General features: G+C 39.2%; 1 protein-coding gene, 2 long non-coding RNA genes and 1 other non-coding gene across 5 annotated transcripts; 1 reads left to right on the forward strand and 3 right to left on the reverse strand.

Annotated features, from left to right (window-relative positions):
* Positions 1–24,707: 24,707 nt before the first annotated feature.
* LOC130454610 (uncharacterized) lies at positions 24,708–31,019 on the reverse strand. Its single transcript, XR_008912344.1, has 2 exons — positions 29,919–31,019; positions 24,708–24,854 (listed from the first exon to the last, which is right to left on the reverse strand). It is a non-coding gene; the product is annotated as an uncharacterized LOC130454610 (long non-coding RNA).
* A 1,289-nt stretch (positions 31,020–32,308) lies between these two features.
* On the reverse strand, positions 32,309–40,438 carry LOC103105702 (uncharacterized). Its single transcript, XR_008912342.1, has 3 exons — positions 39,460–40,438; positions 32,924–39,350; positions 32,309–32,474 (listed from the first exon to the last, which is right to left on the reverse strand). It is a non-coding gene; the product is annotated as an uncharacterized LOC103105702 (long non-coding RNA).
* Positions 38,866–47,921, forward strand: LOC100016046 (zinc finger protein OZF-like). Of its 2 annotated transcripts, none has more exons than XM_007504545.3 (4): positions 38,866–38,993; positions 41,338–41,470; positions 41,976–42,089; positions 43,363–47,921. In XM_007504545.3, the coding sequence occupies exons 1-4, from the start codon at positions 38,970–38,972 to the stop codon at positions 44,514–44,516; spliced, it is 1,425 nt and encodes a 474-aa protein (XP_007504607.1). In that variant the 5' UTR covers positions 38,866–38,969; the 3' UTR covers positions 44,517–47,921. The 2 variants fall into 2 exon arrangements, with proteins under 2 accessions (XP_007504607.1, XP_007504608.1); XM_007504546.3 differs by having other exon boundaries at positions 41,979–42,089.
* A 16,645-nt stretch (positions 47,922–64,566) lies between these two features.
* On the reverse strand, positions 64,567–64,638 carry TRNAC-GCA (transfer RNA cysteine (anticodon GCA)). Its single transcript has one exon. It is a non-coding gene; the product is annotated as a tRNA-Cys (tRNA).
* Positions 64,639–72,089: the final 7,451 nt, after the last annotated feature.

A 72,089-nucleotide genomic window follows, 5' to 3' on the forward strand; every position in this document is an offset into this window, starting at 1 on the left:
GATAAAGTACTTTAATCTCAAGCAACCCAAATGTACAGAGAAGTGGATAAGGCTGTTTTTAACTCCAAGGTGAAATTCAAAACGACTTGATGATTTTCAAAAATAAAAGAATGAATGAGGACACTAATACATTATTGGTAGAGCTGCAAACGAATCCAACCTTTTGGAGAGCAATTTGGAATTATACCCAGAGAGTTATAAAACTAGAGTTGAAGGATCTATTTCCAAAGGAGATCAGGGAAAAAGGAAAAGAACCTATATGTTCCAAAATATTTATAACAGCTCTCTTTGTGGTGGCAAAGAACAGGAAACTGAAGGGTTGCTCATCGGTTGGTGAATGGTTAAACAAATTATGGTATATGATTGTGATGGAATACTACACCACAAGAAACAATAAGCAAATTTTAATAAAACTTGTAAAGAGCTGCATGGGATAATAAATGAAAGGAGTAGATCATATATCTCTATAAATTTAATTCTTAAAAAATAAATTGTGAGTACTACCCAGAGAGTAAACTGAACGGTAGAAACATGGAAGACATGATTCATATGAACATGTTTGTCTCCTGGATGATGCCTATTGTGATTTGGGGAGGATGGGGATAAATTCTTGTAGAAAAATTAAAATTCTATTTAAAAAAAAGAATGAATGAATGGGGAAAGTATTGGATCATACCCTGAATATTTATTTCATTGAGATGTTGTAAAAATATAATCTTTTAAAATACAGGATTTGATTATTTTATTCATGGGAGGCTGTTTTATGAAAAGAGTTTTGTTTTTAATTTAATGAAAAATAGCACAGTAAGTTTATACATCTTTGGGGGTTATTTCAACAAAGGACCTGTTAGGGCCTGGATTTATGCTGCTCAGTGATGTTTTCCCTTAATGCGTCTTCCTTATCACTTAAGAGTGTAAAAGTCCCACCTACGAGGAGGTAGAGCCCTTGGGACATGTTGGATGTCTGAAGACTCCTGCCCTGCTGATTGGACATTTTTTCTAAATAGGGGTTAGGGTGGCACCTCTATAGAAGCTCAATGCTACACTATCCTTACTGCATATTCTTGGTGTTGTTAGGACAAAGTCAATCTTTTGTTATCTGTTCAATGACTTACAAGTGTCTAATATCAGCTCAAGATTCATTTCAAACTTGAGTGAATGACATTAAGTCTACTCCAAAGGGAATGATTGTTGGGAACCTGAGATAAAGAACACATCTAATAGTCCAGACCATTAATAATAATAATGATGATGATAATAGTGAGAATAATGTAGCAGTTTTATGTTAAGTAGTTTATAAATATTACCTTATTTGGTCCACCTCACAACCATATCAGGTGGGAACCTTTATTATCTGCATTTTACAGATAAGAAAACTGCAACAAGCAAGAGTTAAGTGACTTGCCCAGGGTGACACAGCTAGGAAGCATTTGAGGCCACATTTGAACTCATGGGCCCAGCATTCTATCCACTATGCCAAAAAGTGCCGCAAAACCAAAACCCACCAACAGCTGAGAATTGACTGAAATTGCAAGTAGGTTTTTCTTTTTAAAGAATTAAAAATTTCTTTTTAAAGGTTGAATCAGCAACCCTCAAAATAATGAATGAATAGTCTGTGCTACAGGAAGAACGGTCTAATAGAAATATGACTAGCTCTGTTTCCCCATGCAAAACCTGTGAGATTTAAAATGGTTGAGGTCTTAAACTGTAGTGATTAAAATAGTGGAAGATATAAATTGTGATAGATATAAGAGAGGGTGAGTAAATTTGACCACAGAAATATGTTTCACTACAGTGTCTTGGGTTTAAAATCAAATATAAGGTGGTCGCCAGGGAAATATTCCCAATTATTCAAATACCCAAGTCAATTGGGTTTTATAGAGATTTTAATTAACAATACAATGAGAAATCAAAGAAAGAGAGAGAGAGTAAGAAAGGAATAAGTATGAAGGGCCTCAAGCCAATATGGCCTAGACCTGAGTCTTACAAGAGAAATCCGTCAGTTTTTTATAACTCACCATAAGATCTGTCTAAGTAAGCATTTCTAATGACACCAGGCCAGCAGCATCTCAGCTGCTTTCACCAGCTCCCTCCTCCATCTGAATGTTTCAGAATCAGTCTCCTCAGAATGAGTCTCTCTAATCTGAATGTTTCAGAATGACTTTCAGCTCTTCCCTGAGCTCTTATTTTTAAGGGCAAAATTTCCTCTGTCACCTCCCCTAAGTCCTTACATCTACCAATCACTGTAGATGTTTCTAAAGGACCGCTCATTCTTAGTGCACACCTAAGATGGTGTGTATTTTTGAGTAATTCACACCAGGAAAGCTCTGAGTAAGTTTTCCAGTTCTTTGTTCCTTGTAAATTCACAAGTTGCTTGACCTTTATAGGTACTTAGCTTAAGAAAAGTATGGGTTTAAGTACTTTTCATTGTTCAGAAAAGAGTTTACAACTTTATCTTCCCCTAGGGCAGACCCAAGTAGGTAAAGTAGAATTCTCACATTCCTGCTTTAAGTAGAGTTCACTGCCCAAATGGGGAATGGTCTTAATCCAATCTTATAAAGTAGGGTCTGGGAAATTTTAAGGTTTACAAACCCCAGCCCTGGGTGACTATTTGGGGCAGGAAATGTGAGTCAGTGGAAAATTGTTTCTCTCTTTTAGTCTGAGTCTAAGCAGCTGTAGGCAAAGCCAGGATGAGTTTAGAGGCTTAATCCAGAGAGAGCTCCCCTGTTATTATAGCTGTGGGTCTGAAAGCTTGCCCAAAGCCAAGGAATTTGTGTGCCTTTCAGGACTAGGGAAAGACACCTTATTTCATTGAGCCCCAACCAGCATTTACAAAGTTTGTTATCCAAACACTACACATGTTGCACCATTCCTGCTGCCATGTGGTACTAACACAGTGAAGAACAGCAATGATGGCCATCGAGGAATGCCACCTCTGAGACCCAGGGCTCTCCAGCTGAGGGCAGTCTTGCTGGTTTTCCTTCTTGATTAGTACAGAACTCAAGAATACAGACTGTTGGGAATCCTGTAGAGTCAGGAGCTTTGGGCTCAAGATCTACCTCATATACTGATTGGCTCTGGGATCATAGACAAGTTGGTCTATCACTGCCTCAGTTTCCTCCTTTGTAAAATGGGAATGATAATACTTGCACTCCCTTCCTCATCAGCTTGTTGCTAGGAAAGCACTTTTCAAATCTGAAGCTGTTTTCCAAAGAGAAATTGATGACTATTGTTCAAGTCAACCGGAATTCAGTATTGTGCACCCTTCTTCATGGTCCTGCAGCTAGGGCACTGATATGGTGCCAATGCATGTATATTAGTGGTAGAGAAAAGAAAAAGAAGAAAAGACTTTGGACTGGGGATGGAGGGAAGAATCAGAAATATCCTAGACCTTGAGCAATAACTCTAATAAGTGTTCAGAGGGACAATGGAAAAAGAAGATAAGTGTGACTATTAATTTCAGGACACCATAACATTTGATTATGTATCTGTCACTTTCTGAAAGAGTGGGGAATGGGGACTACCTGGAGACAAGAGCTATACTAGGATGTGATAAAAGAGAATGATGAAACCTTGAGTTCTTTGAGTGTTGGGGAGTTTTATACCCTGGGGTAGATAAAATTTTAGAAAAAGTAGAGAGTATCTCTGACCTATATCTCATCTAGTCTCTGAATTAGAAAAATTGTGAGAGATAGATCTGATAGGCTAGAAAGAGGCTCTTCCTGAAGAGAAACACTTTTGATATGTCCACTGAGGAGATAAGAAAATCTATTAAGAGGTCTCTACCAGTGTGGGAAATTAAAAAGAACCAAATTTAGGTGGGGGAGAGGGCAGTTGAGAGGAGATTCTAAGATTTGCAATGGCAAATACCATATTAGGATGATCACTTAGATATCAAGGTACTAGAGGATGTCGAGGTGGATGTGCTCATTCGAGAGAGCGGTGGACACAACACTTCTTGTGCTCTTAAGCTAGCACCAGTCATGGCCTGGCTTGGGCAATGGTTTCCTCAGATAAGGAGGCAAGATAGCAGGTGTCTCTGGGAAGTAAGTCTTGGCATAATTGAACCATATATTGAGAATTTTGCTGACTTTGCTTCCAACAGCCAAGTTGGGAGCCTTGTCAGACCTATTTTGGAGGATAATAAAGTTTTTTTTGGAATATGGGAAGATCATCTGGGCTTGGTAAAAAGAAATAACTGTAGGGAGCTCAAATTTGAGTGATTATTTTCCTCCCTCTTCCTTGTGGGACTAACCAGTACAGTGTGGAACTCAGCCAACAAACATTTTGGATAGAGTACCTATGTTTTTATAATTTCCATAGGGAAATACTGAGAAAAAAGACAATATTGTCTTTACCCTTAAAAATTTTGAAAATCTTATGATTTATCAGCAGGAATTCAACTCTGCAAACATGTATTATGCACCTCTCTTCATGTATTATTGCCTCTCTTCATGTATTATTGCCTTTCTTCATGCAAATACATCAACTAAAGAAGTACCAGCATATTTATAGAAGTGAACATCCATTTGCTTATCAGCAATGGTTGGAACCAGTCATTCAGCAACGGCCAATGGTTTCATCAGCTTGAAGTTGATCAAACTTGGACCACTAGATTGTCTTCACTATGGTACTCTCTAATTCTTCTTCACTGATCCAAATTTACCTAACGTGTTTCAGTTTTCCTAGGGGTCTAGTGAGATGATAAGAGACTGGAAAAAAAAAGCATTGTCCCACTAGAGTATGCTCAGCCAAAGAAACTGTGGCTGGACTGGCTGAAGGAAATGAGAATGTTTAGTCTGAAGAGGAGAAGCTTTGATGGGGACTTATAGCTGTCTTCAAGTATCATAAATACTACTATTAAGAAGAAATGTAGTGGCAGCTAGGTGGCTGAGTGGATAGTGTAAGGCAGTGGTTCTCAACCTCTCAGTTTGTAGCAATGAGAATACATAATGCATATCAGATATTTACATTCCAAATCATAACTGTACCAAAATGACAGTTTTGAAGTAGCTACCAAAATAACTTTTTGGTTTGGGGTCACTGCAACATGAGGAACTGTATTGCAGGGTCACAGCATTAGAAAGGTTGAGAACCACTGGTATAAGGATAATATTAGAAAATAAGTATTGTTTTATTAATGTAGGGATAAAAAGTAGAGTGCTGGCTTGAGAAAGAATTGGAGTTTGAAGCAGAGCTGAGAGAGCGTGTTAATTTCAATTGTTGACAGTTATAACCATTTTCCTGTGTTAATTACTCTCTCTGGCAGTTGGGAGTTGCTCTCTGGCAGTTGGCAGAGACATATACTCAGAGACTCTCTCTCAGGGCTGGAGGAGGTAACATCTTTGCCTCTCTCTCTGTCTGAGGGAAAGATCTGAGGGAACTCTGTTTTCCTTTCCCAACTTGGGAAACTCTATTGACTATTTATTGCAGTTTTCATAGATTGATTTAACTCTGAGAAGACCAAAGAAAAACCTGGTCTCTGGTTTGGACTCTGAGTCTGTTAAGGCTAAGAGTTGTAAATCTTGAAATTTCTCAGACTTGTGAATGTTAAAAATTTCCACATTGAGGAATCCTCCATTGGAACAAAATTATCAGAAATGGGAGGACCTCTACTCAACCTGTACTTAAGACTGCTTTAGGGGAGAAAAATCCTTGCTAAACAATGAAAGTACTTGGACCCATGCTTATAATAAAGCAAGGAGTTCTTTGAGCCAGGCCTGTTTTTAGAATTGATACAATGGGATGCTAGGTACCTAAAAGGGTCGGGCAAGTTTTCTCTTAATGAGATTAGTTGACTCAGCTGTGTTTTCACTGGTTCAGACTTACTGAGGAGATTAGTCAACTTAGCAGGAATTCAGATGGGCAGTCCTTTGGAAAGCATCTACAGTGATTAGTAGATGTAAGGACTTAGGGGAGGTGACATAGGAGAAAAACCCCTATATAAGAAAAAGCAGAATCTCTTGAGAAAAAAATCCTTTTGGAGGATCTCTGATGAGGATCGCTTGGGAAGAATCTCTTGAGAGAGGCTCTGGAGAAGGGAAGCTCTTGGAGGACAATCTCTAAGGAGGTCTTGCTGGAGCTCCTCTGAGGGGACTCTGTCCCTCTGGAGGCTCTGGAGAGAGGCCCTTTGGAACAGTCTCTGGCTGGAAGGCTCTTTAAGGAGGACTGGCTGGAACTCTCTCTGGTGAAGTCAGCTGAGATGGAGCTGGCCTGGTGTCACTAGAATCCTTGCTTAGACAGACCTTGTGGTGAGTGTTAAAAGACTGACTGACTGATCTCTCTCTCTTAAGACTCAGGTCTAGGCCATGTTGGCTTAAGGCCCTTCATACTTATTTCCTTTTTTTCTCTCTCTCTCTTTTCTTTAATTCCACATTTGTATTAATTAAAATCTCTATAAAACCCAGTTGACTTGGGTATTTGAATAATTGGGAATATTTCCCTGGCGGCCACCTTATATTTGATTTAAAAACCAAGACACTGTAGTGAAACATATTTTCTGTGGTCACAATTTATTCACCCTCTCTTATATCTAGCATAATTTGTATCTTCCACCATTTTAACTAACTACAGTTTATAACATCAACCATTTTAATTATTACAGTTTAAGCCAAACAACTATTTTAAATCTTACAGAGTTCTAACTTGATTCTTATTGAGACTCAACCAACTAGCCTTTGCTATTTTATAATTTGAAGGCAAAGTTAAAAATTATAAGGATAATACTGGTAGTTGTTATTTAGATAGTATAAATTTGGGTTAGTCAGACCAGGGAGGAGTAGTATAGCCTATGAAACACAGGAGAAGCAGTTCCTTACAGAACCAGGGGGTTTTTTGGGTGGATTTAGAATCTCTTAGAATTAGAAATCCTTGTTATCCTTATATATTTCAATAAATATTTTATTTTTATAATAAGAGTCTCTTTAGTATCTTTACACCTGGCCCTGAAGGGGAGTTCACAATTGAGCTTCATCTCATCACTGAAGATACTTTTGATTATATCTATCAAAAGTATCAGAACAGTTTGAACCTGTATTGGCGAGTTTCCCATCTATATTTTTATGTACCTCGCCATCATCATTTATTTTTGCAGTTTGGCAAGCTAAATAGGACAAAGAACCTAACAATCTGATTTTAAGGGTCTGTCAACTTAGGCAGTTGGAACTGTTACCTCAGCAGAGGGTCTGTGGAAGCAGCTAGAGCTGACAGTTTTACTGTGAGCTGTGATAATAGTGAGCTGAACTCTAGTTGGCTACAAAACCCATCTCCCAGTCAACTTGATACAAAGAATCTGTACTCTCAGAAAACCTGGTGAATTAGCTACATAAAATCACCATGGGATTTTCTGTTAGCTATGACTTCTCTCATTTTCACTATTGTACCAGAATATATACAAAATGTACTTGCCTTTGACTTTCTAATGCCATTACTCTCATTGACATTCCTACAACTAACCTCTTATGTCCCTGTGCTACTATTGTTTATCATGTGCTTTTACAAGATAATCAACTCTTTGGCAGTTGTGTTTAAACATTTAAAAGCAAGCATCAAGCAAGTTACTGCAAAGAATGATCTAATGTTAAAAGTGAACTATCTAGAGACTGAACTAAATAGAATGAAAACTCAATATGAAGAATTACTCAAGGATATAGTGGATAGAGAACCAGGTCCAGAGATGGGAAATCCTGGGTTCAAATCTGGCCTCAGATACTTCTTAGCTATGTGACCCTGGGCAAGTCACTTAACCACCTAGAAGTGGATTAGGTGCCTCAGTAGATAGTAGTTATCTCATCACTGGATGTCTTCAGGCAGAAGTTGGATGATTATTTGTTTGAGATGAGGTAGACAAACAGATCTCTTAGGGAGCTCTCTTTGGGTTGGATTGTGCATAGTCTCTGAATTCCCTTCTGAGATTCTGTGATTCTGTAAACTATTGCTGCTAAGATCTGATAATGGTTAATGGTTTACATTTATTTGCCCTTCCATGGGGAAAGGTGGGATATATTAGAGGTCATGGTGGCCACCCATAAATTTCCAAACTCTCCACGAAATTGATGATGTATGAGGTCCTAGTTCATGAAGCTTGTTGAAGAAACAGATTTATCAAAAGGAAGGCTTTAATATCTTCAAGAATTCCTTTCTGATGTAGAAACATAAACTGGAATTGGTAAACACCTTAAGTGTTAGTTAAGCAAACAGAGAGTAAAAAACAAGGCATGAGTGAAAGCAAGGAGGGAGGAAAAGGCTGTTAATAAAGGAGGTGCAAAGGCCAGAGGAAAAATGTTGCTATTTAACAATCTTCCATATGTCTAACCCTAACCATACTCTCAAATCATCCAATGTGTCTCTTTATCTTGAGTGCCACAGATCTCTGATTTTAGCCTTGAACAAAAGGAATAATAAAGTAGAGGTTTCAGTTAGATTTCCCGTAAGGAAAACCATTTAGGAAGACCCTGTTAGTAATCACCAAATCACACCAACTGAAAAAAGTGGGCCTTACTGGAATAAGGATTAGAATGACCTCAGTGTTACATTCACTGCCTACAAGGCTCACATTCCTTACATTCCTAAGAAGCTCTCGCTGAAAGATGAGGAAACTTGCACTCTATTCTAGTTAAACTTTCCATTGTGTCCAGGTTAATCATGTCCAATTATTCCATTGAATTATTCAGTAAGGTTTTACTGATTGACTATAATATAAAAACAGTAAAGTGCTTTGCATATAGTAGGTGCTCAATAAATGTTTATTTAATTGAAAATCACTTAAAACCAGACTGGCTTTCTCTAGGTCATAAGTGAGATGCCCTCTCTCACTATTTGTGTATGTGCTCAGAGAATGATTATTTTTCATATTTGCCTATGAAAATGATTTCGCTCTGAGTCATCTCCATAATGAAGTAGATAGAGGGTAATAATAGTACCTATCTCCCAGGGTTGTTGTGAAGATCAAATAAGATAAATTTGTAAAATCCTTGGTACATAGTAAATTCTAAATAAATATTAGCTCTTATCATTAAGAAGACTTATTGTCAAAGAAAAATCAGTACTTTACATTTTGTGTGACAAGCCTGCTAACAAATTTCTTAATTCAATTTATATTCTAATTCTAAGCATTTCTGCTTCGAGAAAGGAAGAAATCCAAAAAAGAGCAAAATTTCCTCATGTCTTTAAAAATTTCTCTGGCACAAGCCTCTTCTTCTTCACAATTTATATAGTATTCCCCAAAGTAAAAATTCCACAATAAAGTAAAATATAGTACATAGCTCAGGAGAAAGTTCAGTTAACAGATTTATCAAACAGAACAATGGTCAAATCAACTTTTAGAAAATCCTGTAGAATCATTTTTTTAAATACAGTCTCTCTTTATCTATTCCCTCTACGGATTCTTCTTTCAGTCTGATCAAGAGAACTCAAAAGATACTTCTATTAAGTAAATTGACCTCTTCTTTCTCTCTCTATGTAATATCTATTACTATATAGACTATGAATGTCTTTTACTCTCATCTTTTCAGGGAGGGGAGATCCTTCTAGGGCTGATCATATCTTTTCCCCTTTGAAACTGGTTAGGACTTTAATAAGAATTTTGTAAAAAGAATTCATTGCAGAGTATTATTTGGAGAAAAGAGAAAGAGAAAGTGATTGGACTGAATAACTGCCCTAATAATATTTTGTTAAGTGTATCCTAAAAAAGAAATGGAATGGGGGGTGGGGAATGGGCAAGGAGAAGGAAGGACCTTCAGACTATTTCCATTGGCACCAGGCTTTAGTTTTCTATTAGACAAAGTGGATTGTGACATTGTGAATAAATAACACTGGTCATGGAGCCAGGAAGATCTGGATTTGCCTCCAAACTCAAACATTTACTCGTTGTTATAACCCTAGGCAAGTCAGTTAACATTCATAGTTTTTGTGAGAATCTAATTAAATAATGTTTTTAAAGCCCTCTGCATAGAAATGCCATTTATTACTTGTATCTACCTGCCTATCTGTGGGGACTTAAAAGCATTGACGTGGAAATAGAAAAATTTATTCTCACCCAGTATTTGAGCCCTTCCTTGCCAGGGTTCACCCTAGATATGCCTCAAGTGCTGAAGTTTTTCCCTTCTGATGGAAGGGGAAGAAAATAAGAGTATTTAAAATCCTTTAATTGCTTTTGTTAAAATATTGGTGGATGGACAGCAGTGTGGCTCAGTGGATTAAGAGCCAGATCTAGAGATAGGAGGTCCTGGTTTCAAATCTGACCGTAGACAATTCCTAGCTGTGTGACCCTGGGCAAGTCACTTAACCCCGATCACCTATGTAAGATTTAAAATGGTGAAGGTCTTAAACTGTAGTGATTAAAATAGTAGAAGATATAAATTGTGATAGATATAAGAGAGGGTGAGTAAATTTGACTGCAGAAAATATGTTTCACTACAGTGTCTTGGTTTTTAAATCAAATATAAGGTGGTCGCCAGGGAAATATTCCCAATTATTCAAATACCCAAGTCAACTGGGTTTTATAGAGATTTTTAATTAATAATATAATGAGGAATTAGAGAAAGCGTAGGAAAGGAATAATTATGAAGGGCCTCAAGCCAATATGGCCTAGACCTGAGTCTTAAGAGAGAGAATCAGTCAGTCAGTCTTTTAACACTCACTACAAGGTCTGCCTAAACAAGGATTCTAGTGACACCAGGCCAGCAGCATCTCAGCTGACTTCACCAGAGAGCCTTCCAGCCAGAGACTGTTCCAAAGGGCCTCTCTCCAGAGCCTCCAGAGGGACAGAGTCCCCTCAGAGGAGCTCCAGCGAGACCTCCTTAGAGATTGTCCTCCAAGAGCTTCCCTTCTCCAGAGCCTCTCTCAAGAGATTCTTCCCAAGCGATCCTCATCAGAGATCCTCCAAAAGGAATTTCTCCAAAAGGATATCTCCAAAAGGATATCCTCAAGAGATTCTGCTTTTTCTTATATAGGGGTTTTTCTCCCATGTCACCTCCCCTAAGTCCCTACATCTACCAATCACTGTAGACGCTTTCCAAAGGACTGCCCATCTAAATTCCTGCTAAGTCGACCTATCTCCTCAGTAAGTCTGAATCAGAAAAAATACAGCTGAGTCAACTAATCTCATCAAGAGAAAACTTGCCCGACCCTTTTAGGTACCTAGCATCCCATTGTATCAATTCTAAAAACAGGCCTGGCTCAAAGAACTCCTTGCTTTATTATAAGCATGGGTCCAAGTACTTTCATTGTTTAGCAAGGAGTTTTCTCTCCTAAAGCAGTCTGAAGTACGGGTAGAGTAGGGGTCATCTCATTTCTGATCCTGGCGAGTTCTCACATCAAAATGGGGAATGTTTCTCAGTAGGGAATTTGAAATTTTAAGGTTTACACCTAGCCCTTACTGATCTTCCTTGGAACCAATACACAGAAAGAGTTTAAAAAAATTGTTCAAAGGGAAGAATGGCCTTCCTTCTAATATCCTAATATATTGTACAAGGACTTGAATCACCTCTCAATCCTATTATAAGTAGATAGGCTTTGATCTATTTGAAGGACTGTTGGTTGAAAGAAGGATGAGATTTCTTTGTGTCCATTCTGTGGAATCATCTCCATTTCATTCTGTGTATATCTTGTTGGTACATAGTTGTCTCCCACTTTAGACTAGGTTCCTTGAATGAAGGGATTTCCCTACCCTTTCTTTGTATCCCTAGTCCTTAGCATAGTGCCTTCCATATAGAAGGTTCTAAAATTCGTGTTGACTTGATTTGGCAGTAGAAGGTAGATTTAGGGCCCATGTCAGAAATGTCATTAAAAAATGTCAGAAAGGTGATTTAGGCTTACTGTAAGGCAAGGTAAATTTGGGTTACAATGGGTTACTTAAAAGTGGAATAGGTAGCCCTGGAATGAAATGGGTGCCTACCCTTCACTGAAGGTCTTCACTTGACCATATATATTTGAAGGGATTTTTCACAAGATATGAGTTGTGCTAAATGAGCTCTGTACTCCTTTCTTAAAGTGAAATTTTGGGAGGCAGAATCAAGATGGTGGCATAGAAGCAGCAACAGCTCAGACCTCCGAATACCCTTCCTTACCAATTACAAAATAAATGCTCCTAGGGGACTGAAAATCAAACCTAACAACAAGACAGAGCCAAGGAACCTTCCTGCTAGACTCAATTCAAAAGGTAAACCCCCAAAAGCCAGAATTTGAGAACACTGGGGTTTAAGGGAAAGGCAGAAGGAAGGTGCCAGGACCCCCCCCCCCCATCTAGAGTGCTAAACCTCCAGCAGCAGTGGGAACCTCTGGGAAGGAAAAGGCACTGGTCTGGAAGGTGTACTTTGTGGGCAGGGCTGTGCCAGGTCCAGAGCATCGAACACAGGCAGTGGGGAAAGAGCTGGAGAGGGAGCACAGAGCGAGCAGCCTGGTCACAGTGGCAGAGACCCTCCATATTTCTCCAGCTTTCCAGGAGGTTTTGGCCTTAGAGAACATCCAGCCCAACCCAGCTGAACTTAATCCCATCAAAAGTCTTCAGAGGTCAGGGAAGCCCAAGATCCAACACCCCTCACTCACAGACTGCTGGACTTTAATCCAATCAAAAGCCTCCAGAGGACAGGGAAGCTCAAACTCCAACACCCCTTCCCCACAGACTGCACAGGGAGATCTCCTGACAAAGCTCCAGGAGGGAAGACTGTCGGAAAACCCCAAAACCAAGAAAATGAGAGGAGCAAGAGCACAGACAAATACAGGGAATAAAGAAGGGGTAAATATGAGCAAGCAACAGAAAAAGAAAAAAGAAATTACAATCGACAGCTTCCATACAGGCAACAAACCAAGAGCAAATGGAACAGAGGAGGAGGGATCATCAAACAATAAATCAGAAATCCCAGTGAATTGGATACGGGCTTTGGAAGACCTCAAAATGCAATTCAAAACACAATTAAGACAGGCTGAAGACAATTGGGAAAAGAACTTAAAAACTAAGATATGTCATCTGGAAACAGAAAATAGTATCTTGAAAGCCAAAATCAACCAGCTTGAAAATGAAGCAAAGGAGATGAGAGATGAGGTAAAGAGAATGAAAGATAACCTCCAAAGAAAATCAGACCAGAAGGAGAAAGATGACCAAAAATTCAGGGATGAAATCCAGTCTTTAAGAACCAGAATACAACAACTAGAATTAAGTGACCTCACAAGGCAGCAGGACAGTATAAAATAAAATCAAAAGAATGAAAAAATTGAGGAAAATATGAAGCATCTCATTCACAAAACAGAAGATTTATAAACTCATTCGAGGAGAGACAATTTAAGAATCATTGGTCTACTGGAAGACCATGACAAAATAAAAAGCCAGAACACAATACTACAGGAAATTATCTGAGAAAACTGCCCCAATATTCTAGAACAAGAGGGAAAAGTGGAGATTGAAAGAACCCACAGATCACCTCCTGTACTTAATCCCCAACTGACAAAACCTAGGAATGTTATAGCCAAATTCAAGAACTATCAGACCAAAGAAAAAATATTACAAGCTGCCAAGAAGTCATTCAGATACCATGGAACCACAGTAAGGATAACAGAGGATCTGGCTGCATCTACACTGAAGGAATGAAAGGCATGGAATATGATATTCTGGAAAGCAAGGGAACTAGGTCTACAACCAAGAATCAACTACCCATCAAAACTGACTATATTATTACAAGGGAAAGTATGGTCATTCAGCAAAATAGAAGAGTTCCAAGAATTTGTAAAGAAAAGACCAGACCTGAACAAAAAATTTGATGCCCAAGCACAGAACTCAAGAAAATCATCAAAAGGTAATTTAAAAAGAGGGAAAAAAGAAAAACAAATGAAAACAAAACAAAAAAATCTTTTTTTAAAAGAGACTCAATAAGTTAAAATGGTATGTATCCCTATAAGAAAAGAGGTCATTGGTAACTCTTCACCTGGGGAGCTAGAAGAATTACACTTAGAGGGAACAGTGACAAACTGTATAGGATGAAATGACAAGACATAAATAGGTATATAGATATATGTATGCATAAATACATATACATGTGTGTGTATATATACAGATATATATATATATATATACATATACAACTAGAGCTAAAAAAAGAGGTTAATACTAAAAGAAATGGGAAAAGAAACAAAAGGGAGTAAATTTATATGTCACAAAGAAGCTCATGGTGGGAGAAGGGAGAACATCAATACACTGGAAAGGTAAAGAGGTTGGAGATAGGAAATACTCAACTCTTATATGAATTGAAATTGACCCAAAGAGGGAAGAACAATCCAAGCCATTGGGCAGAGAATAGATTTGAGCCTGTAAAAATGGAGATTTGAACCCCAGACTTCAATCCCCAGAAGTCCTTGGCAGTTCCCAGAATTCCCTATAATCTCACCTGAATCCCCACCTGGGCCAAGAACAAAATTTGTATTTAAACTGACTCTACCGCCTACTTGGTCTCTCGGCTTCCACTTCTAAGCACTTCTAAGTGAAATTGAATGGGCTATGTGCCCTAGGCATGTGCTTTCTTATTTTGTATTTCTTTATCCTTGATTTCTAATAATCATTAATAAACCTCTAAAAATATAATACTTTTAGTAGAGAAACTAATTTAACTGTTACAGTTAATGAAGACCAAATGGGATGAGATAAAAACTCTCAATATTTTAAAAAACAAGATAGACTAGATAATTGTTTTTTTTTAAGCCATGTTTCTCTGGCCAAGGTTTTTAACCCTCACAAAGCTATCTTCTTGATTCAATATCACTCACCTGGTCACTCCTCTGCCCACTCAGCCAGGCCCCACTGCTGCCTGCCTGCTTCTTCACTCCTGCAATCTGGACCTGTTTGACCCTGATCTCCTCTCAACTTGCCATTGCCCCAGGCCCAGAATTCACTTCCACCAGCTGGTAAAAATGGGGGTGATTTTTCCTTAGGCTACGATTAGCCTCCATGTGGCAAGGGGCAGGGGTGGGGGAAGAATGAAGAAAATGAAGAGACTTTTCCAAACAGGAACTTACAAACATAGCTGCTTTGAAAGGATATCTTTTGACTGTATTGATTCTTTCATTTAGCTCACCTGGGAGTCAGGAGAGAATTTCAACTCCCTGCAATTCTTTGGCCAAATTGAGATTCCTAAAACCCATCCTCACTATGGGAAAGCAGCTCAGTGAATTGAGAGCCAGGCCTAGAGACAGGAGGTCCTGGGTTAAAATCTGGCCTCAGACACTTCCTGGCAGTGTGGCCCTGGGCAGGTCATTTAACCCCCCCCCCCAGTTGCCTACCCCTTACCAATTTTCTGCCTCCTGACAATAGGCATCTAAATGTATAATTTAAAAAACAACCCAAGGAACTTTAAAGGAACTGGAGGTTATATTTTTAAGACTTTTTGGAATCGAATTTTTTTTTAAACAATCTCTGTATTCTATTGCATTTTACTGATAGTTTTGTTTAAAATTTAATGTTGTGGTTTTAAGTTCATATATTAATGTATAGAATAATATTCTTTTACACTGAATCATTTTAATGTACTGGGTTTTAAATACTGTTAAATTCTGTTGCTTTCCCCCTATAACTATACTGAACAAATATTATTAAGTATGCCCATATAAAAACAGCTTTTCTATTTTTTGACTTTGTAAATTGCCACATTGAGGATAGATGGACTCCATCAGAACATTGCTACAATTGTATAACAACCTTTGGAAAATTTAATGAGCTAAATATCTCAAGTTGATTTTAAGGGGTTTTTAGACATTATTTTTATATTTTTCTTAACAATCTCTGGTCATTTTGCGTGCCCCTAACAGGAGGTAAGGCCCATTTTAGTAGCTGAAATGAATAAAAATTTAATTCCCCAACTCCTGCATTTATAAAAATGTGAATGGAAGCTGGGAAGTTAATCCCAGGGCATATAGTACCCCTGGAAGACTCCCAAAAAGAGGAGCACCTCTCATTTATAACTTTTCAGCTCATTTTACTCCTACCAGAATGATATCTAGATTTCTTGATGATGTTCTAAACCCAAAATAAATTTTACTTTGTTTTAAAAATATGTTTACCAAGGTTGAAAGAATTGTTTGTAAAAAGTGTGACAAATATCCATCAGTTCATAGGCTTTTAAAAATGCCATACAGATAGTGACTTTGTTTGTTATTGTGATTAAATTGGACTATTGAGAATTTTGAGGATATTGATACCTATATATTTGTACTACTGTTCTTTATTAAAAAAAGTTACCTTGTGAAATTCATTTGATTTCTACTCACAGTGGATCATGGCCAGATATGAAGGGGAAATGGATCTAATTTTTGTTGATAAAGCCTTGTATTCTATATTTTCTTAGCTGACACAGTGTGTCAATGATTGTAGGCTATATTTTTATTTTTAAAACTCTTATATTTTTCTTGAATGTGCAATATACAATTTCAGTTTTTTACTTTTTCTCTCCTTTTTATATTTGAAGCACATGTCACCAGTATTAAAATTTTCTTTAACTTTTTTATTTAGCAATAATATAAATTTAAAATACATTTGCTATAATGTCAATGCATGCCCCCAAAGCTTGAGACTATAAAAATGATGCCACTAATCGTTTAAAAAAATTATGGGACTTTGCTTAATGAGTCTGTCTGATTCCAGGACAAGATATACAAAAGAGCCATTGCACAGTGTGGCAATTAATAGTGGAGCCATAAACTGTAACATTTAAAAGAGTTGGTTGGCATAAACTGAGACAGCAAAGATATGTTTTTTTAATATTAAAAATAAAGTGGTCACCAGGGAAAAATTCCCAAATATGATTATGGAGATTTTAATTAATACGAATGAAGGAATGAAAGAAAAGGGAGAGAAACAGAGTAAGAGGGAATAGTAGGAAAAGGGATAGATCAGTCAGTCTTTTATCAACTCACCACAAGATTTGTCCAAGCAAGACTCTAGTGTTCAGAGACCCACCAGTTAAGCTTTGGCCAGCTCCATCTCCAGAGAGAGTTCTCTGAGAGAGAGTTCCCTGCTCTCAGCTTCTCATCTCCTTTTAAAGAGAATTTTCTCCTATGTCACCTCCCCTAAGTTCTCACATCTACCAATCACAGTAGACATTTTTCAAAGGACAGACCATTCTTAATTCACACCTGAGTAGACTAAACTTTTGAGTAATACACACCTGAGTAAACTAAAATCTCTGAGTAAGTTCTCACCTCTTTGCTCCTTGTAAGTTTACAAGTTACCTGACCTTTATAGGTACTTCGCACCCTTTTGTATTAGATCTAAAAATAGGCACAGCTTAAGGTCTTTTGCCTTACTATAAGTATGGGTTAAGTACTTTTCGTTGTTTAGCAAGGAGTTTACAACTTTATCTTCCCCTAAAGCATGCTTAAGTATGGGTGAAGTAGAGTTCCCACATTCCTGATCAAGTACCTTCATTGTTTAAAAGGGGAATGGTCTTAACCAAGTGTTCTGAAGTAGGGTCTGAGAATTTTTAAGATTCACAACAGGGCCAAAGAAACCAATCCAGGAAGAACTGATGCACTTCTAAGCCAATACAAAGGACTTGATTCTAGTGTGAAGACTCAAGGTTGTGATGCTTAACATATGTTAAGACATAGGCCTTCCTTGAATCTATACTCACTCTGAAAATACTTACAGACGAGTATCCCAAACTTGGCTTCAAACCTGGCTCCTATAATCTAGTCCCTTTTCTGTCTTTTATAGTGTGGCAAACTTTCTGTAGTCCTGGCTACTGACTGGGTAAATGCTTACTTGCTTATATCATTTTAATTGGGCCCTGATTCAAGGACCTGTTATAGATTTATTTTTCCTTTCCTTGGAATTTTTACATATAAGACTTTGATAGACTATATTTTCATCCAGAAATTATCTTTTTTATTTGGATTTTTCTGATGCCTTTTTAATTTCTCTTGCCAATTGATTCCTATACTTCATAACTCAGCCATGCATCCCTAAATGATCCCTGTGTTTTTCTATCACCCTCTTCAAGGGGGGAGTGTAAAAATATTATTATTTTAAATGGCAAAGTTTAAATTTCTTTTGAGAAGAATTTTAGGTTAAGAAACATGATACCTCTCTGAATACAGAAACTGAACTGTTTGGAGAAGACATCATGAAGATGCCTACAGACCACAATCTGCACGAGAAGATCAAGAATGAACTTTGGGTATGGTTGATTGAACATTTATTTGCATGTATACTTTCATGCCAAAGGGGACTGCCCCCTAATTGGCTTTTTCTCAATGCGTCTAGCAATTATTTTTTTTCCGACTTATCCTCAAATTATTGTAATCTTTAAATTGATTATGTTTTCATGATCCTTTTAGGGGAAACTTTTCCCATTAACAATCAAACAGGGGATGTAAGAATGAAGATTTGAACCCCAGACTTCAATCCCCAGAAGTCTTTGGCAGTTCCCAGAATTCCCTATAATCTCACCTGAATCCCCACCTGGGCCGAGAACAAAAGTTGTATTTAAATTGACTGTACCACCTACTTGGTCTCTCGGCTTCCACTTCTAAGCACACGAGTCTCTCAAGACGTAGTAAGTGAAATTGAATGGGCTATGTGCCCTAGGCATGTGCTTTCTTATTTTGTATTTCTTTATCCTTGATTTCTAATAATCTTTAATAAACCTCTAAAATATAATACTTTTAGTAGAGAAACTAATTTAACTGTTACACACCCTATAGGGGAGTAGAAGGGTAATAAATGGACTGGTGAGGAGGGAAGCAGTACAAGGGAGGGGGAGGGTGGGAGGGTAGTTTTTAAAAGACTGCAAAGAAAATAAGGGGGGGGAATAAGAAGGGAGGGTGGTAGAAAGGGAAGTAAAATAAGAGTGGGAACTAGGGGGACTAATTAAAAACAAACATTGGTGTAGAAGGAAATAGTTAAAGAAGAAAAGGCAAGACTAGGAGTAGAAATCAAAATGCTGGGAAATACACAGCTGGTAATCATAACTCTGAATGTGAATGAAATGAACTCACCCATAAAACACCAGCGAATAGGAGAGTGGATTAGAATCCAAAACCCTACCATATGCTGTCTACAAGAAACACACATGAGGAAGGTAGATACGCATAGGGTGAAGGTCAGAGGATGGAGCCAAATCTATTGGGCATCAACTGATAAAAAGAAGGCAGGAGTCACAATCATGATATCTGACAAAGCCAAAGTAAAAATAAATCTAGCTAAAAGAGATAGGGAAGGTAATTACATCCTGATAAAAGGCAGTATAGACAAATATCAGTACTCAACATGTATGCACCAAATGGAATAGCATCTAAATTTCTAAAGGAGAAACTAGTGGAGCTCAAGGATGAAATAGATACAAAAACTACACTAGTGGGAGACCTGAACCTTCCTCTAATTGAACTAGATAAATCAAACAAAAAAATAAATAAGAGGTAAGAGAAACAAATGAAATCTTAGAAAAATTAGAGTTAGTAGATATGTGGAGAAAAAATAAATAGGGACAAAAAGGAATACACCTTCTTTTCAGCAGCACATGGTACATTCACAAAGATTGACCATGTATTAGGGCATAAAAACATTGCAAACAAATGCAAAAGAGCAGAAATAATAAATGCAACCTTCTCAGATCACAATGTAATGGAAATAATAATTATTAAGGGTACATGGAGAGGTAAATCAAAAATTAATTGGAAATTAAACAATATGATTCTCCAAAATCAGTTAAAGAACAAATCATAGAAACAATTAATAATTTCATTGAAGAAAATGACAATAATGAGACATCCTTTCAAAATCCATGGGATGCAGCCAAAGCCATCTCAGGGGGAAATTTATATCCTTGAGTTCATATATTAACAAATTAAGGAGGGCATGCAAATTAAAAAACTAGAAAGTGAACAAATTAAAAATCCTCAGATGAAGACTAAATTAGAGATCCTAAAAATCAAAGGAGAAATTAGTAAAATTGAAAATCAAAGAACTATTGATTTAATAAATAAGACTAGAAGCTGATACTTTGAAAAAACAAATAAAATAGACAAAGTACTGGTCAATCTTATTTAAAAAAGGAAAGAAGAAAACCAAATTGACAGTATCCAAGATGAAAAGGGAGGCCTCACCTCTAATGAAGAGGAAATTAAGGCAATCATTAAAAACAATTATGCCCAATTATATGGCAATAAATATGGCAATCTAGGTGATATGGATGAATACTTACAAAAATATAAATTGCCTAAACTAACAGAGGAAGAAATAGATTACCTAAACAACCCCATATCAGAAAAAGAATAGCAGTTTAGGGGACCAAAACCCACTATTTGATAAAAACTGCTGGGAAAATTGGAAAACAGTATGGGAGAGATTAGGTTTGGATCAACATCTCACACCCTACACCAAGATAAACTCAGAATGGGTGAATGACCTGAATATAAAGAAGGAAACTATAAGCAAATTAGGCAAACACAGAATAGTATACTTCTCACATCTTTGGGAAAGGAAATTCTTTAAAACCAAGCAAGAGCTAGAAAAAAATCACAAAATGTATAATCAATAATTTTGATTACATCAAATTAAAAAGTTTTTGTACAAACAAAACCAATGCATCCAAAATTAGAAGGGAAGCAACAATTGGGAAAGAATCTTCATTACAAAAACCTCTGACAAAGGTCTAATTACTCAAATTTATAAAGAGCTAAACAAATTGTACAAAAAAAATCAAGCCATTCTCCAATTGATAAATGGGCAAGGGACATGAATAGGCAATTTTCAGTTAAAGAAATCAAAACTATTCATAAGCACATGAAAAAGTGTTCTTAATCTCTTATAATCAGAGAAATGCAAATCAAAACAACTCTGAGGTATCACCTCACACCTAGTAGATTGGCTAACATGAGAGCAAAGGAAAGTAATGAATGCTGGAGGGGATGTGGCAAGGTGGGGACATTAATACATTGATGGTGGAGTTGTGAATTGATCCAACCATTTTGGAGGGCAATTTGGAACTATGCCCAAAGGGTATTAAAAGACTATCTGCCCTTTGATCCAGCCATAGCACTGCTGGGTTTGTATCCCAAAGAGATAATAAGGGAAAAGACATGTACAAAAATATTCATAGCTGCGCTCTTTGTGGTGGCAAAAAATTGGAAAATGAGGGCATGCCCTTCAATTGGGAAATGGCTGAACAAATTATGGTATATGTTGATGATGGAATAGTATTGTGCTCAAAGGAATAATAAAGTGGAGGAAGTCCATGGGGACTGGAACAACCTCCAGGAATTGATGCAGAGTGAGAGGAGCAGAACCAGGAGAACATTGTACACAGAGACTGATACACTGTGGTACAATTGAATATAATGGACTTCTCCATTAGTGGCAGTGCAGTGATCCTGAACAACTTGGAGGAATCTATGAGAAAAACCACTATTCACATTTAGAAGAAACACTGTGGGAGTAAAAACACTGAAGAAAAACAACTGCTTGAATACATGGGTCGAAGGGATATGGTTGGGGATGGAGACTCTAAATGAACATCCTAGTGCAAACATCAACAACATGGAAATGGGTTCTGATCCAGGACACAAGTAATACCCAATGAAATTGCGTGTGGGCTGCGGGAAGGGTGGGTGCAGGGGAGGGAGGGAAATAATGTGATTATTGCAACCAAGGAATAATGTTCTAAATTGACTAAATAAACTAATTCAAATGGAAAAAAATTTTTAATCCTAAAAAAACTAAAAAATAGAAACAAATATAAACAAAATAAATAAAAATAAATAAAAGTGAAATTTTGCAACATCTTCTAAACCTTCATCTGATAATGAATGGTTTTAAGTAATCTCAGTTTCTTTTTTAAAACATATATGACCCCCTATGTTTTATGTTCTCAGTGTTGTCCTGAGGATCAAATGTAGTACTTGAATTTTGATTAGATTGGATTTTAGGACACGTTAACCTACTTCTTTGTGTCTGTTTCCTTATCAAAAATACCCCCCCCCAAAAAAAAACATTATAGTTGGCTGTATCTATGACTAAGGTCATCCTTAAGGTTATGTGCACTCCTAAATAGTGGATGTCCATGATAATGCATTATGTTCTACACAAATGTAAGGGATGATCATCGAGTCCCCTCATCTTGTCCCTCATGCAGGAATGGTGACTATGGGGCTGATCAGGACAAAGAAACCAAAAAAGGGGGTGTGGTGTGGAATGAGAACAGAGACTGTTGCCTAAGCAACCAGTCCAAGGCAATAGCTCCGTTCCATACACTCCATCCATCTTCACCACCGGAAGTGATGGCCACCTCCTTGGAGGATGAAGTGTCAGTCCCTTTGGTATGTTCCCATTCCTTCAGGAGGGATGCATCCACCTCTCCGTCTTCCTTTGATCACAGATCTGACAGGAGGAGTAGAAGTCATAGAACTATGCCACCTCACTGGACTACATCTCCCAGAATACACTGCATTGACCCATTACAACCTTTTCGGTGGTTATGGAAAGGCTCCAACTGTTACAGCATGCAATGCTTCTTGAAGTGGTTAATTTGGGCAGCAACAGACATCGGGAGTTGTAGTTCTTGGGAGATTCCTTCTGCCCTTCTTTCAGATCCTGGTCCCAGTCTCTTAGGCTATTGGGCAAGATTCCCGAGGAATAGCAAAGGCTTAAGTAAGATAGAAACTCGTTAAAAGGGGAAAAGAAGGTTCCTGAGGATTTGACATCTCCTTGTCAAAGGAGTAGTTGTCCTTGCTGACAGCCCACAGAAATTGGATAAAAAATGAGAGAGAGATGGGGAAAAGCCCAGAAGAAAGAGTTCAAGTCTCGGTCCAGCTGGTTACTGGTCACTCACTTGTGTGCCCTGGCGCAAGTGGCTACCTCGCTGTTTGAGCCTCATTTTTCTACTCTGTAAAGTGAGAAGTTTCCTAGAACAAAGATCTTCTTGTAATCTCTGAAATCTATGAGTTAATTTTCACAGACTCATAATCATCAGAATTGGAAACAACTCCAGAAGCAAGGTTAAAAAACGCCTCTGCTAACCGACTGTCATCAATGGGCTATCCCTCAGACCTCTTAAACTCCACATGTTTAAAACCAAACTCATTTCCTCCCACCAAATCTGCCCTTCTTCCCAACTTTATTTTTCTTCTTCTTATGCCATAGATAGCATTTCTAGTACTTTATTAAATAACTGTGATGAAGTGGTCATTTTTAATTTACTCCTGATTTTATTGGAAAAGCCTACAGTGTTTCTTCATTCTAAATACATCTAGCTCTTGTTTTAAATATTTTCCTTCCTCTACCCATTAGAAATATTTAAAGCCAATCAAAGCCTGATCTTACCATGTTAATAGGCTAGGGAAGGAACAAGTCTTTGAAATGATAAAATATTTAAGCAGAACAGATTCTCAGAATAAACAAATTGAAACCAATCTCACCACAGATACCTTCAAAGGAGGACTTTATGAGGAATGGAATAGTGCCTTAGTTTCACAATTCTGGAATGTTAAACCAGAATATTGTTTATTGTTTCCTTGTTCAAAATTCTTAAAAATTTTACCTGAAATTATCTTGGGGCAAAGAGCCATGGGGAAGGGAATAGGGAATTATGCCAATTTAGAAGTCTGACTCTCCAAGCTAGAAATGACTTGGATATAGATTGATGATAAAGTGTTTCTGGCAGACTTGGATCAAAATTTTTCTTCAACATCATTAAAATCAGTATTCATGAAAATCTTATTGTCCTTCACATTCTTCACCCTTCCTCCATAATCGCCTCCCACTCCCCATATCCCCATATATTCCATAGAAGAAATGTAAAAGGCAGAGCTATGGTTGTTCAGATATCTAGTTCCTTTTAGCAAAACACTGAAGGATAAAGATAATGTCATTCTAAGTTTCAGTGTAAAGGGAACAGATCACACAGGTCCTTGATCTACCTGAAGGGTTCACCAGTCAAATTTATGAGCAGTTTTCCAGGTATCCTTTGAAAGCAACTGATAGGATAAGGAAAACTCTTAGGGAATGATCATTAGGCAATTGGAAATGTGAGACTGGAGGGAAACAGAAATTAGTGCTAGATATGTAGATGTGGGAATCATCAAGCCATTCCTGCCCTTCTTAAAAGCAAACTAGATCCATTCTCTGAGCCCTCAGTTCTTTGAGCACCAACTTCTAAACCTTTTCATTATGTCTTCTTCCAAAATCCGGCAAGGGATTGAACTGATGAGGCTTTATCATCTCCCTTCCTGCCCCTCCACCACCCCATCACCCTCCAGTAGCAATGGCTACTTAGAGCAGAAACATATGGCAAGGGAAAGCATTCAGCCCAAAAGGGGAACTCCAAAGTCCCATGTAGTGGAGAGGAGCTGGGTTTTGTCCCCTGTGGACTATGATTCCATAATCTAGTCTTCTAATAGAGTAGAGACAATGTGTCCAACTGCTTTATGGATAAGCCTAAATATGAGAGTTTCTGAGTTATAAGAGTTCAGGCACTGGATCTTCTGGAGAGGTGATTTCTGGATGTAATATGCTTATTGGAAAAAGAAGCTGGTTTTCTATGTGATTCTTAAACATGTCTATTCGGAGAACAAAGTCAGTGATGTTCGAATGGAAAGGAGACTGCTTGTTCAGCAAGCTTCAAAACATGTTTACCTTTTGGTGGGAGTCTGAACCACAGGGTGGCACTATGAGGCTTGTGAGTCTATATAAGATTCTGTAGGAAAAAGGGACTCACTGCAATGACAGAACGTTGTCTCAACAGCACTTTGCTGCTTACTTTAATAAGCATACTTTATAGCTAGATGGTTGAGTGGACAGAAGGTTAGACCTAGAGCCAAGAAGATGAGTTGAAATCCTGTCTCCAACATTTTCTTTGTGACCCTTTATCTCTTCCTGCCTGGTGAGAAATTCAGATAATACACTCAATTAAATTCTCTTGCAATATAGTTAGCATGTTGAACATACTTTTTCTCCTAGTATGCTTAAATAAGTTAGCACTCAAGCTATCACAAAGTGTCATACTCTGCAAATGGATGGACAGCCTATAGAGTTTGTGTATCAGTATACCTCTCCTAGACAGATGCTAGTCAAAGAATTTGGCTCAGAATTGAACAGAGGAAGGATATGAGATAGATTACCTTTGGGAAATGTCAAAGGTGTTTTGTTAATTCCAAACATCTACTTGAAACAAGAAACCATGTTTGTTTTTTTTCACACTGACATTCTTCTAGTGAAATGGTATAGCTTCAAGTCGTGGAAACTATAAAATTAGAGTTAAAGATTACTTAACAGGTAGTATAGATACAAATAAAGTATAAGCAGGCTACAAATAAGCATTCCACATTCCAAACAAGGAATAATGCATGAAGAGAGGCATGAAGGCTGTCATCAAAGAAATGTATGATTAGAAAAAAAAAAGTGGGCCAGTAGGTAGCAGGAATAAGAGATACCTTGATGGCTCATGTCCTTCATTGGTATGCATGGAATGAAGAAAGAATCTGGGAAAGGCCCCATGAATTTTTTTAGTTTTTCAGAAAATCAATTTCACAAATGTCAGAGGATCCATGAGCAAATAACACATGTTCTAAAGACCATCTAGGGATGTTAGTTGACTGCATTCTTAGTATAGGTTGGAATTAGAAATGAAATTAGGGTTAGACTTGATATAGCAGCTGAGGAAAAACAAATGCAACATTAGCTGCATTAAGAGAGTTGTAGTATCCAGAAAGAGAAAGGGGAAAGTCAATTCTGTGAGTAGGTACATCTGTCTAGGGTCACAGCTCAATTCAGGCCATTGATCTGGAGAGAGTCTTTGCCACAGAGACCACTAGTATCTCTGGAATTCTACTATTGGCTCTTGGCCCAGAGGAGAGAGTAAGAGAAGAACATTTGATGGTTTATTCTGGGTTGGCAGAGAGAGGGAATCTAAAAGTCATTGTTATCCAGCCTGGTTCCACATCTACTATTATCTAGTTGAAGCAAAATAAGAGGTCAGTCTCTGCTTGGGCCATGGCAAATGGAGAGGCAGCACAAAAATAAATAAATATGCCTTAGTGGCACTGTGGAGCAGTAATGAGAAGCTCCAGGGGAAACAATTGGGAAGAAGTAGGGCAGTCAAGATGCCAGTTCCTTTGTTCCCCTAAGTGTGGATACCTATGAACAGCTCCATCTTAGGGCATGGTGGAGTCTCTGAATAATTTTGTTGTCAGTGAAACTTTTCCCCTTTGGTTTCTACCTTCATAACATCTTTACTAACTGCCCCCCACTTTCTCTAATGGTGCCACCACCTCTATTGCAATAACCTGATGCTTGGTCTCCTTGTCACAAGTCTCTTCCTTCTCCAGGACATTCTACACTCAGTTGTCAAAGTGATCTTTCTGAAAGAACCCTCCTTCCCCCAAACTCAGTAAGTTCAATGGCTCCCTCTCATTTCCAGGATCAAATATAAAATCCTCTATTTAGCATTCAAATTTCTTCATAGCCTTATCTCTTCCCACAACTTTCCAATCTTCTTATACTGCCCTCCATATGGGACATGTATCATTTGGGATCCATGAACCTTTGTTGTTGTTATCTTATCTGTGTGCCACTTGGCCTTGTGTTTGGGTTAATGACAATAGTGGGGAGATTCCAGGGAAAATCCAGTATCGCTTATTCACAACTATGTTCATTACTCTTAGACTTTTCTTCAATCCAATGACTTGCCTCCTTGCTGTTCCATCTCTTGACTCAGGGTATTTTCACTGGCTATCTCCCTACCACTGCCTTTCTGCTTCCTTCAGTTCCCAACTAAAATTCTACATCCTATAGGAAGCCTTTTCCCATCGCCCTTAGTTCAAGTGAAAATATAGGATGTTTTGGTCTATGTTTAGACTCCATCTGTAGATGACTTTATATACAGTATAACCATGATGGTGAGGTTGTAATTGTTTGTGCTACTCTTCAGCTGAGCCAGTGTTAGGAGTGGTCTTTGTGTTACCATGGTTTCTGGAGGGACTAATAACTATATTACTTGGGAGGCTCAATTCTTTTGCCTGAATTTCTTCTGAGAATGGATGGTCACAGGAGGAACAAGGCTTCCTTCAAGCCCCACCTTCCATAGGTAGCCTTTCCTAATCCCTCTTAATTCTAGTGCCTTCCTTCTGCTGGTTATCCTGTGTGTAGCTTGTTCATAAACAGCTATTTGCCTGTTGACTCCATTAGACTGTGAACTCCTTGAGAGGAGGGATGGTCTTTTGCTTTCTCTTGTACCAATAGAGTTTAGCACAGTTTAGGAGCTGCTTAACAAATGTTTATTTACTGCCTGGCTGATGGAGTAAATGGCAGATCTGGGATTTTAAAACAAGGGCTTTGACTCCAAATCCATGCTCTTTGTACTACTCCAAGCTGCCTCAAATCTATGAACAAGCTGGGTCTGAATACTTTCTGCTGTTACAAGGATTTTGCTGGGTGGGTGAGACAAAGAGCCCTCTGATGAGACCAACAGATAAGCCTCTGGGTTCTGAGGCTCATCATAGGCTGAAATAGTCCCTCGAGTTGTTGCTGGATCTTGTTTCAGTTGCAAATGTCACAAGAGCTTACATAGTTCTTGACATTTTGCCAGACTGAAGGCCAATAGAAAAATGCTGTGGCTAGGAATGTTCACTTCTACTATTGTGAAGGACAGCATTAAGTCTGGTTAGACAAAGATCAACAAAAGTTATTTTTAACTGCTTGAAGGCAACCTGGGTTTACAAGGGACCAAACTTTTATTTTAAAAAAATACATAGTAGGGTGTTCTATAGTCTGCATGCACCTCTGTACAAATTGTCAGGAAAAAATTCACAATGTGTGGGATAAAAATTGATGACCATTGCCCTACTCACACAAATAAACAAAATCAGAGTCAGACAGCAAACAGACAATATACACACAAGGCTCCCCCCTCCACTCCAACTAGGATTTGACCTACAAATCAAAACACCTGTATTTCCAACCCAACTCAGGTGAGGCAAAGGAGCTATTCAATTGCCTCTTCTGTCCTTCATCAGTCTCCCTCCCAAGCCTGTCCAGGAATCCTCAACCAACAAAAAGGTAACAAACTAGCTTTTATAAGTTAAATGCTCATTCTGAGAATAGCATACTCAATTCTATCCCATGCAACAGGACATAGGCAGCATCAAGTCATTCTTTCTTCATTTTCAGGTATTTGTTGGAAGTTCCAAAGAATCAGTCATAGAATTTTAGTGTTGGAAGGGAGCTGGGAGGTCATCTAGTCTAAATTCCCACCTAAAGCAGGAATCTCTGACAGCATCTCTGAGAGCTGGTCTTTAACTGATACCATTTGGTGGAGACTCATTTCTATTCTTTCCTCACCAAGGGGGTGAGTGAGAAGGGGAAGAAAATACAACTAAGGAACTTAATTCTCTGGGTGGAAGGCAATTTTCACGCTAAGATGCTAAGTCTGCCTAGGCAAGTTTTGTGTTTACTACTGAGTGGTCTGTAGAGGAGAAAAAACCAAGGCATAACCTGAGATGTGATGACAAAGCAATAATTAAAAGCACACAGTTCAGGTGTGCAGTGGACAGACCACTGGGCCAGGAATCAGGAAAACTCATTTCTCTGAGTTCAAATCTATCCTCACACACTTGCCAGTTGCCTTGATTCTAGGCAAGTCAATTAACTCTGCTTGCCTCAGTTTCCTTATCTGTCAAATGGGCTGGAGAAAGAAATGGCAAACAACTCCAGTATCTTTGCCAAAAAACCCAAATGGGGTCACAAAGAGACAACAAATTCTTTCACAATATAACAAACATGGAAATACATATTGCATGAAAGTACGTGAAATCCTATATTATTATCTGCCCTCTCCAGGAGAAAGTATGGATCATAAAATATTAGAAAACATTTATTAAAAAATTATATCTATATGTAATTGGGGACAATAATAACAGAATAAAAAATAAATTTAAAAATTCCTAGTTCAATGTTAGAACCTAATGGGAGTGTCTAAAGAGATCGACTGATGTGGCCATATTGTATATGGAAAGTGATTTCTCATTTATCTTCTGCCACAACCCTCACTGGGCTGCATAATTCCCTGGACTGTAGTTGTATGAATAGTAAAGTTCCCTCTAATTGCTCAAAAAGTCTGGAGATGAGGAGTGATGATGAATTCTTATTGTATCAGTTGACTCAGGAAATGAACATCAATAAATACAAAATTTTAATTGTTCATGATTTTTTTCTACCCACAAAAAAGATGTTGCTATAAAGGGTCAGTGAACACTTCTGGAAATATTTCCTCAAAACTTACACCTCCAGACCTAAAACACACTGCTGTCAATCCTTATAAGATCCTTATAAGATTCACAGATTTAGAGCTGGAAGTACCAGCCCTCATTTTTACAGATGAAACTGAAGCCCAGAGAATGTAAGTGACTTACCTGCTCAAAGTTACATAGGCTATTGTGTTAGAACTAGATTTGAACTTGGGTCCTCTAACTCTAAAATTAGCATACCTTCTTTCCACTATCTGTGCTGTCTCCTATTGACTGTCCACTGTCATTAATATGGAACATAAAACCTCTACCACAGAATCAATTGTTATTGCTAGGACTCTGGCCAACGAGAAATAGGTTGCCCAGAAGAGCCTTGTAGTCTTCTTCCCTAACCCATTCTCCCCACCTCATTTCCTTTCTTCCCAGAACTCTTCCTTGGAGGCCAAGAATCCAGTGGAGCATCAGAAAACAACAATAACTAATCTCATTTCAGATCTCTTTTGGTCCATCAGAAAAATACCACAGATATCTCCTAGAGAGGCAAGTGTCAAAAAAACAAAGTTCACATTTTATACTAATTTTAGAGTTTCCAAAGTATATTCATTCCCTGCTGGCTATGTTTCTGACTTTCCAGACTTTAAACATCATATACCTGCTGCAGCCTCACTCTGGAATATATCTCATCTCCTGGGTCTTCTTACCTTGATGAATCAATCTTTTATGCCAGGCCCCTTCTCCCATAGGTGAATTCTACCCAGAGCTTCCATTTTGGAGAGGAAACCAGGCCAGCAAGCCTTCATTCCTGTCTCAGCTGTGCTTCTGACTTTCCAGATTTCAACATTATGTCCTCAATGGGTATCCCAATCAGGTGAAGAGGGAGAAACAGCTTTGTCCCATTTTAGGGAAAACCAATCTCTGTTAGAGGAGGAAAGTAGGAGGGGTCTGGGACTACCCCATGTTGGGAGAAATGCTGGTAGATAACAGTCCTGCAATAATCTTGCCTTGTCTTCCTCATAACCACCCTATGATGTATTATTACCATTTCCTTTTTAAGACATAAGCAAACTGAGGCTCAAAGATAAGTGATTTTCCCATAGTCTAGAGCACTAGAATTCAAACCCAGGTCTTCTCAGGCCCGTATTGTTTTTAGCAAGCAGTGGCTCTATCCCCAGGCTTCACACATTTTCCCAGTTAGACCACACCTCTTAAAGTGACAATGAATATGGATCCAGTGTGTTCCTGACCAAAACAATACTTTTAAACATACTATTATCCTATGGATGAAGGGCCAGCCTTTAACAGGGGAGTCATTTGGTAGCTAGTCTCCTTGGGAATCTAGATGGTTGAAATGGATGCCTGGCTGTACTTAGAGGGAGATTTTCTTTGATAGAGGCCTTTCTGCTTTTCCCTAGATGATCGTGGGCCTTTCAACTGCTTTATCAAACAGGATCTCAGAGGGGCAGAGCCAAGATAATGGAATAGTAGTAGCAAGAAGTACAGCCAATTTCTTGACAAAATATGGTGAGTCATTTTTCCAGCTCAGGTCCGCATAGGGAGGCAGAGGTCTGAGGACAGGGGGAATAGGAACTCAATAGGAACAGCTCGAAGGAGTATGCTAATGCAAGAGAGAGGCCGAGTACCAGAAGAGGTCCCACAACTAGTATAAAAGGGCCTAAACTTGTTCAGGGAGTAGGGGTAGATGGTAACTAGCAATTCTGCTACTCACCACCCAGCTCTAGGACTGAATGAGCAGAGGCTCTATGCCAAGACGGATAGTTCAGGTTAAAGAGTGGTTGTGGAGGTTGTATACCTAAGCAAGGAGCAGGTTCAGAAGTGAGCAGCAGGTGTTTGCTTCTGATTGTAGGAGTAGACTGGGATCTCAGTTCCAGCCTTTAACTCCATCTGAAACCTGTAGTGAAATAAATAACCAGGGCAGGAATTTCAGACCATAGGGTAGACTGCAGTTTTATCACTCTGCACCAGTCAAGTTTTCCAGCTGGCTGATTCTCCATTTAAAGAGGGTGCCCAGAACAGCCACCTCATCATTTCCCACCTGGCTGCACTCTCTGGACTTCTCTCATGCCCTCAGGAATCTCATCATCCTGAAAGATCACATCAACTCTGAAACTCACACCTCCTCTGTAAGGTCCCTTGGGGCCCATCCCTTCTTCTAATTGGAGAGAGAGGAGGGTGGATGATGGAGCTATCTTCCAATTTAAGGAAAATGCCAAGGGCAGCTATTTCATCATTTCCCACAGGCTATACTCCTGTGCACTTCATCATTGGCTAACCCTTCTCTCCCCTTTTTCTGCTGAGGAAAAAAATGCATGCCAGCTGCCTCACTTAGAGTGGAGATGAGAGTGATGGCCTACCTTGCTTCCTGGAAGAGCAAGGAAACTTGCCTTAGCTATGTTGGCATTGAGAGATGCCACAGTCTTTCCTGGTCCCTAACTTTTTGCTAAACATATACCAGCACTTTTACCCCTCCTGAATAACTCATTTGCATTTTAACAGGAATTTTCAATGTCTGAAGTCAAAGAATAATTACACCAAATAATGCAATTTCAGTCTTAGTGGTGAAGTCCTGGGGGAGATTTTTTTGGAAGGTGGGACAGTTGGTTTAGTTTCTAGATTATAGCTGGTATGTCAGCCCTGGAATGGAAAGCATTAGCATTAATGGGCTGAAAAATATGTACAAGAGGAAAAATTATTAAGAAGAGGATGACTAGGGAGAGGAAGAATAAGGGCATATCAAGTCTTGGAGCTATAGTGCCATCTGCAGGGAAGGGGAAGCAATTAAAACTCAAAGGTAAACTGTTATCTACTTAGAATTGATAGGTACTGTGAGAAATTTAGTCTACTTACCTGCCTTCAAAGGGGACCTACACCTCACCATACAATTTATAAGGATCTCTAGAAGAGATTCCACAATCTTCCACTATAATCCATTCTTTGAATGTGTACTTGTAGACAGAAAAAAGGTGTTTATATTTTCTTGACCTCACAAGATTGTGAGAAAATGTGTTATGGTGTTCTGCACAGTAAATGTTATAAAGATTAAATATCTCAATAACTACAAATTATTCAACAGTTGTAAAATTTTAAAAACGAGTTGCAATATTTATCGTTGAAAGTACTACAGCATCTTGGATTTTGATCTAGAAAAGACTGAAATCTCTAAGTCCAACTCCTGAAGAAATTGATCCCAAAGAGGTAATATCCAGAGAATATCCACATTGATGCGATCATAAATAATTCTAGGTATGGAAGTAATACACAGCAAAATCATTAATGTAGATGTAAGAAGAGTATTTGTTATCATCACAAAGACACCTATTTAGCCAAAATGTTTTGATAAAAACATCTGGGATATTTTGTGCTTGGACTTGTATTCCTTGACAGAAAACTCAGAATGTAAGGATCTTTATCTTTGCTTTATAATCTATTATGAATACTTTACATGTATTTATCTAAATCTTTTTAGATATGCATTTTTAGCCAGTGCTAATACTCCTCGACTTTAAAACTGGGGATAATAACAGCACCTGCCTTCCAGGGTTGTTAAGAAGATCAAAGTATATAATTATTATAAAACACATTGTAAGTACTATATAAATTCTAGCAATTATACCTATGTATTAACCATTGTATGAATTGAATCACTTTTTGGTAAATCTAACTCTACCAGGCTATTAAGGATCTACACCTTCTTTCCATTCTTCAGTGAATATTATCATGGGTATTTCAAAATTCAAATTTCCACGTATGACATTCCCTCTCTTCCCAGACAAGAAGTCTTGAAGGCCATTTTGTCCCTGACTGCCACGCGGGGTCTCTGCCTCTTCCAGGGAGGCGATGGCTTGGAGCTGCTTACGTCAGGGCTATTAAGAAGGGACCTAAGAGATTGGAGGGCCAGCGCCATATTTGAGAAAATGGCCCAGAGGAGGCAAAGCAGTCCCAAAGTCATAGACCTCTAGCACAAGCGGTGCACAAGAGGTGCACAAGCAAGGGGCACCAACACCGACCCCTCAAGGAAGAGCAGTCTGGGAGCCGCATGCAGGGCACTATCATAGATAGAGATGACGCCTTCTTTATCGAGGTCCCAAGAACAAAACAACTAGTCCCCCAACTCCTCCTCCCCTTTGCTAGCCGCCTGTCTCACAAAGGATGGACCGCTGTTACCTAAGCAACCGGTTCGTAGCAACTGCTCCTTCCGGTGGAGTACTTCCTGTTCCACTTCAGAGGAAGTGACATCATTCTCACTTTGTGAGATGGCACTGGTAGCCATCTTTCGACTCATCTTCCACCCACCAAGGCCGCCTTCCCACTTCTTCCCCCACCTTATAGCACGGTCTTGGTGGTGAGTATGATCACGGGCTCGGACCCGCTGTTCTCTAGTCACTTGCTTACGACATTACATCTCCCAGAATGCATCTCTTTGTCTCCCTGAAAGGCTTCTCTATGCTTACCGTAAGGCCCCCAATTTCCCCGCATGCGCACTTCTGCCTTAGCACGGCTCACGATCTCCTAACAAACAGCCCTCCCTTTCCAGGCGACTCTCAATGAACAAGGACAGTCATGACAGCTAGTGTCTCCTGCTCCTCCACCCTTCTTTCTTACTGACCAGCTTGCCCCATAAGTCTTCAGGGTGCGAGCAGGGTTGTTTTGTAATTTACGAACAGTGTTGTATAAATGGAATATAGATCATAGACTGAGGACTTTGGAAACTACCTAGACCAACTGCCTGATTTTCCAAATGAAGAAACTTGAGGTGCAGAGAGGTTTGCCATGGCCATACAGCTGCCAAACAACAAATTAGGACTAGCTTCTCTGACCTGGAGTCCAGTACCAGATATTCTGTAGTCCAGAAGGTCATCTAGCCCAATATTCTCCCAATGCAGAAATCTCCTTCCCTACGTGGGTATTCAGATTCTGCCTATGGTCTTAGTTGAGTGCCTTAATCTCACTGGGAGTACCATTTTCTCATCACACACTATCTTCCTTCTTCCTTCCACATGTTGTTTGCTTAATAAAGGTTTGTTGAATTCAGCTCTGACTTTGTACCAGTCATTGAATGGGTTTGTTTCTATAGGTCCTTTGTTTCTAAGCCCTGAAGCATATTTTCAAACACATTTTCTGCTGCCCTCCTCTGTGCACACCTTCGTGTCTAAGTTACCATATATGTATCCTTGGTCTGAAGGACCTTTCCAAGTTTTCGTGTGGAATTTCTCAATCTTTTCACCTTCTGGAACAGATCTTGGGGCACAAAATGTAATGATCACCATGATAGTATTTTTGCTCACCATAAACATTGCAAAGTGAGATGACCATGTGTACCATGAAATAAGTTTTTTGATGCCTTTGGGACACATGGTAAAACCAATTCCACCACCTCCTTATTTGACTTTACAAGGATCTATACCTTTATTTAGTTCTTTATGCCAACTGCCAACTTCCTTATAACTTCTGGCATCATTTTCTTTTTTTTTTACAATAAGTTTTCATTAATATATATGTATATATATATATTATATATTTTTTGTTATCAGCATCATATCCCATGGATCCCTCCTGCTTCTCCTTACAGAGATCTATCTCATATTTAAAACAGTCTTTTTTTGAGGGAAGAGAAAAAAATCAGCATAATTATACATTGAAAAAGTCTGAAAACATGTTCAGTGTTTAATTCCTGTGGAACTCTTATCTCCAGGAAAGGCTAGGTTGGGGGTGTCTTCTATCTCTTCATCTGAGACTCAAATGAGACCAAAGAAGGCATCATCTGACAAAAAGTTATGTTCATATATTTCTGTTTTTCAGGTCATTCTCTCAAGGTGGACATTGACAAATTCTTCAACTAATAGTTCAATAGCTGTATATAATGTTCTCTTCTATTTGTTTCACTCTTCATTACTTCATATAGATCTTTCCAACTTTTTTTTAATTAACCTGGTCATTGTTTCTTATGGCACAGTAGTATACTATCACAATCAAATACCACATTTTGTCCAACCATGCCCCAAATTATGGGTATCCCCTCAATTTCCATTTCTTTGTCACCACAAAGAGAACCACTATAAATATCTTGGATCCTAATCTCCTTGAGAAATAGAGCCAGGAATGGCCCTAAGGATATACACAGTTTTATAACTCTTTAGGCATAATTCCAAATCATCCTCAAAAATAGTTGGATCAGTTCACATTTCCACCAACAGTGTATTTAATGTCCCCATTTTTCCAAATCTGTTCCAGCATTTGTCATTTTAGCTAATCTGATAGGTGTAAGACAATATCTCTGAATCATTTTGATTTGCATTCCTCTAAGTAGTGATTTAGAGCATTTTTTCATATACCTATATATAACTTTGATTTCTTTATCCAAAACTCTTCCTATCTTTTATCCATTTGGAGGATGGCTCTTATCCTTATAAATTTGACAAAGTTCTCTATATTTTAAATAAAAGACCTCTGAGAAATTGTCTATAAAAAGTTCTCCCCAGTTTTCTGCTTTCCATCTAATCTTGGCCACATTAGTTTTATTTGTACAGAAACCTTTTAATTTAATGTAATCAAAACTGTCCATTTTACACCTCACAATACTCTCCATCTCTTTTTTATTCCAATTCCTCTCCTATCCTTAAATCTGATAGGTAGTATGCTCCCTGTTCTAATTTGCTTATTCTATCTCCTTTCCCACATAATTTCTTACAGCCTAGAACTGTTCCATTATACTCATTCCAAAATTTGTCTAGCCATTCACCAGTTATGAGAATCTACTTTATTCTGATGATTAGCTATCATAAAAATTACTATTATAAATATTTTAGAATATATAGTGACTTTTTTCTTATCAATGGCATCTTTGTGGAATAATCCCAGTAATGACATCCCTGATTCAAAGGGTAGGGACATTTTAGTTACTTTATTTGCAGAACTTCAAATCATTTTCCAAAATGTTCAAAGCTCCATTAGCAGTGTGTAATGAGTTTACACAGCCTCCTAATGTGTATGATTGGCATTTCATTCTTTGGTCATTTTGGCCAATTTTCAGGATATTGAGGTGAAGCCTCAGCTTTGTTTGGATTTGTATTTTTTTCCCCTTTCTTTTAGTTTGTTACATTAAAATTCCCAGGCAACTCCCTCGTTCCTTCTTCTCCCTCCACTGGAGAAGGTATCATTTGACAAAAAGATATATGTGTATATAAAAATATGTTTTGCTTGTTTCTTACTGTCAGTTCTTTCTCTAGAAGTGGACAAACACAAGGCATTCTTGAAATATTTCTGTTTCTGCATATAATATTCTCTTGGTTCTACTCATTTCACTCCATATTTTCATGTAAATCTGTCCATGTTTTAAAAAGTTAATCTGCTTATCATTTCTTATAGGGCAGTAGAATTCTATCACAGTCATGTGCCACAATTTTTCTAGCTATTTCCCAATTAATGGGCATCCTCTCAATTCCCAGTTCTTTGTTACCAAAAAGAGAGCTGTTATAAATATTTTAGAACATGTAGATTCTCTCCCTTTTTCTTGATCACCTTAGAAAATAAACCAAATAGTGGTACTGTTGGGTCAAAAGGTATACAAAGTTTTGGGGAATAATTCCAGATTGCTCTCCAAAATGGTTGGATCAGTTCACAGTTCCACCAACTGGCTTCAGACACTTCCTGTGTGACCCTGTACAAGTCATATGACCTCAATTGTATAGTCCTTTACTCTTCTTGCCCTGAAACCAATACTCAGTATTGATTCTAAGACCAAAGGTGAGGATTTAAAAAAAAGAAAAGAAAATGGTTCTAGTGTATCATTGCATATGATTGCTTTTTGGTTTGTAGCAGGTATGTGAGGTGGTACAGCCAGTAGAGCACTGTTCCTGAAGTCAGAGAGCTGAGTTCAGATATGACCTCAGACACTTAATAGCTGTGTGACCCTGGACAAGTCTTGAAATCTGTTTGCCTCAATTTCTTCATCTCTAAAATAGTGATAATATAGCACCTACTTACCTCCCAGGATTGTGAAGATGAACTGAAATAATATTTAGAGAGCACTTGGCAAGCACTATATAAATGTTAGCTATTATTAAATAGGTGTTTTTTATGACAGACTCTCTGCCTATATGTTGTAGGGTTTTTAGCATGAGAATAATGTACTTTTTCACTGTCTTTTTTCTGACTATTGAGTTGATGATATGGTTTTGAATATGATTAATTATGTTGATTGTTTCCCTAATGTCAAATTATTCTTGTATCCCTGTTAAATATTCTACTTGATCATAATGAATGATTTTTCAGACAAATTAGTATAGTCTGTTTTATAGGATTTTGCTTAAAATTTTTGAGTTAATGTACATTAATGATATTGACACTACTTTCTTTGCATGTTTTATCTTTCCTTGGCTAAGGTATTGACTATATTTGTCTCATAAAAGGGTTCTGATAGGGTTTTTTCTTTTTCCAGTTTTAAGAATAAGTTGTGAAGTATTGGTACTGATGGTTCTTTAAAAGTTTATTAAAATTCTCTTAGAATCTATCAGGACCTGGACTTTTTTTTTTATGGATAGTATCTTTACAATTAGTTTGATTTCTATGTCTGAGATCAGATTGCTTAAGATGTCTATATTTTCTTCTGATAATTTGAATATTTTATATTTTTGAAAGTATTCCTCTACTTCTTTTGTGCTCTCTATTGGATTAGCATATAACTTTGCATAATATATTCTGATTATTCTTTTTTATTTCTATATTATTTCTATTCTATTATTCTATTTTATTTCCTTTTTTGTTTTGTTGTGATTTCATTTTACTCCTTTGTAATTTTATTGACTTGCTACTCTTTAAAAATTAAATTTGCTAAGCCTACATCAATTTTGTTAGTCTTTTCAAAGAACCAGCTTTTAGTTCATTTGTTATTTCTTTTTTTCCCCCTACTTGATTTCCCCGCTTTTAGGTACCTCTCTCTAGGGTGGGTACTGACATCAGAGCAGCTTTGAAGTGCTAATAACAAAATAGAAGCGAAGTGAGTCTTTGCTAGAGAGGTGAGGTGACTTGACTGCTACCCTGGGAGTTCCCGAGTAACCCCACCTCGCAATGCCCCGACTAGAGCAGCTCTCCTAATGCCGGCAGCCTAACAGTCTAGCTCCACTTCCAGAAACCTTGGGAGTTCTTCTTCCATTCTGTTCACCTGCCCCACTCCTGTGAGTCTCATCTGCTCTCCCGTTACCCAGGGATACCCCAAGTTTTCCTTCAAGACCAGGCACTAAGCTGTGTGATTGAGTGACAGTGGCGCTCTGGGAAACAGAACCTCTTAAGGAATCAGCTATTTCTTGAGTACCTATTATGTGCAGGGCACCCAGAAGAAAGGAAGAGGGGTCCTGGTGGGTTCTTTCCTTGACCTAAAGGCCATTTATCTAGAAAGCAGGGCGCTTCCAAGCACCCCCTCTCCCTTTTCCTTCTGCTTTCCAACCCCTTCTCCACCCCGCCCTCTCCGCCCCCCCCCCAGTTCTCCCCCTCTTCCAGCCCTGGTAAGAAGGGGAGGGTGATGTGGACATGCGCAGTAGTCCCAGGAACTAGCCCCTGCCCCTCCCGAACCCACATTTACTTTCCTTTCCCCCTTTATCTGTAGACTCTCCAGCCTGGAAGGTGAGAGGGGGGAAGAGAACTCCTGGACGTCTTCCAGGCTGCTTCTTAGGAGGCATTATTGCCCAAGGCTACTCCACGGTTTAGAGCAACCTAAGGAGGCAGCTCCTGCCTGGGCCATGGCCAAGGTTGAGGCAGCACAGGTAGGTCCCTTGAATTCCCGGGGGGGAACTCGTGGGGTGGAGAGACCCCTGGCGGAGGCAGAGTGGCCGGGCTCTGAGTGTCTGTGGGACCCATGGACCGACCCCCTGTGGCTCTGGGGGAGATGCTGCCCCAAGGCCTGGCTCTGTAGCGAAGGTTTGCTCCTTGAAGCGCTCGGTGATTTCTCCAGGTGTGCATGAGTGTGACCAGAACCCTCCCCTGCGTCAAAAAGTGTGTGTGGGTCCCGGTCCCTTCCGCTTTGGAGATCCTTCCACACTACCTCCAGCTGCTGCCATAGGTGGTGACTCACAGATTTGGAAAGTACGCAGTAGAGCAGACGGGGCTTTAGCCAGCTAGTACTAAAAAAACAAAAACAAACAACCCAAACCCATTCTCTCCGGGCCCTCCCCAGCTCCCCACGGCAGTCACCAAACATGCCAGCAAGCCTTACTCCTCCGCCCTCCAGACCTGTATGCACGCTCCTCTTGCCCCATGCCATTGGTTTCCCCCATACAGGCTGACTTTAGGGTTTGTAGGAACAAGATTTCCTCTCCGGAGTACTTTTCCAGTTGGGGAGTTGGAGGAAGCTGGGCTTCGTCCTGTACCCCATTGCGGCAGGAAAGGGACTGAGTGTTTACAACTCTGTAGCTGTGTTCCTCTGTGACCTCATGATAGCCCGTGGGTGCTCCTGGACGTACTCTACGACCTACGTAGGTGACCAGGGGTGACCCTGGGAATTGGCCTGGGCCATCCCTAAATTCTGAAAGCCTAGGCTTGGACTGGCATATTCTGCACAGCGTTGGGGATCCATCTGCACTCTGAGCTTGAAGATAAAAGAGAACATAAGACATATAGTCTCTGTACTCAAAGAACTGACGATGGAAGAGTGGAGGGGGCATAAGCTATGTGTATAAATAATTCTAATGCACTTTACCAGTGTTACTTGATCCTTACAACCCCGAGAAGTCAGTTCTATTTTATCCCTATTTTACAGATGAAGAAACTGAGGTTGGGAGAGGTTAAGTGACTTACCTGAGATCACATAGCTAGCTTCCTTACTCCAGGCCCAGTGCTATTTCCACTGTGCCACTTAGGACATGATAAGGTCCCAATTTAGAGATTGATGGGGACTCGGGATATGAGTGAGGGCTCCTTCCAAGGGGATGAACTAAAGGCTCTCTTTCTGGACAAGACTTGACAATTGGCGTAATCCATTACTTGGCTAATTGAATCCCAACATACTAGTTAAATTAGTGACCAGTGATGCTCCGTTTCTTAAGAGGCAGCTGGTGCCCCCCTGGGTAGAGCTTTGGACCTGGAGTCAGGAAGATCCAAGTTTAAATCTGGCCAACTTTGTCACTTGACCTCTCTGTGTCAGTTTACTCATCTATAAAATAAAGATAATAATAACACCTACCTCCTAGCATCGTTGTGAGGATAAAATGAGATATTTGTAAAGTGCTTTGCAAATCATAAAGCACTTTAAAAATGCTAGCTATTGAGACTCCTGGACTAGTTTTTCCTTCATGCTGTGCTACTGGTGAATTGTAGTGTCCCCTCTATCATTTTACATTGTAAAATTATCTGTTCTCTAGTCATCATGTAAAACTGTGATTCTTTTTTTTTTTAATAGACCCTTGGAATCAATACTGTGTATTAGTTCCAAGGCAGAAGAGTGGTAAGGGCTAGGCAATGGGGGTTAAGTGACTTGCCCAGGGTCACACAGCTAGGTAGTGTCTGAGGCCAGATTTGAACCCAGGACCTCCCATCTCTGGGCCTGACTCTCAATCCACTCCCAGCTGCCCCTCAAGACTGTCATTTTTGCAAAAATAACAATTATGTAAATAAATGAATCCATGCTTGTGTGCTGGTGAGAAACAGTAGAAGGCTGTTTTCTTTTTCATTTCTCCAAGTTAGGACCCTCTCAGATCAAAAGTACTTTTCAACAGTGGCTTCTGGAGACCAAGTCCTTATTGGGGTTCTCTGCCACAAAATGTAGCTTAGTGGGGAAAGAAGAGAAAGAGAAAGAGTTTAGATGTGGGGAAAGAATCATAAGTATTCTAAACTAGCTATGGATAAGGTGTAGTTAGGTGGCCCAATGGATAAAGTGCCATGCCTGGAGCAGGGAAGACGTGGGTTCAAATTTGACTTCAGACACTTCCTAACTGTGTGACCCTGGGCAAGTTAACACTGTTTGCCTAGCCCTTGATTTTCTGTCCTAGAGTAGTCACTGAGACAGAAGATAAGGGTTTAAAAAACCCCTAAAAACCTATGGATAAGAACTCTTAATGTTATGGGGAACTTTAGAAAGACTGGAAAATGAAGTTATGTAACTGATAATTTCAGGTCTTCCTAACATTTGAGGATGTGGCCATCACTTTCTCTCAGGAAGAGTGGGGGATGTTGGCTGCTTGGCAACAGAAATTGTACTGGGATGTGATGAAAGAGAACTATGAGTCCTTGAGTTCTTTGAGTGCTGGTGAGTTTTGATTCTTCATCATTTACCTGTGGGGAAGATTCAGTTTCAAGAAAGGTGGAGAAAGTTGTTCTTACCCAGCTCATTTAATGTTTGAATTGGAGATATTGTGAGGGATAGATCTGATAGACTAGTAAGAGGCTATTACAGAAAAGAATCATTTTGACTCATCCATTTAGGAGGCAAGAAAATCTGTGTTAGGTCCCCTATTGTGAATTAAAAGGGAATAGACTTAGGTGAGGGAAGGGCAGCAGAAGAGTTGTTCAAAATCAAAATGGCAATAACCAAGAATAGGAAACCAAGGTATTAGAGGGTGTCAAGGTGGATGGGCTGATGAACATGCACAGAGCAATGGATATACTTCTTGTTCTCCTAGCCTGACACCACTCACATCTGGGTTGGATGGTGGTTTCTTCAGCACAGCTGGCTGAGAGAGCATGTGTCTGTGAGAAGGAAACTTTGATATAACAGAACTATATGTCAAGAATTTTGTTGACTTTGCTTCTAGCAGGCAGGTTGGGAGCCCTGCCAGACTTATTCTGGACACTGGGACAGGTCTTTGAAACCTGGGAAGATCAGCAGAACTCATTGAGGAGAGATAACTCAGAAAGCTCCTTCTTGGGTGAGTATTTTTCTTTAACCTGCTTTAAGGCTTACTGACTTTGGCTGGGAACTCAGTCAGCCAGCAAGTGTCATGGATTGAGCACCCACATTTATATAGTAGTAGCTGTCATAGGGACATACATTGTACTTGCTTCTGTGGCACAGTAGCAAAGGACTAGTGTAGGTTGGAGTCAGAAGACTTTGATCCAGTGGTGTGGGAATAAATTTTTATTCCAGGGAGGAAATCTACTTTCTTCAGGGGGAAAATGTACCTATGACACAATTGAAAATTTAATTTGCATTATTAATAGTTTCTCCATCACTTTGTTAAATCTAGACAGTATAAAGGTTAAATTAAGGAGTTCAACAAAGTGAGGAGAGCAGTTAACAGAAACTTTGTTTAATTAAAAAAGTACAGATAGAAAGATAGAAAACAGGAAAGAGATAATTAATCTTATAACCTATAAATATACCTAAAATTCCCAATATACCTAAAATTTCCTAAAACTATCTCTTAACTATCTTCTCAGGGCAGGTTCTTCTGCCTGGCACAACAGGCCTAATCTACTCTACCTATAAATGATTCACTAACCACTTAACTCCCTAAAATAATAAATAGCCACCACTCACTCACTCCTTCGGTCAGTTTTCTATAGCAGCCTAACTTTCAGCAGCCAACTACCAGAAGTAGCTCCTTGACTCAGAGGCAGACCTGCTCTCTAGAGATTCCAGAGGCAAAAGACCCTCAACTGTCAGCCACTGCTTCCTTTATCTTTCACTGACCCACTACACCCCCCCCCCAACTTCCTGTCAGAGGGCCAGCTACTTCCTCTCCTCAGTTCTGGTCTCCCTGGCAACAGAATCTTCAGCTCTGGCTCACTGACTCCTGTCAGTTCTGATCTACTTAGAATCTACTTACAAACCCTGCTCTCTAGCCTCTTAAGGAGATAGAGGGAAAGATTAAGAAAATCCATTTAACAACAGTCAACAAAACCAAAAAAAGGAAGCCCTGATTGCCAAAATGTAAGTGCTCAATTTAACAATTGGCTCTAATTCAGACGGACTCCAGTATGCTAACCACTGCTTGGGATCCAGCTAAGCCATGTCTGGGTGACTTTGGTCAAGTTCCTTAGCTTCAATAAACTTCAGTTTCCTCCTGATTCTGAAGGATCACACTGGATGATTTCTAAGATCCCTTCCAGCCCTAAAGCTATGTTCTGTGATCAATTCTCTTTACACAGCACCTTGTTTGAAGCCCTTAGGGAATGTTTGTTTCTTTTTCTGTCTCATAGGTGTTGAGGCCAGTAAACCTTCCAGGACAGAAAGTCCTGAGAAACAGCAGTTCAGGGAAGATTTTCTAGGGGAACAAGGTGAAACAGATCCTCAAACCCCCAGCCCCAAAATGTCTCCAGAAACAGATCTCCTGTCTCTTGGACAGATGGATAGTTTGGTGAGGACTGAGCCCAGTGACAACAGGAGAGATAATGGAGCTTTCCACAGCCTTTCTCCAGGTGAGAGAGCTCTCATGGAGAAGATACAAAACCAGGAGTTAGTTTCTGAGAATGAGCTTTCTCTGAAACCTCACCATTGCCCTGAGTGTGGAAAGCACTTCAAGAGACGCCATGAGCTTAAAGTACACAAGCGTGTCCACACCAGGGAACGGCCTTTCCCCTGCCCAGAGTGTGGGAAATGCTTCCGGCAAAAGTCAGCCTTGATGACCCATCAGTTGGTGCATAGCAAAGAGCGCCCCTTCCCTTGCCCTGAGTGTGGGCGCTGCTTTGCCCAGAAGCAGTATGTGAGGAAACACCAGTGGGTGCATAGAAATGAGCGCCCCTTCCCCTGCCCTGATTGTGGGCGCTGTTTTACCCAGAAACAATACCTCAAGAAGCACCAGCATTTGCACAGCGGGGAGCGTCCCTTCACCTGCTCAGAATGTGGACGTTCCTTTTCTCAAAAGCAAGACCTCAAGAAACACCAGCATGTACACAGTGGTGAGCGCCCTTTCCCTTGCCCTGAGTGTGGCCGTCAGTTTGCCCAAAAGCAGGATCTGAAAAGGCACCAACGTGTGCATAGTGGTGAGCGGCCATACCCTTGTCCTGAATGTGGGCATCACTTTTCCCAAAAGCAGGACTTGAAGAAGCACCAGCGTGTGCACACTGGTGAGCACCCCTTCCTTTGCTCTCAGTGTGGGCATCACTTTGCCCAAAAACAGGGCTTGAAGAAGCACCAGCGTGTGCACCAGAAAGCACAGGCTGGCAAACGGCCCTTCCTATGCCCTGATTGTGGGCGTCCCTTCGCCCGGATGTATTACCTAAACAAGCACCAAAACAACATTCACAACAGTGAGAATTCTTTCGCTTGCCCTGGCTGGGATCAGCCATTCAGCAGCATGGCCAGTACTTCCATCAGCTTTGAATTGATCAAGCTCGGACCACTGGACTGGTGAGCAGAGGTCTTCCATTGATGCCCTTTCCAAATTGCCCTGAAGAAAAATGCCATGCTCTAGAACCATCCTGTATCTATCTCTTCACAGATTCCCATTTATCTGCCCAATGGCCTAATCTCTCATGGTCCTAGCTGGAAAAGATTGGTTAAGGATATTTCCATACTGGAGAGTGTTCAGCAAAGGATGACCAGGACATTGAGGGAATTAGTCACTTCCCCATATGATAAGAAGATAAGGCTGATTAACATGGATGTTTAGTCTGAAGAAGAGAAGATTTAAAGGAGACCTAAAAGTTACTGTCAAATGTTTGAAGTGCTATAATGCAGAAGAGGGATTAGACTTTGCTTTGTTCCAGAGAACAAAGCTATGAACAATCATTTGGAGGGAAACAGATTGGGTTCGGTATAAAGCAAGAATTTTCTGTGAGAGCTCTTCCCAAAGTGGGTTAGGCTGTCTCAGGAGATAATAGTTGCCCCCTTTTGGGGTTGTCTTCAGGCAGAATCTTGATTATTTATAGGGGATGTTGTAGAGAGGATTCCTATTTGGGTTGAACCTGGAACCTGGTGTCTTCTCGGATGACTTTCAAAAGTGAGATTCTGTGATTCTGTTTACTATTCCAGCTGAGGTCTTATAGACTGATAATGGTTTAATTAAATAATATTTTTTCATCTGAACAAGAATCTTCCATACCTTATCTCAAGGGTTGGAAATCTTTCATAAAACTTTACAAATCTTCATCTATTCATTCCCTGATGGAGGAAAGGTGGAGTGTTCCAGAGGTGGTGGTTGCTACCAGCAGGTTCTCAGTTCCTCTAAGTAGTCAGTCTGGCCAGGTTGGGGTTTGTTATATGAAAAGGAAGGCTTTTCTTTTGTTTAGCTTGCTTTTTAGATGCAATGGTCTTGTTAGTACACACCTTAGAAGTAATTAATGACCAACTTAGAGTAAACATCTGGGAAAAGTAGCCAACTTTAAGGAAAAAAAGGGAGAAGAAGGCCCAGGGGGGAAATGTACCTACCTAACAATTTTCATGGATCTGGCTCTAACCATATTCCTCAATATCATTTAGTATGGCACTTCAGTTTGACTACCATTGATTGCTGACCTTGGCCTTCAGCCAAAAAGTGATTCCCCAAAAAGTGAAAGCCCAAGGATTTCAAAGTTCCAAGGCCTTTAGGGAAAGCATTTTGGGATGTCATGATCATATGAGCTTATGGATCCATAAAAAAATACCAGTTGGTGCTCAACAGTTCCATCAAAGGACAATGTGTGCATTATTTCCTTGAGGATTAAATTGAACGGCTTACCAGTTATCATCATGTTCTTCATGGGAAACTTCTAAAGCAAGTTGAGGAAATCTATACTGAGTAATACAGCCAATTCTCAATTAATTATATTTAAATTATTTCATTGAATAAACTAGGGGGAAGGGAAGCAAGGCAGCTTTTATATAGCATCTACTATGTACCAGGCACTTTACAAATATGAACTCATTTGATCCTCATGACAACCCTGGAAAGTAGGTGCTATTATCATCCTCATTTTCCAGTTGAGAAGTAGAGGTAAGTAGAGGTTAAGACTTGCCTAGGAGGGGTAGCTAGGTGGCTCAGTGGATAGAGAACTAGGTCTAGAGGTCCTGGGTTCAAATGTGGCCTCAGATACTTTCTAGTTATGTGACCCTTGGTAAATCACTTAATCCTAATTCCCTCGCTCTTACCATTCTTTTGCCTTGAAATTGATACTTAATATCTATTTTAAGGTGGAAGGTAAGGGTTCAAAAAAAATAAAAAACAGCAACAACAACAATAAAAACTTGTCCAAGATCACACAGCTAGTGGCTGAGGATAGGTTTAAACTGTGGTCTTCTCAACTAGACACAAAACCATATCTACTTCACCACCTAGCTGCTTTAGCATTCAGCAAAGATTTATTGAATGTTAATATTGTGAAAATTATAGTGCCTTGCATATAGTAACCTAAGTGATTAATTGCATTGAAAATTGTTTAAACTCAGACTGAATTTCTCTAGGTCTCTCACCATTTGTGAACCACCTTCTACCATTTTGTGGACTGTTTTTATGGAATGCCTACTTCATATTTGCAAAGGAAAAGTTTTCTTTGACTTGATGCCCAAGACAAGGAAGTAAGAGGCCTGAAATGTAGAAAGGGAGTATCAGAGAAAACTCAGAACTTTAAAAAAGATGCATACTTTAAAAGTTTTATCATTTGGATGAAAGAATCATACCTAAGGAAGCCAGCAGAATTGCCACAGGTAGGCCAGAGGGAAAACAAATTTAGGAAACAGATAAAAAATTGGGAAAACATGACAGATATTTCACTACTTAGTGAAATAAGCTCCAACTTAGTAGGGCATTATTTGACTTCTCTATATTAACTAAAAAAAAAAAATAAACCTGTAAGATATAGTGGTAGAAAAGTCAAGTAGTCAACCTTAGTCATTGACCATTTTCCCTGATAACTGTATTGTCAAATATTCATTGCATATCAGCATGTTGGTATAGATTTCTGAAATAAAGTATGGCAGGTGACTTGAGGAATGATCTACCAGAAAAAAGTTTGTTATTAGAAAGTTTTGGTTTTTTTCAAACACTTGGAATAAAACTGGGGTTTTGAAAAAGTTCTCTGGCATACCCTTTTATATTAATGGAAATTGTATTTTCCAAAATAAAACTTATAGTGCCAGGAGAATATTAGAAACAGCCTGTATTCTTTTGCCTGCTATAGAAGCTTGCCGTTCTCTAATAGTTTTCTATGTCATCTTACCAATATCCCCACAAGATTTAATGTCCCTTGCTGCCTGTGAGAGAGGGTAACAGTTAGGTAAGGGGTGGAGAGGCAGCTGGGACACAAATTCCTGAAGATTTCACAGTTGATTCCTGAACACCCAGCATGAAGGTAGATTGGGGAAATTGGGATTGTGACTAGGCAGCCTTTCTTCCTTTGGTGAATAATAGTAGCATACCACGAGAGAGGCATTATAGGGTCATGGATGGTGCTGTGGGTGGGCACTCAGAATCGGAGCTATGGATTGAGTTTCTGGATCACTGGATTGTAGTCTCTAAATCGCCTTTGGGATTGCTCTGGATTCTTCTTGGACAAAATGGAACATGACAGAGTGAAGTGAGCTAGCCTTGGAGTCAAGAAGACCTATGTTTACATCACCCCTGACACTCTTTAAATTGCTTAGCTTCCTTCATCTGAAAAATGCAGATATCTGGAGCACTTGCTTGTATATAAAGAGCTTTGCCAAACTTTAGAGTGCTTTGTAAATGTATGTTGTTACTATGCGCATATGACCTTGTCCATGGGGAACCTGATGTATTGTAGGGGGTGGGAAAGTGTCCTGGGCCTCTCCTATCCCTTTAAATAAAAAAAAAAAAGAAATATTTCTGGTCTTAAGGTATTTTGATGACTGTCCAATGCTGATATTTTTTCTGAGTCCACAGATGTCTAGGAACCCAATACCTGGAGGAATTGTTCCTTTAAAAGGAAGATTTTCCCTTTTTCAGTCTAACACTTCAGGTTTCCCTATTGTTCTTCTGGTGACAAGGACTGATTATGGATAAGAGAGAATGGGAGAAGAAGATGATGCATCTAGGGAAAGATACCTCCTAGGCCTCATTGAGTTGTTTCAGCAAGCGGATCACTAATGTCTCCCTACTTCTGTTTTTATTTTGAAATCAAAGAATAGGAAAAAGGAAGTTGTTTATTCTTTAAGGAAAAGCACAGAGCAATCACCACCACTGGGCTTAGTGAAGGTAAAGGATTCTCCTCTAGCTAAAAGATTATGTTGTCAATCAATATGGCCAAGGAACAACATTTAAAATATATATAGTTGTAATGACTGATGAGCTCTGCAAGGAAAGATATTTCTGGGCCCTAAGGAGAATAGTTATAACAAATAACCTTGATGTAAATTAAGCATCTAGTTTTAACTGTCACCATCTTCAAGACTTGGAAAAATCTCAACTAAGAATTACATGTTTGCTGAACATCTCTTCTGTGCAAGGCACTAATTGGGGGCAGGTGGGGAGAGGGATGAAAGGAAGTCCAAAATAGTCCCTAGCTACCAACATGATTAAAAAAATTATATCTAATCAATTTAATATTTTACAAATTGACTAATAGTTGCTCTAGTCCAGATTCTGCCTCTGACAAAAAAAAGCACCAAGGAATATTTTCTGCCAGAACAAAGATTTCCTCAAAGGTTTTGAGGTCTATTTCAAACATACCAGTTTCCTTTTAACCCTGACTATACCAATGTCTAGTGCTCCCTCAAGTTCTAGAATTACATGTAATGGATCTGATCCCTGAGGCCTGATCCAAAAAGACCATATTCACTTTGGCTTAAGTGTCCCCTCTAACAGCTTACTCTGAAAAGTCTCCAAATATGTTCACGTCTCAATTACTGCTGATTTCCTTCCCATACAGTCTTTATTTCATCTCACAGAAAATGCCAAAGATCTAGGAAATACACAAGACCCCATAACAAATAGGAAAAACACAAAGGCTTCGTAGCTGTCCAGTTCTCTCACAGAGACCTAGATTGCCACATTTCTGATAATTTGGTGGAGCCCCAGCTTTCCCTGGGGGTTCCCCTTACTCCCTTCAAGATTTTTAATGCCACCCTGTAGTTTAGATTTACCCTAGAAAGCATAGTTGCTTTGGTGTTCCCTTTCTCATTGGACCTATGTTTTCCAGTAATTCATAGTATCAACCTGAATTAAAGAAAACCATCAAGGTAGTAATAATAAAGGGTTTTTAATCAAGGCAAGAAGTTAATTTGATCTGGGGTCCCTCACAGCACTGGGGAGATAGAGGGGAGGAGGATTATATAGTCTCCTGAGGGACACAGCCTGGGAAGGCCATTATGTAGTTCATAATGGAGGAGACTGGGACATTGGGAGAGTGGTCAGTCTGTTCCTGTCTCTGGGAATGAGCAAGATAAGTCAGTCACTACATTCAATCATTTACTATATTCACATACATATAATAGCTATTATTCTAGCATGGAATTTAGGTGGACAAACTTTTCCCATCTCCAAGAAGCATGACTGCTCAAGAACTCCTTTCTTCTAGTCCAGAAATCAAATTTCTGATCTCTCAAACTTACCCTTCTGCCTCATCCTAGGACTTCCTTTAGTTCCTGGAGCCTTCTCAACCTGGAACATTCTCTGTAAAACTCATTCCCTTTTGGACTCAGTGGTTAATTCCTTCTGGACCTTCTATTTTGTGCAGGGGCACAAGCTGGCTTTTATTCCTCTCTCAGTCCTGTTCCTGACTTTAAGATTTAAAAACTATTTCCTGGCCTGCTGCTTTTTGTGTGTGTTGTCTTCCCTCTTTATAATAAAAACTCCCTGAGAGCAGGTACTTTCTTTATGCTTGCATTTGTATCCATATCTTGGCGCATAGTAAACACTTAATAAATTCTTGTTTCCTTCCTATTTTTAGGGGAATTCCCAAGACTGACATTACCCAAGAAGTCAATTACTTTCTTCTAAATACGTTTTACATTGCACAATGTAGCAGGGACTTCAGGAATGACATTGTCCTTGGACTCAGCTCTGGTCACATAAGTGAGCATATATAACAACTGTGTGCATCTCCAGGATAATTCACCACTACTAGAAAGACACTTTCCTAAAAACTTTAGACAAAGACTCATTGTCTTATGAGCTTATCAAAGCCCACTGATGATACCCCTTTACACAGTGCAGCATTGTGTAGTGGAATGTTCAATAGCTATTTAAGAATATGATGTAGATTAAAGCCTGATGGAAAGAAAAATGAACAATTACAGATACTCCAAAGTTGAATGGGATGGCCCTAGGTTGGCAGAAACTTTGCCTTCCCTTCTTCAAGCAACTGTGCGCTCAGTTATGTTATAGAAGGGGCTGACCTTTGAGAAATCTTCCAACTCCAAGAATCAGTGATCTCAGGCTACTTCTACTAATGATTTCTGTTTTTAAACCCTTACTTTCCGACTGAGAATTAATAGTATGTATTGGTTCTAAGGCAGAAGAGCATGGAGGACTAGGCAATAGCCCCTATATGAATATGTGCCCAGGGGCACACAGTTAGGAATTGTCCGAGGTCACATTTAAACCCACCGACATCCTACCTCCTAGCCTGGCTCTCTATCCACGGAGTTATCTACTGCCCCCTTCTAAGGGTTTTATTACGCTTTCCCTTCATGTTTCCTCCTCTTTCAAATGAGTATGTCAATCAGCTCTAAAACTGTTTCATGTGCTGTTTGTTTCAACCATTTTCATTGAATGGATTTTGGGAGCCACACTACTTGTCTGGGCCTCCGTTTCCTCATTTCGGAGGTGGGGGCGTTGGAACAGATGATCCCCTAAGGTCATTTCAAGCTCTCAATCTTATAAACCAGGGGCAATCGATATTAAAGAATTTAGGGCAAAGGAGACGTGAACTACTGAGTCTGTCCTGATTGGAAAGCTGCAGAAGGGCTAGGTAACGTTCAGAAAAGACGCCGTCTAATGCTGCTAATGTTTGGCCATAAGCTGCCCGGGAACGGCTCTCTCCTGGGGTGAGGCAGTCTGTTCTCGTTGGTCTCCCGAGGTCTCATGGACCGAGCTTTGGGTCTGCCCACTCGCGCAATACTTAGATGCTCTAGTTAAAAGACGACGCTTTCTCACCGGACTACAACTCCCAAAAGGCACACCTGTGCCTCCTTACAACCTTTTCATTGAATACGGAAAAGACCCTAAAGTATTCTGTTTCTATTGGGCAAGACCTGTCGAAATGCATTTCGGGAATCGTAGTCCCTGGAATCCCACAGGGACTATGAATAAGCATAAATATTCATACGCTTACTTTCTTTGCCCTCCTTCAGGCCATGGGTTAGCTTCAGGCTCTCCTCATATTTTCTCGGGAATTATCTGAGCTACGTGAAGGCCCCCGAGGGAGAGCCAATCAAAAACAACAACACACTAAGATCAAAGACTTGGTAAAATAGAAAATGAAGATTCTGTAGTATAGTCTGAGGTTTTGCTATTTGTTAATATAATTCTTGATTACTGCTAGGGACTCTACTTCTAGAAAGAGGAAATGACGGGAGGAAGCATGGAGATGTGGAAAAAGTCCTGGCCGAGGACCTCCATGATTTAATCCTTCACCCTGATGCTTCCTAGTTGTATAAACTGGGACTAGTTAATGAACATTTTTGTACTCCAGATTTTTCTTCATTCCGTTTTTGTGTCCTGGGTACTATGCCGGGGGCTAAGGAGATGAAGGAAAAACGAAACAAACATCCTGACCCTCAAAAAGCATACACTTCACTGGGGAAAAACAACCTCCGGGTCCCTTAATAATATAAACTTAAGTGCCTTCCATGGAGACCATAGATACTGTTACTGTATCTTTGACAAAGAATAGAATCTTGTTACACACAAATAAGTTAAATACAAAATATTTATTGAGCAATTTGAGAAGGGAAAGAAGCACATAATCTCTAAATTCCCTTTTAATTCTAAACAACCATGAAGTCTATAAATAACAATCACGAATACATGATTAATGTTATAAGGGACCTTATATGTATGAAGAATCAATCCCCTTTGAAAAAACTGAAAAGCCTTTGTTTGGAGACCTCTAGTGAAGAGGAATCTGATACCTCTGGCTCTGACCGGTCACTTTAAAAATCACAACACTTACTTTCTATCTTAGAATGGATATCTGTTCCAAGGCAAAAGAGTGGTAAGGGTTAGGCAATGCGGTTAAGTGACTTGCCTAGGGTCATACAGCTAGGAAGTGTCTGCAGCCAAATTTGAACCCAGGATCTCCCATCTTTAGGTCTGGCTCTCTATCCATTGAGTCACCTAGCTGCATTGCACCCCCTCTTCACTTTTTGATAACTCTAGTAGTTAAAAAGGTTTTCCTGACTTTGAACTGAAATTTGTCTCTGTAATTTTTGCTTCTTCCTCCACTTTTTTCTCCTATGAAACACAGTGGCATATTATCTTTATTTTAATTTAAGTATTTTTCCATGGTTACATGATTCATGCTCTTTCCCTCCTCTTTTCCTTCTCCACTCCCAGAGATGACAATCAGTTCCACTGGGTTATACCCGTATTATCACCGAATATCTATTTCCATATTCATTTTTGTAATACAGTAATCTTTTAAAAACCAAAACCCACATCCTACACCCATATAAACAAATGATAAATCAAAAGTTTTCCTTCTGAGTTTCTACCCCAACAATCCCTTCTCTCAATGTGGAGGGCATTCTTTCTCATAAGCCCCTCTGGGTTGTTCTGGGTCATTACATTGCTATTAGTAGCAATATCAACTACATATGATTGTCCCATAATGTTTCAGTTTCTGTGTATATTCTCTTGGTTCTGCTCATTTTGCTACACACCAGTTCATGGATGCTTTTCCAGCTCACATGGAAATCAAATAGTTTATTGTTACTTGTTGTTTAGTAGTATTCCATCATCATCCTATACCACAATTTGTTCAGCCATTCCCCAATTGAAGGACACACCCACATTTTCCAATTTTTTTGTCACCACAAAGAATGCAGCTATGAATATTCTTGTACATGTCTTTTTCCTTATTATCTCTTTGGGGTACAAATCTAGTAGTGCTATGGCTGTATCAAAGGGTAGACATTCTTTTAAAGCCCTTTGGGCATAATTCCAAATTGTCTTCCAGAATAGTTGGATCAATTTGCAAATTACTTTATTTTTTAAAAAATTAATATCAATTTTAAAATAATTACTTTATATACTAACTCCACTCTATTCCTTTTTTGTTTTCATTATTTCCTTAAAAATTTCAAACTTTGTTTCTTCAAATAAATGTTTTGTCAATTTTTAAAAAGTATTTATTTTGCTATTTATTTGGTTTGGGATTGAATCTGTAAGATTAATTTAGGAATTATTGAAACTTTATGATCTTGGGCTAATCTAGCCAAGACCATTGAATATTTCTCCTCTTATTTGGGTCTTCATTTATTCAAGTGAAAACTGTTTTTGTTACTATTTTTTAATGAATTCTATGCATGTCTTACATAATTAACTCCTAAGGATTTAATTAATTTTGTTATTGTTTTAGATGCTATTTTTCAATGTCTTCCTTATGGTTTTCATTAGTAACATACAAAAACAATTACTAGTATGTATATTTTGTATCCTATTATTTTACTGGGACTATTAGCTTGATTATCTTGTTGATTCTCTAGGGTTCTCTGAGTAAATCATGATATTTATGACAAATAGAAATAGTTCTGCTTCCATTTTGTCAACACACGTTCCTTTAATTTTCTTCTCTTTTTGTCATAGCACTTCTAGCATGGTGTCAAATAATTAGAACAACAGTAGGCATCCTTGTTTTACTCTTGATCTCACTGGCAAAACTTCCAATGTTTCTTTATGACAATAATGCTAGATGCTGGCTTTGAATAAATGTCTTTCATTGGGAACTTCTAAAGTTGACAATATTTTATTGCCATTTAGTGTTGGAATTCCTACCTTATCTTGTGCTGATCAATTAGTGTATGATCCAAGTTTACAAAGCTCTTTTATATCTAGCCCCTTGATCACACCACCCATAGCATCTTCCTACTATGTAGCTATATGGGGTCATTGTCTTCTCCACCCCTTTCCACTTCTTGCTCTTGGAATAGCAATCAAATTAATACTTTAGAGGCAGGAATAATATTCAGGAGAGTTCCTAGGATTTCTGAGTTCTTAGTCTTAAGTCTACTACTAACATGCTAAGTGTTTCAGAAACTCAGCTTCTTTATGCTTTACATTTATTGAAATAAAACTCATATCTTTCTTAGCTTCTTCATGAGGACAGCTACAATGGTAGAATAGATATCAGAAAACATGAGTTTAAGTCCTAGCTCCAAAGTTTTAATGCTATATGACCTTGGGTGAGTCTGAGCCACAATTTCCTTATCTATAATGAAGAATAATATTTGTATTTACTTTATAAGGTTGCTGTAAGGACAATGCTTTGTAAATCTTAAAGCACAAAAGAGTGATTATCAAAGTAAAGAAAGTTAATTCTACCATAATAATAAGACCTCTTCATTGAGTAAGACCTAATTTCTTCTTGTACTTTTTAGGGAAAAAAATGAATTTCTCTGATATGATTAAGTTTTGGTGATGAAAACTACATATTCACAGTGTTAGGACTTTGGACAAAATTTTGAGATTTCTCGTTTTTCTTCTCTTTGATTGCACAAGACCCTCTTTTGTGATGTCTCGTCTCCCATCTAGCTCTTTCCTGTAGGTAAGCATTGGTACTCTAGACCTTTTCCTGACTCTCACCTAGATTTAGAGTTCCATCTTCTGTCCCGTGTTGAGGAATGCTCTCAGCTAAAGAACTGATAAACTCATGCTAGTGATTAATGAGGCGCCTGTTAATAATTAAATTAATATGCCCTTTCCAAGTAACAAATGTTCATCTAAATAGGACACTTCAGTGTGTAAAACCAAAGGAATTTACCAAATAGGGCAGTTTCTGTCATAGTAGTAATGGTAGAAGAGGATCTTTTTATCCCTCTCCTCTCCTCTCCTTTTGTAGCTTTTAGGTGCTCTGAAATACCAGCTAGCCAATGGTTAGTTTGCCTAGCCCTAAAATGAAAAGCAATAGTCAGTAATGAGCTAGAAAACTGTTTAAGAGGGAAAAGATTAAGCAAAAGAAGAGGAAACAAAAAAATTATAAGGGCATCCTTCTTAGAGCAGCAGCGCCATCTGCAGGGAAGGAAAAGGAACTTAACCCCCAAAGTTAAAATTGTGGCAATATTCAGGTACCTGGAGAAGTTTAGCCCAGTTGCCTGCTTTCAAGTAGACCTACATCTCACTCTACAATTTATAAGGACCTCCAGGAAAAAAGTCTGTTTTTGTGATGAGGGAATACATAGGTACAGAGATGCGAGATGGAATGTCCTAGGTAAAGGACAGTAAGTCAGTTTGGTTAGCCTGTAGAATATATGAAGGGAAATAATGTTTAAGTATGTAAAGGTCAGTTGGAGCCAGTCTGTGGTGGATTTTAAATGCTAAACCGAATCCATACTTCATGTGAGAGACAACAGTAAGTCACCAGAACTTCCAATGGGATGTGCGTGGTCAGACTTGTGTTTTAGTATTATAGTATTAGTAATTTATTATTATTTAGCATTATATGTGATCTGGATTGGGATATGGGTTTGAAAAGGAATAAAAGAAAAGGAGGAAAAGTATTGAAAGGGCTGTTGAGGTTAGAGATGACAGATTCATCAGAGTTCTGAAGTAAATACAAACTCATGGGATACATGTAGGTGAGGTAAAGGGTTAAGAATATTTTTCAATGTCATCATTATTGCCATATATGTATATCTAGTCATATACCTGTATATCTATTCATTCATTTAGATAATTTCCTCTGATATAGGTATCCTGGAATGTACTGTTGTTGGATTTGGTTGTCTTCCTGGTTAAAAATTCAAACATCAGGCATCTACCTGATATGAGTAGTTTGCAAAGCATGCCCTTTAGGATCCCTTCCAGTTGTAATTTTTATATAAAACTATGATTTACTTCCATATATCCCATTTTCTCTTTATGAGAACACTTCCTAGATGCTGGCACCCTCTCCTATCAAACCTTACCTTGTATGTTGTACAAATGTATTTATGTGCATGTTGCTTCATGCAATGGAATGTTAGTTCTTCGAGGGCACGGATGGTTTTTGAAAATCTCCTTTGCCTAGCCTAGTTCATAGCATTTAGTAAGTAGTTTTGATTATGAATCTGTCTTCAAAGTACTTATCTAAATCAAGCTATATTTTCAGCTGGAGTTAATTAATCACTGTGTGAACTGGGTCATTCTTTGACTAAAACTTAACTCTCCCAGGCATCAAAGAGTCTGCCTTCTACACTTCAGCAAATAAAAGTCTTGTGCACTTTAGAATTTCATTCAATGTTTTACAAAGTTCAAATATCCACGGATGACATTCCCTCTCTTCCCAGGTAGGAGGTCTTAGCCAACCTCTCTATTTCCTGCTCTGATAAAAGATCATAACAATTAGTCTGAAGAATTATTGAAGCAGAGACAGGATTTGGACGCTGAAAAGGACCCCAAGACCAATCAAGAACGCAGCAGTTGATAGAGCTAGAAGGCCATCATTTTCCTTGACTCCCTGCATTATCTAGGGCAGTCTCTTTCCAGGGAGGAGATGGCTGAGATGGGACACCTCATAGCTGTTAGGAAGGGGCCAGAGAGATTAGATGACAGTCCAGCGAAAATTGCCTGGAGAAGGTGAAGCAGCCCTAAAGGTCACTTGGCGGGAGCAATGTCTTTGACCTCTAGCCAGGTCCAGCCATAAACTGAACAAACAGGGGGCACCAACAAATGGCCCCTTCAGGGGAGAGTGGGCTGGGGGCCGCAGGAGGGCTCTACCACAAGCGGTGAAGACGCCTTCTTTATTGGGGCCCCAAGAACAAAACAACTAGGCCCCCAACTCCTCCTTCCCTTCACCAGCAGCCTCTCTCACAAAGGCTGGACCACTGTTACCTAAGCAACTGGCCCGTAGCAATAGCAACTGCTCTTTCCGGTGGAGAACTTCCTTTTCTACTTCCGAGGAAGTGGTGTCACTCTCACTTCACAAGGTGTTACTGGCCATTTCAAGGATTCATCTTCCACTGTACCCAGGGCCACTTATCTCCCTCCCCCTTTCCCTAGAGTAGGATCTTGGTGGTGGGTATGATCACGGGCTCAGATCTTCAAATAAATGTTTTGTCAATTTTTAAAAAGTATTTATTTTGCTATTTATTTGGTTTGGGATTGAATCTGTAAGATTAATTTAGGAATTATTGAAACTTTATGATCTTGGGCTAATCTAGCCAAGACCATTGAATATTTCTCCTCTTATTTGGGTCTTCATTTATTCAAGTGCTTTGCCCAGTTACACATTTGTGACAGCTAGAGGACTAGAACTCAAGTTTTCTGATTCCTGGTTTAGGGATCTTTCCACTGTTAAAGCAAAATAAATCACAGGCATTTGGGAGAAGGAGAATGGGAAAAAAAATTGTGTGGCCAATAGAGACTAATTCAGGAAGTTTTTTTCAAGTTTCTATTGTGTGCCATTTTCATGAATTGGGAAAAATTTGACCATGCTGGAATCTGCCATGAATATATCAAAATACCAAAATATACTATACGATCAAACCTTTGCCAGAAATATAAGTTCCAGTCTTTGCCCTGGAGGAGCTCAGTTAAGGAAATGAGATTTTTATGAAGCAATTAGAGAACTATATATGATGATATATCATAGAGTATGCCTGAACCTCAATGTCAAGAACTTATGATAGAGCATATCCAGAGCTAAATGATCTCAGGTCAGAGTTGCCAGTTGTACTGAATTAGGATTTAGCCTCTGATGTAGCATTCTTTCTCCTATACCATGTCACTTTTCTATGTGGTAAGGGCAATCAGAAAAAAAGAGAGGATACTAATGATTAGTTTCTGAGGCAGGCTTTATGCAAAGAGTGGGATATTCATTGATGTCTAGATAATATTGATGGCTTTAAATCATCAATTGTCATGGTGAGCAAAAGAGTTGTGAAGAAAATGTTTTGCCATATTTTTGTGTTATTTCCATTTAAAATGAACTGTGGGAAATTACTTGAGGTAAACTTATTTTGTGGAAGGAACATTCTTGAGGGATGCCTTGAGTGGTAGAGTCCTTTCTTAGCCCATTCTATTACCTGAAATTGCCACCTCTGATTCTATCCCAAGGTGAGTTTATAATTAAGTAGATCACCCACAGTAGGATTTTTCTTCTAAAGGGAGGGAAAATGAGGGCTTAATTCCAGGATGAATTGGTGTATCATGGCAGGAGCAGGTGAGTGCAGAGACAAAGACTAAATGAGAAAATAGGAGTGACCATTATGGTGCCTCCTTGTCATCAAACAATCTAGATAATAGACCAAAGACAGTTTCTATGTATACTGTAGCTTTAAATTTGGAAACTATGTCTCTCCCTTTGTTTTCCTTCATTTAGCTAGGAGAAAAACATTTCAAGAAAAGTAACTGTACATATGTATTCAGGGGACAGCTAGTGTGTATGTGTGTGTGTGGGGGGGGTTTGTAGAAAAAATTCAAATTTAAAAAATCATAGACTTGGAATCAAGATGGGGCCTCAGAGCATTTGGAACATCAATTTAGAATCAGAAAGGATCTCAGAGGTCACCTAGTTCCACTCCCTCATTTTACAAAGGAGGAAATTGAGGCCCAGAGATATTAAATGACTTACCCATTAACCATGGTCACAGAGCTATTAAGTAGCAGAGGTAGTATTTGAATCTAGGTCCTGTGATTCCAAATCCTGTGTTTATTCCAGGGTTTCTTACTCATACTCCTTTCTAGCTCATACATCTTCTGTATCTATGTCATATATACTTTGAATTTATTTGCAGGTATACATGTTGTTTTGTCCAACAAACTCCTCCCCTACCTTCTTGAATGTCAGATCCTTGAGGGAAGGACTTGTTTCCTTCGTCAAATGCAAACTCCTTGAAAGTGGAATTGCTTCATTCTTGGTTTTTGTATTTCCAGCACCTAACTCAGTGCCTGGCACATAGTAGGTACTTGTTGAATGTTTGCTGAATGGAATTGAAATTTAATCCATGACCAGTGGTTATTCATATTCATCTCTTTCCCAAAACTAATGGTTATAAGAACTTTGCTCTTCTCTGAGACAGCCCTTTTCACATTTGGTCAGGGTAAAGATATATATATATATATATTATGTTTATGTATGTATATTACATATAATAATATGTATATTACATATATTAAAATATATGTAAGAAAGATACCAGAATATTATGGTTAATATGGAATCTTTATTTTTTCAATGACATATTTGAGGTACACTGGGGACTTTAATGGTCTAGAAGGTTAATATTAGCAAAGGTATGACCTAAAAATAAAAAACTAAAGAGGAAAGAGGAGAAGGAAGTTTGAAAGAGGATCCAGAAATAGGCTAAACCAATGTTGGTACTATTATGTTAAATTTATACACTTAAAAATTCCCCAAGCTGAATATAATAGAGATTGAAGTCTCATATACAATCTTCTTTCGTTGGTGGTTATGAGACCTGTCTAGGGTGCCATAGTTGGTACATGTCAGAGAGGGGGACTTCTTTACTTCTGACCATGAAACCAGTTTTCTCTCCATGATACTATGATGCCTCTTGACTTGGATAGCCCCAAAATGACATCTTTGTAAAATAAATTTTATTGGTATCTTTTGTTTTTACATTGACTAAAATTTCTCTTATACCATTTCCCCTCCTGGAGAACCATCTCTTATAAGAAAGAGTTAAAAAAAAAAAGAAAAAAGGAAGAAGAAAAATTTCAGCAAAACTGACTGAAAAACATATGACAATATAGTTAGTGTTGCATACCAGTCTACTCTTACCTCTACAAATGAGTGGAAAGAGATGTTATCTTATATCCTTTCTTTGAGGTCAGGCTTGTTCTTTCATTTTTTGCAACATTCATTTTGGATTATCATTTGGATTGGTTATCATTTACCGATTGTTATGGTCATTGTATATATTGTCTTGGTTCTGCTTAATTCACTTTGCATCAGTTCATGTAAATCTTGCTTTTCTGTATTCCTATTTATTGTTTCTTGTATTATCATATTACAATCATATACCATTTAATTCCCAAATTGCAATATGTTTGGCCATTCACAACAGACAATGATTTTTTCCTGCTACTTCACTACCACAAAAAAGTTACTATTTTGATTAAAATGAGCCTTTTACTTTAATGATCTTCTCCAGATAATTGGGAGATTAGAAGCCCCTTACTAATGCTACCATAAGCTGACTGAGTGAAGGGAGGTAATAATCCTACTGCACTCTGTCTTGGTCATATCTAGACTATATTGTAATACTTAAAATTGGTTGCCAAATGTAATAGTTAAAAATTTGGTTTGATGAAAATAATAGTGGTTAAAAATAATTATTGTGGTCCCTGTATATAAAATAAACTTCTTAAGTCAAAATATTGTTAGTAGCTCTTAATAATAATTTAATTTAATATAAATATAGTAAAAGGGGGGAAATGTTTGAAGGAAGTAGAACATATTTTCTAGCCTACCACCCTACAGCTTCTATCCGAAGAAATTCAGCTCCAGCCCAACAAAGTTCTGATCTCCACATGGAACTCTGGTAGTCTCTTTAACAAGGGTCTCACCAGCATAAGCCTCTTCCTTCAGTTCGAGTCACAAAGTCAAATCTATGCAGCACAGAATGCTTCTTCAGCCCAACTCACCAATGCTGAATGTATCTTCATAAAGTGCTTTCCAGAATGAATTGCAGAAAAAGCCTCCTCTTCAGCAGAATTCCTCCTAAAATACCTCCTCAGGAGTCCTTGAGTTGGCTTTTTATAAGCAGTTTCTCCATGTCACTTCCAGTCTCTCTCCCACTTCACAAGAACCAATCACAGCCTCCCAATTTGCTTGGCACTGCCCAAAGGGAAGTCCTTGTGGTCTTTGGGGGTGTGAACTTTTTCTAGTAAAAGGATCTATGTGTGAAAGGAGGGGTACTTCAAATTCTTGATTAACTTAAACAGTTTTAAATTCTCTTTCATAATCCCCCCTGTGATTCCATTAGAAGACTAGCACGTTGAAATCTCCCAGATTTACATGCCTTGTCTCCCCAATGAATCATTTCACATAATTATCTTATATCTCTAAGTATTCCCTTACTAGAGGTGCATACAATATTGCATTTTCTAAGAGAAAGTTACAATAGTTGGAGATAAGAGAGAAATAAAAGAGGAAGTGTAATGTTGTGGAGGAGAGAAAATGGGAAAAGTCTGCAGCAGATCTGGAGAAGCCAGGACTGCTGAACTGTCAATCAAGGAGGACATTCTAATTGGAATGGTGATGAGGAAGGACCATTAAAAAAGAACAGACAATCTGAGAAACTTGGTCTCTTGTCCTTGGGAAAGAAAGGAGGAAGGACAAAAAAGTCCTGCTCTCTGGTTTCTCCCTATAATATTCCAGTGACTGAAGCTTCAAACCTGTTGGCCATTTTCCCCAATCTGAACTCTATTCCACCATCCTCCAACTTAGGAATTGTTTTAGTATTAGGGAAACCCCAAACCCTCTCTCCCCTCAACTTCTTTACCTTTTCCTTTCTCCCAAATAAACCCCTTACTGAAACTTACTAAAGAGAGAGTGCTTTGTTTGATATACCAAGATACTCACTTTGAGCTGACTTCAGTGCTACCAACAGAAGAATCAACTAAAGGGGTGGGAAGGGAGGAGGGAGGTAGGACAGGGAGGGTAAAGGGAGGAAAGAGGGAGGAGATTGACAGATTTAATCTTGAAATTATCATCTTCCTCTTAAAAATAATCCCCTAATACAGAAGAGAGCAAAACCAATGATTGTTAGGCATATTGACAAAAGCCAATTAGGGGGCAATCCCCTTTGGCATAAGAGTTTACATTCAAAATAAATTCCAAATTTCATTCTGGATCTTCTGATGCAGTGTATGGTTTCCACAGGCTTCTTTATGGCACCTTCTTTAAAAGAATTCATTTTCTTGGTTTGGGGAGTTAGAAAGCTTCTTTTCCTGAAATTTTCTTCAAAAAAATTTAAAATCTTAGATTTTATGAAAATTATACGATCCCCCTGAGGAGGGTGTTGACCAACACCCAGATCAGCCCAGGATACATGCCTGAGTTATGGGGTATATGGATCAATTCTTGAAAGAAAAAAACAAAAACATTAAAAAAAACAAATAGAAGAAAAAAATAAGTTGTTGGAAAAAAAAAACCATATATACATATATATGTATATATATATGTGTGTGTGTGTGTGTAAAATTCTGAGTAAGCAAGAATAAGCCCATAATAGGTCCTTGAATCAGGGCCCAATTAAAATGATTTATGTCCCACAAGCCTATAGGACAATTGTAGTAATATAGCATTTACTCATTAGCAGCCACAACTACAAAATTTGCCATATTATAGAAGAGAAAAAAGAGATTAGATTTTGAAGTAAAAGGGAAATATGTGATTCCTTGGTCTGATTTTTCCTTCACTCTCAGGGATAAGGGGACCAAAATGGCAGCTGAACTAAGGTACTTGAAGGAAATCTGGGACAGGGGAGTCCAGTGTCTAACATTGTCAAACAGACTTCCTTGAACCTCAAAATAAGTCCTCTGTCCTGGTGCAAATTCTCATCAATCCCATAGGGATTGGTGGTCTCTTTGATCTTATGCTTCTTGGCACTGTACAATGGCTCTTTTGTGATCCCTTCTTCTGAAATCAGACACAATTATTAAAGTCCCATAATATTTAACAATCAATGGCAGGTTTCTATAGTCTAGAGCTTCGGGGTATACAAAGGTATTAGGGCTAATAAAATCAAATATCCTATTACAAATAAAAAGAAAAAATTTAAATTAAAAAAAATCCAAAATTCCTAGTTCACATTCCATGACAATGTGGTTCTGGGCACCACATTTTAGGGATATTAACAAGTTGGAGAGGAGGGTAAACAGGATGGTCAAGTGAGATTCGGAATGGGAGGTGGAGGGAAGAAATAGTAAAAGTATGATAATTTTTTTCCCAAAGTATTTGAAGTACTGTCTGATGGAAGAGAGATTAGATTTATTCTGCCTAAACCCAGAGAGCAGAACTTGGATCATGAGAAGCAGAATTGAACTCAACGTAGAGAATGACCTCCTAAGAATTAGGGCTATTCAAAAACAAAGTAAGCTGTGGTTAGTAGATAGTGGGCTCCCAGTGGCAGGAGGACTCCAAGAATAAGCTTAATGACCATTTATTTAATGGGGATGTTGCCAAGAGGGTTCTTGTACAGGTGGTATAAGAGAGATCCTTTAAAGTCCCTTTGGAATTCTGACATTCTTTGCCCAATATTTTGCCAAGGGACCTTCCATAGCACTCTGCAATTCTGTGCTCTTTTACAGGAAATATGACACCGATGTCTTCAATAATGAAAAAGATAAAGAACTGGATGTTCTGTTATGTTTCCCAAAGTTAAAGCAAAAGCCCATCTCCAAGAAGAGCAGGGCTTTCCAAAAGTCCCCATCCACAAGTCAGCCAACCTTTCATGTTTAATTCAGAGACTAGACTTAAGTTTTTTGGGGGGTGGGGTGAGAGGGGAGTATAAGGGGTTTTATTATTTTTAGAATAATTTTTTTCTTTCACTATAACACACTCTGGCTTTTCAATTTGGGCAAACTTTAGGGCAGACTTTGTTTTCAAGTTGAGCAAAGTTATTTAGGACAGTCTTTGTTTATGAAGACAATAACAGAAATGGGCAGGAGTTCCCTAGAGCCAGAGTGAGCTCCTGCTCATGTGGTCTGATCGAGCAAGCCATTCTTCAGGCTAAAATGTAAACCTAATAATGTAGGCCATCCCCTATGGAGAACTCTTGTTCTTCAGTCAGATGCTCTGCCTCTGAGCTATGTCATGGGACATAATAGCAGTTCCAAGTGGAATCTTTTCTTTTGAAGCAGTTCTGAACCTCCCAGCATTTTTCTTTTAAAATCTTGTTTGTTTTTGGCTTCTGTGTTTTTTATGAGCAACAAAGCACATCCTTACTTCCAGCAGAATTGTTTCTACCCCTTACAAATGTTAGGATAACCTCACAGTCTGGTACATTTTCCCCTCTCTATTAGTATAGGGTTGTCCCACCACCAGTCTGCCTCAGTGGACCACAATATTATGACTTCCTTCCTCCTATGTCTTTTTTCAACTCCACCAAACAATTGTGTTTGGATATGTACCTATCTGCCATAAACATTCTTGTGCTAAATAGATGCTCACCCTAAAGAAACTTACAAATTGTGGAACAAAATTAAAGCACATAGAAAGTCAGAAAAGCTTGCAAACTAGCATATGATTAAGAGTTTAAAATGTAATAGGAAATTGGAATGAGGGTGGCCGAGGAAGGAGTAAACATGATTCTACCCATTTGAGCTGTAAACTGCCCTGATGGTAAAAAAACTACATAACAGGGGGCACCTGGATTTGAACCAGGGACCTCTTGATCTGCAGTCAAATGCTCTACCACTGAGCTATACCCCCTCACGCTAGATCTGCCGTCTTCTTATTAGTATATTTTCTTCTGGTCACTGCACTGACATCACCGCGGCCAGAAACGAGAAAGCTATTTCATTAAAGCTATTGGAGCTAACTTGGATGCTGGCGAAAAGACGTCTGGGGCTGATTTCTCTCCTTTCGCTTGGTTTACGTGATATAGTGAATAGCCAAGTGTGTCGAGCTTCCGGAATATGTCTTTTCCACACGTATTTGCTTAGCTGGACTAACCTGCTCTTCCCTCAGCAAACAGCTCCTCTAGCTATTGCCGCCTCAGATCCGGAGGCTGATGGGTCAGTTGCAAATGATTTCCGCTGTCTCGTTATGGGGAAGAAGAGTTATTCCCCCTCCGGTGGCTCTCAGATGCTTTCCCGGTCCCGGTGCGTTTAAAGGACTCGCACAAGGTTTCTCAGGGTGGGGGTGGAGACAGAATGGTTGGGAATTGAGTTCTACGTGAAGGTTCCCATTTTGCATTATGTAAACTCCTTCTCCCCACCCCGCCCCGAAGTTCAAGCTTATATAATAGCAGCCCTTCAAGAAGACCAATTGAAGCCGGTGCAAACTCATTGGTTTAGGTCACCCCTGGAGAATTATTAGAATTTGTTTAATCATAAGTGATGGACTGGTAACCAATTAAATGATAAAATTCCCCCAAAGCTCTATGAGATAAAATATGAGATGATCGGGAACATTCAGAACTGAGGCAGGGGCTGTCTGGGCTGCCTGGGCTGCCCTCAAGTGCTGGGCCAATAACTACGAGGCTTAAACATTCCTTAGGCTACTTCTCTTACTCGACACACTACTGCTTCTGGCTTTGAGGGGACATTATTCACTCAAGTGAATTCGGCGCTTAAGAGGACCACCCCCACCTCTACTAATTCTTGTGTAGGTACTAAGAAGAAGGACGAATCTGATAGGGTCCCCAATCTCTCCGAACCTGCAAACTAGTAAGAACAATAGACGTTCACTAATAAATTTAATGTCCAGTGTAAAAGTGCATGAGCTACAGAGTGTTATGCGCAGTCGGAGGATAACAGGAACTTAAATTTGCAGTTGAAGGGATCTAGGAAGTCTTCTTTGAAGAGGCGGCTTTTGAATTAAGCTTTGAAGGAGAGGTGGGGTTTCATTTAGTACAAGTATGGGGGAGAGCAAATTCTAGGCTAAGAAAATGGCTGGAGCAAAGTCTAGGAGGTGGGAAAGTGTGAGCTGTGTTTGGGAAATGGTAGGAAGTTAACTTTGACAGGAATAAGATATTCCCGAAGAAGAATTCGGTGAAAGAAGGCTGGAAAACGGTAGAATGTGGAGAGCCACAAATTCTCTTCTTTCCGGGTTTCTGTCTTCTCTGGGTTCTTCCTCGTAGGCAGAACCACCCCACCCCCACCCCTGAAAAATGGTTGTGATTGCGAAGTGCTTTAGGAGGAATCATTCCCTAAAACTGCTTTAGGGACCAAGTAGTAGGCAAGATTCAGGGGGGAAACCAGTGGAGTGGGAGGAAGCTCTGGTCGGTAGTTGCAGAAAATAACACAAAAACAAATCCTGAAACATATATACATGGAATCTGCTCAGTCCCCCACCTTGCATTTTAATCAGCACCAAATGAAATCCAATGGATGGCCTTCTAGATATCTATTTTGGGTAGATATTGCCACCTGGTGGTCGGCGATCTTTTTCCTACCCCTTCCTTTCTTTCCTCTAAAAGGCATCGGCGGTACCTCCTTTTGTTTTTCACCAGTCATAGTTGAAGCAATCTTTTTTATCTCAATTATATACATTATCCCTAATACTCCTTCCACTCCATTCTTTTCTTTCCCAACCCCCGTTCAGTTGCCCCAAGTGTTTCTCCTTTCTCTGTTCTCCCTCTTCCTCTCTTTCCCTTTGTGAGTCCTTCCCCATCCCCCACCAGGGCACGGGCTTAGTCATGGCTGTTAAACATCATGTTAATAATATACCTGTATTAAGGAAAAGGAAAGAAGTTTCGAAGAGAAGTTAGGCATAATAAGGAATCATTGCTATCAACTGGTTAACACCTTCCCTGGAAAGCAACCAGTCTTCTGCTTTGGAATTTCCACTGATTTTTCCATCTACCCCTTCATCTTCTTTTAATTAAATTTATTTTGCCTCAAAACCAGAATTCAAGATAATTAAAAAAAAAATAACACTTCTCTTCAGTCTTAGAATTAATCGATTCTAAGACAGAAAAGCAGCAAAGGCTATGGTGAAGTATCTTTGGTCACATTTGAGCCCAGGGCTCTCCAGCCTCCAGGGTGGGCTTGATATCCATTGAGTTATCTAGATTCCCCCAAGATAAATAATTTATAAATGATCCAAATTCAATTTCAAATTTTTAACTAATATTGACACAAGTGTTTTTTATTTAGAACATATATCATTTTAACCAATTACATTTCAATGTCATTGTTTCATTTATTGTCTTTACAGCCCCAGTGTCTTCCATAGTACCAGAAACAGAAAATGCTTAACGAATACTTGCTGATAGAGAGGTGATTTCATGTGTGAATACAACCAAGATGGATGGAAACTCCTTTATGCCTTAGTAGAGAGGTAATGAATTGCCCTGGTGGAAAAAAATCACCACTTGGTAGCTAATCCTCTTATGATTAACATCTCTACATTTCACTCTGCTAGTTATTAGACAACAGACATACTCTGCTTTTTGGCCCATGATCCAAGGCTAGTAACAGACTGTATTAAACTTTCAACTGGTAGAAAGTGCCCTTCTGGCCTTTGAGATCTCAGGGTCACCTCCATGCTACAATGAGGCATCAGAGAAATGGAGGCTACATTTAGCTGCATTGTGGGTTAAATGGACTTTTTGTGGACTAACCCAGATAATCTTTTAGTTCTCCAAACATACTCTTGCCCTGTTTTCTTCTATGTTCAAATGCTAACCATCACCATAGCTGCTGGTCATTGAAACTCTTCTGGATTTGGCATTAGGTAGTTTTCTGTGGCTTAGCTGGCTCCCTATACTACATGGGTACCATAGTCCAAAATTTCTGTTTTGATGAGACCAACATCCATATGGCTTGCTTGTTCCAGGCTGCTTCTGCTTTAGACATGGCCCTTTGCCCTGTCCTCTATTTTGGGGAAACATTCATGTATCATCCTCAGAGTTTGTCTACATGTAACATCAGAGGTAGGAATCCAACCTAATATACCTGAGGAAGCTACCCCATTGCTACAAAAACCATGCTCCTCTCTTGTATCAACTAGCTTCCCAGATGGGAAGAAGATGGAATTCCAACTGTTTCACATATCAACCAGGAGAAATAAAAGCTAGCACTTACATTTTTTGTCTCTTTTTTAAATTATAAAGATATTTTATTTTACCAACTTCACGTAATAAATTTCCACATAAGTTTTCCAAAGTCATATGATCTAAATTGTCTCTCTCCCTCCCTTTACTCCCTCCTTCTGGAACTGGCAAATAGTTCAATATGGGTTATACGTGTATTACAGAGCAAAACATATTTACATATTGTTCATTTTTGTAAGAGAATAATCATATAAAACCAAAAACCCCAAATAAAAATCCAGATAAATTAAAGTGAAAAATCATATGCTTTGATCTGCATTTCAACCCCAATAGTTCTTTCTCTGGAGGTGGATATTCTTTGTCATATATCCCTCAAAACTGTCCTAGACTATTGTATTGCTGAGGGTAGCTAAATACATCACAATTGATCATTGCACAATATTTACTGTTACTGTGTACAATGTTCTCCTGGTTCTGCTTATTTCATTCTGTATCAGTTCATGTAGATCTTTCCAGGTTTTTCTGAAATCATCCTGCTCATCATTTCTTATAGCACAATAGTATTCTATCACCAACATGTACCATAATTTGTTCAGCCATTCCCCAATTGATGGACATTCCCTCGATTTTTGATTCTTTGCCACCACAAAAAAGCTTCTATAAATATTTTTGCACAAATAGGTCCTTCCCTCCCCCACTTTCTTTTTATCTCTTTGGGATATAGACCTAGTAGGCTAGCACTTTACATGTGTTGTCTTATTTGACACTCACAGCAACCCTGTGAGGAATATGCTATATAATTATCCCAGTTTACAGATGAGGAAACTAAGACTGAAAAAGGTTAAGTGACTTTCCTAGGGTCATACACATAAATGTTTCAGGCAGATTTTGAACTCAAATCTTCCTGACTATAAATCTCAAACTAACCACTGTGACACTGTTAAATTCAAATTTAGGGGTTTGAGACTGAATATAATAATTATAGGTCACCAAGGATTTTACTCATAAATCCTAAAATGAAACATTCAAGTCAGAATGGAGTTTTATGGTGATTTAATTTCAACAGGGGGAAGAAACTAAAAGAGGGAGAAATAGGAGAGAAGGAAAGGGAGTTAGCTCAACTGCTTCGGCCCAGGCTGAACCAGAGACAGGAGTTCAAGGGTTTGGCCTGGGACCCAAAGGGAAAAAGCGGAGTCAGTCCTTATCACTCACCCACGTGACCGATTGAAGGAAAGCTGTCTGAGGGGCTCCTCCAAGCTCCAGCTCCAGGATAGAACTAGAGTCTAACCTTCTCCACAGGAAGTGACAAGAACTCCAGAGGCTGTTTTCTACCTCACTTCCTGCGTCTCACATGTGCCAATGGTAGCTCAAGCTTGGCTTAGGACAGCCCAAGGGAACAGCTAGATGTCAGATACTTCGTAGCTGTGTAGTGTGGGTGTGCACATTCTAGACCAAGCAAGATGGAGGAAATTTAAAAGTTGCAATACCAAGCTGAAATGACGAAGAATTAAATCTAAGACTGCCAAAACCAAAGGCAGACTCTTATCAGAGTCATTGTTCCTCTGCCCCAAGGATATCTCATGTTATACTTTAAACTAGTAGCATTAAAACTCAGATAGAAACAGGGGCCCCACATCTACCCTCCTTCATCCCTTTTATTCCCTCACATGGCACCACTTCCTTCTTTTAAGGTGCTCAGGATTCTGGTACCCTGGGACTTCTACCCAGGTCTCAGAGGATTCCTCTGAGACTCTGCCGGCTTTCTTTTTAGCACTAGTCAACACTAAGGTGTTAGCAACTGATCAGAGTTTAGCCTGTTACTTCTCAAAGGAACTTACATTCTAACTGGAACCTGATCCTAAGAAATGTATGTCTTATGGTAAAATTTTAGGCACCATGACAGATTGGAATGGGAAGACCAGTTAGACCTTCCCAGCTCTTTTCAAATCATGAATCATTGACCTTATTCCCTAGGGCTGGTCCTCCCTTTTGGACTTCCCCCCATTATACATCCCCAAACAGATGACTTCCTGAGTTAGATTCTATCTCTGTTTACCCTGAGTAACTCTCTGCTGTTGTCACACAGAGGGAATGAAAAAAAAAAATTGAAAATAGGTAAAGTTGGAGGTGAGGATTTTGAGGAGTAGAAAAACCACTCAAACTCTGGTATCCTATTTCTATTAGTACTTGGGGAGAAGGGAGAAGAGATCCATTTGGTAAATACCCACTAGGTTCCAGGTAAGGAATACAAGTACAAAGAATGAACCCATCCAGACTCATAAGGAGCTCACCTTCCAATTGGGCAGATAAATACATCCATAAATGTATACAGCATAAATATAAAGTTAATAAATACAAATGAACTAGGTTGCTTGGGAAGGAGAGAAATCATTGGTAGTTGGGGGATCAGGAAAGGCACCAAGCAAAAGATAGTACTTGAGTTGCCCCTTTTTTTTTAATTTAATATATTTTATTTGATCATTTCCAAGCATTATTCGTTAAAGACATAGATCATTTTCTTTTCCTCCCCCCCACCCCCCATAGCCGACGTGTAAGCCCACTGGGCATTAGATGTTTTCTTGATTTGAACCCATTGCTTTGTTGATAGTATTTGCATTAGAGTGTTCATTTAGAGTCTATCCTCTGTCATGTCCCCTCAACCTCTGTATTCAGGCAGTTGCTTTTTCTCGGTGTTTCCACTCCCATAGTTTATCCTTTGCTTATGAATGGTGTTTTTTTCTCCTGGATCCCTGCAAGTTGTTCAGGGACATTACACCGCCACTAATGGAGAAGTCCATTACGTTCGATTATACCACAGTGTATTAGTCTCTGTACAATGTTCTCCTGGTTCTGCTCCTTTCGCTCTACATCACTTCCTGGAGGTTGTTCCAGTCTCCATGGAACTTCTCCACTTTGTTATTCCTTTTAGCACAATAGTACTCCATCACCAACATATACCACAGTTTGTTCAGCCATTCCCCAATTGATGGGCATCCCCTCGTTTTCCAGTTTTGGGCCACCACAAAGAGCGCAGCTATGAATATTTTTGTACAAGTCTTTGTGTCCATTGTCTCTTTGGGGTACAGACCCAGCAGTGCTATGGCTGGGTCAAAGGGTAGATATTCTTTTGTCGCCCTTTGGGCATAGTTCCAAATTGCCCTCCAGAATGGTTGGATCAGTTCACAACTCCACCAGCAATGAATTAATGTCCCTACTTTGCCACATCCCCTCCAGCATTCATTACTTTCCTTTGCTGTTATGTTAGCCAATCTGCTAGGTGTGAGGTGATACCTCAGAGTTGTTTTGATTTGCATCTCTCTGATTATAAGAGATTGAGGCTTTTTTGAGGCTGGATCTCTACTCACTGGCAAACCTCACCTTGGCTTTACCTAGGGCCCAAGGCCAGTTGGTCCCTCATTAGATAGGCCCCTCTTATGGGGACTCACCATACTTGTGCCAGACTTAGTTCTGACACCTAGTAGGCTTTGCCTCCAGCAAGCAGCTTAAGACTCCCAAGTGGAGTTGCCTCTTAATAGGAGCTGGAGATATAGATATATATTCTTCCATACATCATGGGAGAATAACATACAACAACAGGCAAATCTGTCCTTGTTCAGGGGATCTTGGCAGACCTTGTCTAGGGGAGCAGAGAAAGCTGGCTTGTTTTGTTTAAACCTTTACTTTACTTTTTAAGCCCTAATACTGTGTATCAGTTCTAAGGCAGAAGAGTAGTAAAGGCTAGGCAATGGGGGTTCAGTGACTTGCTCAGGGTCACACAGCTGGAAGTATCTGAGGTCAAATTTGAACCCAGGGTCTCCTATCTCTAGACCTGGCTCTCAATCCACTGAGTCACACAGATGCTTTTGTTGTTGTGTTTAAGGGCACCTATTTGGGCTGCTAGAAGAGAGCATCTTTACTGACTTCTAAGAGGGGAATGAAAAGTCTGATCACATTACTGTTCTTTTTCTTTTAATAAACTACCTTCTGTCTTAGAATCAATGCTAATTGATCCTAAGAAGAAGCGAGTAAGGGCTAGGCAGTTGGGGTTAAATGACTTGCCTAGGGTCATCTAGACTTGAACCCAGGACCTGTAGTCTTCAGGCCTGGCTCTCTGTCTCATGAGCCACTTAGCTGCCCCAGTTTCTGTTCTTTTCAAGAAGTT

This window comes from Monodelphis domestica, chromosome 5 (genome assembly GCF_027887165.1).
Source record: "Monodelphis domestica isolate mMonDom1 chromosome 5, mMonDom1.pri, whole genome shotgun sequence".
Lineage (NCBI taxonomy): Eukaryota > Metazoa > Chordata > Mammalia > Didelphimorphia > Didelphidae > Monodelphis > Monodelphis domestica.

Bases quoted from the DNA above. Each gene is read 5' to 3' on its own strand.
- LOC100016046 (XM_007504545.3), top strand. From the start codon at position 38,970: ATGGCCAAGGTTGAGGCAGCACAG. The intron at 38,994-41,337 runs GTAGGTCCCTTG...TGATAATTTCAG, and splicing joins CCAAGGTTGAGGCAGCACAG to GTCTTCCTAACATTTGAGGA. The intron at 42,090-43,362 runs GTGAGTATTTTT...TCTGTCTCATAG, and splicing joins CTCAGAAAGCTCCTTCTTGG to GTGTTGAGGCCAGTAAACCT.